Source organism: Coptis chinensis, chromosome 4, assembly GCF_015680905.1.
Source record: "Coptis chinensis isolate HL-2020 chromosome 4, ASM1568090v1, whole genome shotgun sequence".
Classification (NCBI taxonomy): domain Eukaryota; kingdom Viridiplantae; phylum Streptophyta; class Magnoliopsida; order Ranunculales; family Ranunculaceae; genus Coptis; species Coptis chinensis.
This window is the reverse complement of record NC_141459.1, coordinates 101,993,515-102,044,113: the sequence shown is the minus strand read 5'-3', so window position 1 is coordinate 102,044,113 and position 50,599 is coordinate 101,993,515. Positions and strand designations below refer to the sequence as shown.

The following is a 50,599-nucleotide window of genomic DNA, read 5'->3' as shown; positions in this document are numbered from 1 at the left end:
CAATCACTCAAGATGAACTACGTCTGACTTGATTCTAGTTCATCATAGAACTAAATACGTAGATAGCTCATAACACCGACCTGAGTTAAGTCAAACATCTTATACAACCCCTATTCTCCGAGATTGTAAGGTCCTGCCTAAACTGTACCTCTACAGTACATAAAAGTTTTATATTTTCTTTTGTATTCAAAATTGTACATTTGTAGTTTCCATCCCACCACTCACAACCAGTTTTGCGAATAGTTCACTAGAGGAACGCTAAGAGTTATCAGTTGTTTCTTATGAAAATGATCACTGACATCCAGTCCTACTAATTCTAGTGTACCAAAAAATATGAGAATCGTCCATGTATTATGGTATCTCGAGAACTCCAATCCATCATCTAAATCAACGAATAAGCATTCTTAATTCTACCTTGGAACATCTGATCAAAACTCCTTCGAATAAAGTAGCACTTGCATGTTGCCATGTTACACAACTCGTACATAAATGACGTTGTTCCCTCTATTCCATCATCACACACAAAACAATATTGCCCACTTTTCCCAAATAAAATTGATCATTCACAATTTCACATGGTTGACATCAAGGCCGAAAATATCGACGTCGATTTATCACAATTTCGCCGATATATATCGTTTTTTCAGCAATCCGACTTCGAAAAATCCGATATTTCAGCTCTGAAAATTTAATCATTTTTAAACCGATATATATCGGTTTTATATCTTTTTATCTACGACATATTCGATATAATCGATATATACCTTTCTGATTTTTTTCTCCGATAATATGCATTAAAATTGCGATTTAAACGATATTTTCCGATATATTTTGGCGAATTAAATGATATATATCCGAAAAAAATGAAATGTGCATAATAAAGTTTACTTGGTTCTGACGTTCTGTCATTTCTGTGTACATTCAAATTGAATAAAGTGATAAACTATTCTCTCACATTCAATAAAGTGATAAAGTGATAAACTATCATTCAATTCTCTGCAGTCGCACATTACGTGTTTGCTAAAGTAGTTGCTAAAGTGGCTAATAGCCTAATATCGTGCACATGTGAATGATCACCTATGAATCCGTGATGACTCCACCCATTGTAACATTATCAAGTGAAATGAATATAACTATATAAGTATATAACTCAAGAACTACCAACTGAAATGAATCATCTCAAATTTCGCCCAATCCATTGAAAGATAGCAGCCACTTCATTTCATAATTCATATTACCTTGGTTCCCATTAGTCATTATCACAGAATGGTTATTGACGCTCACATCACTCCCATAATTTATTACTTGGTTTTTTTATATGTCTTCAAGTCTTCTCATTGGTTGTGTGACTTTATTGTATCTGTGAGAGTCTTACAAATTTATCATAGGCGGAAATGGTGTTTTTGGGCCTCCTAGACAACAGACTTATCTGTTTTATCATATGAGAACTACTTCTCAGGTATGTATTTGGTAAAAGGGAAAAAAAAAATGGAGACTAACTTTGTAGTTGTAGATCAGTTATGTTCTTCCATATCTAGTTATGCATAGGGATTATTTAGAGCCTAATTGCTTATTATTATTATTGTTATAAATGAAGATAATCTAAATGGAGGTTATGGAGCTAGTATATTAAGTCGGATTATTATTATTGTTATAAATGAAGATAATCTAAATGGAGGTTATGGAACTAGTATATTAAGTCGGATTATAAGGGTTGATCATGTAACTAATTAATATAAGATTTCTACTTTCCTTGGTTACTGCATGAAAATACTAGTATCGGGATAAAATTATAACTGGGGATGACCTAAAAAATAGTCTGTTTACAATATAGAAAATCCAAAAAATTCGGTTCGGGGGGGCTAACGGTCCCACGGTCACGACTTACAAGAACTCTAACAATATATATATATATATATATATATATATATAATAATAATAATAATAATAATAATAATAATAATAATAATAATAATAATGATGATGATTATTATTCAAACGTGTCCATGACGCATCTGTGTCGCGTGTCGGTGTCCGTGCTTGATTAGTGTTGATTGCTTTCATCGAATAGATCCGATTAATGTAGATGACCATGTTCTACTTTTATGTCATACATATTTTTTTAAATGCATGTCTTACATTTTGATTAATTAGTTATATTTGTCTACCTACAGATTCTAGGTTATATATTTGCCTAAGATCAAAATGGTTAGGACACCAGATATTGGTTGGTCACATGGTACACCATTGGATAGCACCAAGATGAAGTTTAGATGTAATTATTGTCAACTTGAGTTTCAAAGTGGTAGGGTTAGTCGACTTAAACAACACTTATCTTGGTAACAACATAGCAAAGTGTCTTCAAGTCCCTGGATAAGTAAGAGTTGCAATGCGAGATCTAGTAAAGGAAGGAAAAGACTGAAGAGTTAAAAGACGACAGCTGGAGACTCAAGTCCAAGACAGAATGTGTGCAAATTTTGACGATGATTCCAATGTCGAGGAAGAAGAATAAGCAAGAGCATACTCAAGTAGGGGTTAGGAGTTTCAGGGCATGCAACGTGCACGAAGAAACTCTGCAACTGACCAATGGGAAGAGGGTCAGCTAGGAAGGGAAGGTAGTGAAGCTAGAAATTTTCGGCATCAACCTACTTTTGTCTCAGGAGGTGGTTCTGGATCACGCAATAAAGGAAAGAGTTTCATGGGCTTTCGGAGGTCCAAATCCATGAGACAACAAACAATTGATCCATACACTATTAGACAGTCGGGACATGATCAGCCTAGTGTCAAGAACATGGGCAAAATGAAGACATGGATGGAGAAGTTGGGTAGACGCGTAAATACATGGTTCAATTTTGCTGGAGTACCTCCACATGCATTAACATCGAACAATCCGTATTACCAACCAACGATTGATTTTATCACGACGTGTCCTACTGGAGTGAAAGGACCAACTGCTCAAGAGATAATGGGAAAATATTTTAAAGATGGAAAGTGATGATATCGACCAATTCAGTCGTGAAGTGGCAGAGAAGTATCCAACTTATGGATGCACCATCATGTGTGATGGTTGGTCTGGGACAAGAAAGATGTCCCTCGTTAACTTTATGCATGGTTTATTGTGATGGAGAAACAATTTTTCGGAAGTCTTTTGATGTCACCATTGATCCGAAAGATCACATAACCATATATAATTTAATAAAGGAGGTTGTGGATGAGATAGGTGTACCAAATGTGGTGCAGATAGTAACTGATCAAGGTTCTGCTTACAAAAAGGCTGGAAAATTGTTAATGAAGACACCAAGATACAATTTATTTTGGGCACCGTGTGCTTGTCATTGTATAGACTTGATGTTAAAAAATATTGCCAAACAAGAAAGGGTGGCCGGGTGTATCAGTAAGGCTCATGCGGTTACAAAGTTTATTTATAATGCATCTAGGGTCGTAGCATTAATGAGGTTGTCATATGGTGGTGATATAGTTAGACATGCAGCAACTAGATTTGCAATAAACTACTTGGCTCTCAGAAGTCTCCAGCAGAAAAAGATATTACTCAGGCAAATGTTCGTGTGTCAAAGATATCTCGACACCCCATCGGCTAAGACTGTAGAAGCTATGATGATTGTGGAGCAAGTCGCTCAAGAACACTTTTGGAATGATGTTAACTATGTTTTACAAATTCTTGAGCCCCTGTACAAATGCCTAAGGTTGTTAGATGGTGACAAAAAAGCAACAATGCCATATGTTCATAAAGCTTTTGATGTAGTGAGGGAGAAGATCTCTGAAATCCCTGGATGTGGTTGGGCCCTTGATATTGTCAACAAAAGATGGACAAAACAATTATTGATGTGCTACACACATACTGGTGAGTTTAATTGATTCAATTTAAATTAATTAAATTATTACTATTTCAAATATTCCTAAAAAGAGTTTTTTTTTTTTTTTTTGTTTTTTGTTTTTTTTTAGCAATGTATTTGAACACGAGTACCGGACACATTAAACCTCGAATTCTCTCAACCCCACATTGATGCAGATTTCGCAGTAATAAAAGTGTTATTTGATGATGGTGAAAAGGGCTAAAACATTGCATCGTCGTAAAAATAAGAATATTGATATTCTCAAGTTAGAATTTAAATTTTACATTCACTAACACTTTGGTCTATTAGATGATTTTGTTTCAGGGTCACACTGGGGGATTTGGCACACCTGCAACGCGGGCTGGAATGACAATTTCATAACCTGGTAAGTAATTAAGATTTGCTTGGCATACTCTCAAATCTCAATCACACTAATGCTTGGACCATAACTAGTTAAGATTTGCTTTTTCGGTTTAAATAATACAGCTGAATGGTGGGAGTTGTATGGTGGTGACACAAAAGAGCTAAGGGAGTTGGCGATAAAAGTCCTATCTCAAACCGCTTCATCATCTGGGTGTGAGCGCAACTGGAGCACATTCAGCCTAATTCACACGAAGCTTAGGAACCATATTGGCACGCTAAAATTGATGATGTTGGTGAAAGTTCACTATAATTTACGTTTGAAGCTAAGGCGTGCACAAAATGCAGAGAATGACCAAATTATTGACCTCACTCAAGTATTTATGGATAGTGAACAAGTTGATCCCTTGGCTGACTAGGTTATTGATAAAAATCTTTTAGCGCCAGTGTTAGATACGGAATCAGGTAGGCCTGACCCATATGTTGAAGATCTTATCAACAGAGTAATTGAAGAAGGTGGTGATGCACAACCTAGTTTTAGTTTGGGTCCTGAATTCGACACACCTATCTTTTAAAAAGATAATTTACTTGAAAATATCTTCGATGATGATGAGACACAAAACCCTGATTTTGTTGATAATGATGATGATGACGACGACGACGATGATAGTGGTGGTGATGGTGACAACAGTGGTGGTGGTGGAGGTGGAGTTAATTTAAACGTTGAATTGCATGACGAGACTGATGAAGAAACTTCACTTGACCCATATGTATATGAGGTTGCATCCAGAAACAACCGTGATAGAGAAGTTCTTAATGACAGTTCCCAAAGAAGGTGCGAGCAAAGGCGTGGAAATGTTGGTCAAAGAAGACATGGATGACACATTAGACGAGTTGATGTTGATATTGATTCAGTTTCATCTAATTTTAAAGCAATGAGTATGAGTTCAGGGACACACAACCAATCAAGAGAGAATGATGGTTCTAGTGACATGTTTAGTCAACCTGCGAGTAATGGGTCATATGGTTCCGATTTTGGACAAGCGCCACAACCTCAAACTATTAGTGGTCCTCCTTCATATGGATATTGGATGGGGGTTCATGAACAACCTTATGGCCCATCATAACCTGAAGCAACATTTGGACAAGTCTATCCAAGTTATGTACCTGTTGGAACTGTACCTGGATATGTTGCGTGGCGCCCAACATATATTTGCACCAATACTCCTCGAATTGGAATCATGTTACAATTTCCATCAGAAAAATATGAGGGGCACGTTCGACAATTTCTTGACGGTGGGTTTAACTCTATATATACTTGGGTACAATATTGTGAAGCAGTTAGGATTCAAGAAGAGGGTATGCGAGCTGAGCAGCCACGTCACTCATTTATGTATTGATGCAATCTATTTCTCATATGTTTTGTAATTTCTCATATGTATTGATCCAATATTTCTCATATATATTGATGCAATCATTATCTCTGTATCCTGTTTTTCAACAATTTCACTTTATGGGCCAAATCATTACAAAAATGTTAGGAATACATACAGCTGTAGTGAGTTGTCAAAAGATTACACAATTTCAGTTCCGATATTTTCGATATTCCGACTTATTTTGATATTTCCCAATATTTCCCGATATATACATATATCAGGCCTTGTCACCAAAAACCGCAAAAACGATTTATCTCTCCGACATATCGATATATCCGATATATATATATTTTTTTGCCCTCCGATATATCCTAATATCCCGAAAAATTGGGCCTTGGTTGACATAAATTAGCAGATCTCCTGACCATTCATCGACCATCGTTGTATCTAAAATGAGGTCCAAGTTAAAAACCTGAAAAGGCAGTTGGTTCCATCGAATCATACTTGTCCGCACGTCTTTAACTGACGAAAGGAATAAGATTCTAAAACCGACCGTACGTGGCAGAAATCTAGCGGCTACCGACATATAAGTACACCTACGCACGATTGTAAGATGCATAAATCTTGCAGACCTTAAAAAAAGTCCTCAATCAAAACCTCATTTTCAGCTCAGAACTGAAAACAACAACTAACAGACCCCTCCGCATTTCACGTTAGATCCAAAAACAAACATATATATATATATGTGCCTATGTAAGTTAATCTTTTTTTTTTTTTCCATTAGTCACTGATTACATTATCATTTTTTTGTTCCTAGTAAATATTGTTGCATTTTCAATTCTTATATAAGAAATAGGATTTTGGAGATTTGGGTATGCTTTGTTTGTGTTTTAATATTGATGAGAAATTGGATCTGTTGGAATGAATAGATTGTTTTTAAGATTGGGTAATCATTAGTGTTAAGATTGAGGAATTAATGAGACGCCGCTCGACGGCGGCAAATCTTCCTGATCAAATGGAGAGAGTTGTAGGGAAGAATCAGAGGAGTCGTATTTGTTTCTTAGCTTCATTGTCTGCATTGTTTTGGTTCTTGTTGTTTTATTTCCATTTTGTTGTACTTGGTAATGGTTCCGTTGATGATTCCGGGGTTAAGCTTCCGTCTTCTACTAATCCGGTAAATAATGAGTTCATTGATAAGTTTCGTGTTTCTGAGGTTCGGGTTGATACTGAAACTACTATGAAAGGTCTAGTTTCCAAGAGTCGGGTAGATGGAGTTCCGGAAGTTAGGGTTGGTAAAGAGTTGAATAAGAAAGATCGAGTGAAGGAGAGTTTTCAGTTTATGAAAGCGTTGAAAACGATAGAGAATAAGAGTGATCCGTGTGGAGGGAAGTATATTTATGTACATGACCTTCCTCCCAAGTTCAATGAGGATATGCTCAAGGAATGTAAGAGTATTAGTCTTTGGACCAATATGTGTACATTTACAAGTAATGCTGGTCTTGGTCCTCCACTTGAGAATGTTGAAGGGGTATTCTCAAATACTGGATGGTATGCGACGAATCAATTTGCTGTCGATGTGATCTTCAACAACCGAATGAAACAGTATGAATGTCTGACAAAAGATTCTTCTATTGCGGCTGCTGTCTTTGTTCCTTTTTATGCTGGCTTGGAGATTTCACGGTATCTTTGGGGATACAACATTTCAGTTCGAGATGCTGCTTCGCTTGAATTGGTGGACTGGCTTGCTAAGAGGCCTGAATGGAGTGTTATGGGTGGAAAAGATCATTTTCTTGTTGCAGGAAGGATTACGTGGGATTTTAGGAGACTATCAGAACAGGACTCGGACTGGGGTAACAAACTTTTATTTCTCCCAGCTGCAAGAAACATGTCCATGCTGGTGGTTGAGTCGAGCCCATGGAATGCAAATGATTTTGGTATCCCGTATCCTACGTACTTCCATCCTGCAAAGGATGCTGATGTCTTCAACTGGCAAGACCGGATGAGAAAATTGGATCGGCCATGGCTTTTCTCATTTGCTGGTGCTCCACGTCCAGATAACCCGAAGTCAATTAGGGGGCAGCTCATTGACCAGTGCAAAAAGTCTAAGGTCTGTAAGTTATTGGAATGTGATTTTGGGGAGAGCAAGTGTCACTCTCCAAGCAGCATAATGCAAATGTTCCAGAGTTCCCTGTTCTGCTTACAACCTCAGGGCGATTCATACACGAGGAGATCGGCGTTCGACTCGATGTTGGCTGGTTGTATACCTGTCTTCTTCCATCCCGGCTCCGCATACACACAGTACACATGGCATCTTCCGAAGAATTACACAAAGTACTCGGTCTTCATCCCAGAGGATGATATACGTAAGAGGAATATTAGCATTGAAGAAAGACTAATGCAAATCTCTGTGGTGGATGTAAGAATCATGAGGGAAGATGTAATAGGTCTTATACCGGGACTGATATATGCAGATCCTCGATCTAGATTGGAGACCCTTAAAGATGCCTTTGATGTAGCTGTGCAGGCTATCATCAAGAAAGTTACAAAGTTAAGGAGGGACATTGTTGAAGGTCATACTGATGATAACTTTGTGGAGGAGAACAGTTGGAAGTACGAATTGTTAGACGAAGGACAGCGAGAGGTTGGAGCACATGAATGGGACCCCTTCTTCTCGAAACCAAAGGATGGTAATGCGGATTCTGGTGACTCATCTGCAGAAGCAGCTAAGAATTCTTGGAAGAATGAGCAAAGAGATAAATCATGATCAGCTGGAAAATTCTCATATCTACATTCTGGGAAATCCTTCATGCCTTGTCCTGCATCTTGGAATTTGAAACAGACTTTGCCTGTGGGAGGATTTGATGACAGGTAAAAATTTCGGATCTCGCCGTCAAGCTCTGTATATGAACATTATCACCTTGTTTAAACCTAAACATAGGGAGATAACTTCTTTCTATAGTCATTTTTTCCTTAAAGATAAAAAGTATAACACGTTACTATGGGTTTGGATAAATAATTCTTTGTAATGCTGATAGATTTGTACTTCGTGGAAACAGAGTTTTCATTCTTTCTTTTGTTGGCTTTGGTAGTGCAGCCAAGCCTAAGCATACTAAAATTATAACTAGTATTAATGACCTAATTCCTTGTTGGATAACTTCAACCAGATTTGGGGTTATTGTTATGTACAACAAACTTTTTAACAAACTTAGTTGTGGAACTTATGCTAACAAGAAGCAGTGCCCCCAATGCCCTGCAGGAAGCATGAAGGCTCCTACTTGAAACATAGAGCAAAAGAGAACCTGCTTTAGCTCCTTCCACAGTTTGGACCAGAGATAAACTATTGTGTTTGGTTTCTTATGATTGCGATTGCATTTCCGGCACAGAATACAAATTCAATTGTTTATAAATTATTAACTTAAGGTGTTTAATTGACATGAAGAAAGATCTGGAAGTACATTGTCCTGAATTGGTTTAGGGTGCCTTAAGGATCACCTTAAATCTATATTGGAAGTGTCAGTGTGCAATGTAATTACTCTTTTGTTTCAAGTGGTAAACTATTTTATTTCTGTTCAATGTCAGAAGGAATTTTACGACTTATCATGTTACAGGAGGATTTTTGGCAAAAATCACCCCTGAACTTTTCCCCGGTAACCACTTACCCCCCTAAATTTTTTTCTAAGTGAAAAAAACCCTCAACTTGCGCAACTGTTAATTGCAACAATGCTGTTAGTAACGTTCCATTTTTATGACGTCATATGTAATTTCGGAAGAACCCAGCCCAAGCCCAAGAAAACTCGTAACATACATCTTCTCCAACGTACTCAGACTAAAATCCCTAAATTAAAACCCTATCACAAATTCGTCTATGAAATTTGGGTTGTTAAACTATTGATTGAACTTTATGATTACTGGGGTCCAGGATAAAGATCAACATGCAAGCATCTCAAGGAAAGACGAATTACTTGAACTCGCAAGAGCCTTCTCCTACATTGTTATCAAAAGCATATACGCCAGCATTGTCGTCCAACGGATTCAATCTCAGTCAGCAGTCACCTATATCCCCTCAGCTGGTGGTTCCAGGATCCACACCAGCACTTTCAGTTTCAAGTTCACCTACTAGTAATTCCCAAGGTTCGGACTTAAACTGGTTTCATTTGAACTGTGAAGTGTGTGATTGCAATTGGTGGACTACTTGTGTTTCTGAAACTTTTGCAAATCTCTTTTGGGGAGAAAAAGTATTCTACAGTTGTACCCTTGCATCACATTCAAAATCAATTCATCAATAGTTGATATCACAAGTTTGAGTTTTTTTCTTGGGCTTTTTCCGAAAACAAAGAAAACCAATTGAAAAAATTATATATGACGTCATAAAAGCCTAATGTTACTAACGGCATTGTTGCAATTAACAATTGAGTCAAATATGAGTTTAGTTTTAGGCTCGTTTCGAGTTTGAGTTCGAATCGAATACGAGCTACTCGTTATTTTATTATTATTATTTTTTCTATATATCATATATGATACAAAAAATACCCAGGCCCATAAACACATTAACCCACAAGGTAAAACTCTAAAAAATAGCCAAAGCACCAAAACTTAGAGGTGGCTCTCAAAAACTGAGATGTTTTGTGCAGCAGAACTGCAGAAGAAGAGGTTTTCGAATAGCACTAGTTGTCGATGTAGGAAAGAGTATGTGAAGCCTGGAGCTCTTCGTTTGTTATACTCGGGTTTGTCATACTCGGGCCATAGCTCATTTCTTGATTGTATCAGTGATTACTCGTCTGTAATTTTTGTCAATCTCACATTGGGAGGATTCAAGTACAGAGTGTAATTTCAGTGATCGGTGTTATTCTTTGTTTGGATTGTAAATTAGCTCTTTTTTATTCATGTACAAGTTATATGCAGACAACTTCGTATGTTATAGTTGTCAGGGACTTTATGAGTCATTGATAATTGATACTAGCTACTGTACACCACAGACTTTTTTTTAAAGCTTATAAATATTAAATTACTATTTTACCCCTCAAAAATTTTAAAAAAAATGTGAATGACCAAAATGCCCCTACGTCCACACACATTCACTATTCACTCGACCCCTCGTTTTTCTATATATTAAAGATATCTTTCAATGAATCAGTTTTGAGCAGAATTGTGGTGTTTCATATATGATTTCTCAACTACAAGTCTTTGTGTTTTTCAAAAAAAAAAAAAAAAAGAGTTCTTGTCTTCTTGATTAAAACGAAGCCTCGTTTTGTAGTCTCAAGTTCACTCGAGCTTATTGTAATTCAAAACGAGTCGAGTTTGAGCACAAAGTGGAGCTCGACTTTGAGTTTGAGCTCGGCTCGAACTCGACTCGAAAACTCACGAGCCGAATCTGAGCATGCCAATACTCGGCTCGCTCGACTCGATGACCACCCCTATGCGTTGGGCTTGGGCATAAGCAATCGGGGGCAACTTCAGAGGTGATTTTTGCCAAAAATCCTATTACAGGACAACAAACTATCCCATTACAATCCAAATTGTACAGTAGCATTACCTTGATGGAACTGCAAGCTTATACTTGAGTTGAGGTGCTTTTTGTACTTTCCATTACAAATTTTATTGACTTCCGACCATTATGAAGAAATTTGTGTGTGGAATGAACTTCCTCCCTCTTTTTTAAAATGAACAAATGCTAAGAGCAAGTCCAAGTCCATATAGCACCCATATAGCACCCCCAAAAACCAAAATGTCATTCCAATGCAGCTGCTATAAGGTTCATAAATTTGGCTAGTCTGATAAACCCAACCAAATTTGTGGCCTTATCTAGGGTAGCTGTGTGCTGTCCGTGTATTAATTTCCAAGGGCGGCAAAAACTGCTGTCTAAAAAAAAAATCAACTTAAATTTGCAACTAATAGACGGACGATAGAAACTATGCCGTTTGTATCTCTTTAGGCTTTAGCACCTCCATTAAAACTGATTTTGAGTTTTTTACCTCTCAAATTTAATTGGGCAGCCAAAAATACTAAAAATCCTATGTAGCGGTATAACACCTCTCTATTGGACTTGTGATGGAAACATTATTTTAGGTGAAGTGCGATGTCTACTCAATTTCTTGTGATGGAAACATGAAAATGGGAAAGTTTAAAAGGCAACTTTTAGGCCCCATTTCTTGTGATGGAAACATGAAAATGGGAAAGTTTAAAAGGCACCTTTTAGGCCCCATTTTAAATTGGTTCATTATACTTAATCTGCTTTTTACCAATAAATACTGGTCATAGTCAGTTTCTTGAAAATCAGCAGTAGGAAAGGAAAAATCTAAGAAAAGTAAACTTCAACGATCAAGAAACAAAGTTCACTCGTGAACCTATTCGCATAGCAGACTTGAAAATTCATATTTTCTCTTGTAAAACATGTACCCAAGTCAAAGTTATTAGATAAACAAGATTTATAAGTCAAATAAAGAGTTTTCTCTCATAAGGTTTCGCAAGGATTATCTATAATCACTTGTGTGGTGTGGGTGTGATTCTTTGAGACAATTGACATGTCTTCATTTTCAGCTCGTCTTCAAGTGACTCCATTGACATATTTGCTTGACCAACCTTTACCGAGGTAAAATCTATACTAAACAACCTCTTTCTACAAGGACTCGGAGCAAAGTTACTACATAACAGCCATTGCATTAGTTTGACTAATAGACGGCTCATAAGAGCCGGAGCGTACGTCTGCCAAATCCTCTGCTGTCAGTCAATGACCATATTTCTTTTTGTTTCTTTTATCAAACAGTTTTTTCATTTTTTTACAATTTTTGCTATATCACGTGACACATTTTTACACTCGATCTAATTGTTGAATGATATAAGAAATTGTACAAATTTAGTAAGTTTTTGTGGAAACACTTTAAACTTAATTTTGACTAGTTTTTGTTCCAATTGAGAGAAAACACAAAGATGGATTAAATTTTAAATGAAGTTTTAATTCTAAAATTGAAAGACCTTGTTCTATTTTATGAAAAACTCATTTGACTCAATTCTATATCGGTTCATTATTTTAGTTTATTGAAATTGAGCTAAATTGTAAAATATCAGTTTTATTTTGCTCTTTATTTATTGCTTAAGATTTTTCTTTTAAATGACTACAATGGTTTTATGTTTACAATCACATAAAATTAATTTTAAAGTTTGGCTAAGCAAATGGAGTAATAATTCATGCCATATTTAATATTTATTTTATTTTTATTTGATATATCTATTTTTATATATCTGAATTTAATATCATATATAATACAGGATATTTTTAAAATAAGCGTCGCCAAATCCTCTCTGTGATACCAATGACCATATTTCTCTTAAACCAAAGTTGTATTGTTTTTGGAAACACTTCCAATTTTCCAAACTAGGAAGAGTCCACCAAAGAGTTCGTACATAAGTCAATCAAAGACCTTGTAAACCATAGGAGGGAAGGGGCGCTCACTTAGGGCGTCTCTAATATCAGTTTTATACTAGATTTTGGACCCGGGCATACGCCCGGGATCTATTAAATATTTTGTGTGCTGAAAAAGCTTTACAAAATGTCTCACACAAATTTTGGAATCAGAATATATTTTTATTAAAAATAAATCAAAATACGTTAATGAAGCGCCGATTATGGTGCATAAGTACTTGGAAACTAAGGGATCAAATTGAGATAGCATATTCACTTTGTGGTTTAGGATATTAATCCGTAATTTTTAAATAGAATTATCTTAAACTCGGTCTAGCTTGTATTTTATAGTGATTTAACGGCAAAATTTCGAATCGAATATATTTTTATTAAAAATAAACCGAAATATGTTAATGAGTTTATTATGGTGTATAAGTACTTGAAACTAAGGGATTAAATTGAGATAACTTTTTTTAATTTTATGGTTTAGAATATTAATCCATAATTTTCAAATAGAATTATCTTAAACTTAATCTAGCTTGTATAATAGTTTTATTAGATTTATGGTGATTTAATGAAATCATCACCAAAAATTTATGTACTAATGTGTACAAATCACTAAAACAGATTGATTATTTTCATATCATCAAAAAATACACTACTCTCATTTGAAAAGATTTATCACATGAACGTGTCCTATGAGCGGGTGTCATTATATTAAATTATTCTAAAAATATTAACAACTATGCATAACTATGAAAAATAAAAATTATATTAATTACTCATTTAAATTTCTTGCACCATTCTCTATAAAAGGAAGTAAACCTTGATAAAACTCATCGATTTTTTTTATTGTTAGGTTTAATAATATAAGTTTGATTAAAGTTTTGTGAGAATGTCCAATGTGGCCAAAATAATAATGCTTGAATAGCAAGACATTCCCAATCACAATAAAAAAATTATAATAAATACTATTTAAAATGCAAAACTATATTTGTGAACATTTATTCTCTCTACATATAATACAAATATGTTTTAGGGTTATTAGTTCAATGCATTTGCATCAAATTTTGATTTTCTATTAATTATATATTCTTTGAGATTAGTTTAATGTAACGGCATCCGTTTCTAATTTTTCATTAATTATTCTTAAAAGGCTAGTTCAATTTGCATCAAGTTTCCAATTTTGTTAATTATTATTTGAGGTTAGGCAATTGTATTCACTTTATGATTTAGTTAGTTATTCATTAAGGTTAATTCAATAAAGCTTGCATCCAATTTTGATGTTTTAGTTAATTAGTCTTTGAGATTAGTTCATTGTATTTGCATCCATGTTCCAATCTCCGTTAATTACTCTTTGAGGTTAGTTTAATACATCGTCAAATCCGGGTTTCGATTTCCTATTAATTGTTTTTCTAGGTTAGTTCGATATTTTACAATTTCTATACAGTTTACATATATGAAGGGTCTGTTTTTATAAATTCAACGTTTTGGGTTCCTAATTATCGTAATTATTCAATGAGAAGGCTAAAAAGTGGACATTTATGCTTTAAGGTCATCGCGATGCAGTTACATCCGATTTCCGATTTCTAGTTAACTATTTTTTGAGGTTATTTCAATGCATTTGCATCCAATTTTTGATTTTCCGTTAGTTAATATCTTATTTTAGTTTAATGCAATTGCATCTAGTTTTTGGTTTTTCGTTAATTATTCTTTGAGGTTAGTTCAATGCAGTTGCATCCGATTTCCGATTTTAGGTTAATTGTTTTTTGAGATTAGCTCAATGCATTTGCATCAAGTTTCGATTTCGTTAATTATTTTTGAGGTTAGTTCAATGCAGTTACATCAAATTTATAATTTCGATTAATTATTCATTAAGGTTAGTTCAAGTCTGGGTTTCATCCATTTTTCAATGTTTCGTTAATTAGTCTTTGAGATTACTTCATTGCATTTGGAAGTTTTCAATTTTCCGTTAATAACTCTTTAAGGTTAGTTCAATGCATGAGAGATCTAGTTTCGATTATTTATGCTTTGAGGTTAGTTCGATACAATTATATCCGGTTTTCGATTTCCGTTAACTATTCTTTGAGGTTATTTCAATGCATTTGCATTTAGTTTCCAATTTCCCACCAATTATTCTATGAGGTTAGTTCAATGCAGTTGCATTCAGTTTTTTAATTTTTGTTTATTATTTTTTGAGTTAAGTTCAATGCATTTGCATCAAGTTTTTGGTTTCACATTAATTATTATTTGAGGTTTGTTTGATGTATTTGCATACTATTTCCGATTTTTCGTTAAATATTTTTCAAAGATTTGCATCAAATTTCTAATTTCCGTTAATTATTCTCATGTAGTTTAGTTTAATGCAATTTGTATAAAGTTTCTAATTTCCGTTAATTACTCTTTGAGCTCGGTTATGTATTTGAATCCAATTTTCGATTTCCTTATAATTATCTAATGTGGTGTGTAATACCAAGTTCTATCGATCCATCTAAGTGTCATTGCAAAAACATGACATAAAAAAGTAAATTATGCTTAATTTACTATGTGGGATCATCGAAGATTATTCAGTTTTTGATTTCCAATTAATTATTCTTTAAATTATGCATGACTAATTATATGGAATCGATCTTCAAAGATTATTACTTAACGGGTGTTGTTATATTAATTATTCTGAAAAATATTTACAAATATTTGAGAACTATTATATATTAATATTATATTTATCACTAAACCAAATTTCTTATAATGAAAACCTCACTCTCCATTAAAAAAAATTTGCATTTGATAAAATCCTTCAACTTCATTTTGTTGTTTAATAATAGAAGTTTGATTGATGTTTTGTGAGATTGCCTAATAAAGGCGTAAGTTCATATATATTGAACTACTTGAATCTTAAAAGAGATAAGATAAACACCATTTTAAATACAAAACTATATTTATCGAGACATTACACAACATATAACCCAACTATGTTTTGAGGTTAGTTCAATTCATTTGTATCCGGTTTCGATTTTCCGTTATTTTATATTTTGAGGTTAGTTTAATGCAGTTGCATCCAATTTCCAATTCTCGTTATTTATTTTTGAGATCAATTCTAAAATCCGGTTTGATTTATCGTTAATTATTTTTTTTTGTTAGTTTAATACATTTGCATCCAATTTCCAATTTCCGCTAATAATTGTTAAAGTCGGTTCGATGCATTTGCATCCAGATTTTTGATTTCCGTTAATTATTACGTGAGATTAATTTAATATATTTGCATCCGGTTTTTGATTTCTCGTTTATTATTTGATAAAGTTGTATTTGCATATAGTTTCCGATTTCCGTTAATTATTTTTAAGATTAGTTCCACGATTTGCATTATGTTTCTAATTTATAATTAATTTTTCTTTGAGGTTAGTTCAATGCGGTTGTATTCAATTTCGATTTCTGTTAATTTAATCTTTGAGGGTTAGCTCAATGTATTTGCAAAAGTTTCGATTTTATGACAATTATTTTTAATGTTAGTTTGATGTATTTGCATCCAAGTTTTGATTTTTGTTAATTATTCTTTGAGGTTAGTTTAATGTAGTTGTATCCATATTCGATTTTCTATTAATTAATTTTTAAGATTAGTTTAATGCTTGTATTTGCATCCAATTTCCGATTTTCCGTTAAATATTATTTGAGGTTAGTTCGATACAAAGTTTTTGGTTCTCCATTAATTGTTTTTTTACGTTAGTTTCATTCAATATTATACATATTTTAAAATATTTGTCATTATTGCTTTGTCGTTATTTTTTTTTTCATTTTCTATTATATATTTTGTGATGTTATTTTTTAGTATAATTGTTAGCGTTAAAGATATATTCTAAATAAGTCGGTGTTTTATCATAGTCTCATAGACACTAAAATTGTATGATTTGTAATATGGAATTAGTTTCTACAAATCACTTATTTTTTAGCAATTTTTTTATTTGATCAAATATATAAAAATTAGAACAATAAAAGTGTTTGATTCGTAATATGAAATTACATTCTACAAATCACCTATTTTTTAGCAATTTTTTTTTTTTTTTATCAAATATATAAGAATTGACAATACACTCAAACTCTCCAAATATAAGAATTAGAAATACACTCAAACTCTCCAAAGAGCTCCAAATATAAGAATTAGAAATACACTCAAACTCGATTAGAGAATAAAAATCTAACTCTCATATTAGAGTGACACATAGGAGAGAGAAAATCCTCCTTTAAAGGTCTCTGTTTTAGTATATAGATAGTAGATTTATAAGTATAGTTGTTCCAATCACAGTACAAAATATCAGAATATGACAAAATATCGATTTCTAATTTATAGATATGTATTATGGATATATTCTTCTCTTTGGGAGATATTTGACATTGTTTCATATACAAATATCGTTGATATATCTAAAATATCGATAAATATTATAGATATTGTGGATATTTTTTGATATATCATGATATATAATTTATATTTATTTGAAATATAATGATAAATATTGTTATGAAATCGGTGGGCCTATATGGATGCCCACCATCTGTATTTATCCTGATAGTCCTTAGTGTTTATCCTGATAACCCTCTATCTGGCATTTATCCTGATAATCTTTTCTCTTGTAAAGGATGTTACCTAATTGTATATAAAAGTAATCTTACCTAGTTACCTCAATGAATAATAATTCTCTCTATCTCTGTTTCTATGATTCAATACATGTTAAGTTAGTATGGTGTTCTTTCTAAGTCGGTATAATTTCTAACACGTTATCAGCACAATAGTCTATAGCTTTGGATTAAAAGTATGTGTTTTACTTACGATTAATGGTATGTATTTAAATTGTGGTTAAATCGTAATCGATACTGTTTATACCATATTAAATTCGTTACTAGTCGAATTTAATTGTACTGTAGAACTAGAGCCCAGCAGGTATATTTGCTTGTTTTTTCAATTTTCATTATTATGAGTATGATAGAGGTGGGGATTGTCAGGTTAATGTATGTACCCCAAAGTTGAAATCATTCAAGTTTGTAGGCCCGTGTTTTGCGCATGTTTGGTTGGAGAATACTCCTTGTTTACTTAGTGTTGACCTTGATGCGTATCAAATTAAGTATTATGGGATTGATAAAGATCTTTATCTTGAACGTTTGGTGAGAATTATGACTGGGATGGCATATCTCAAAGCTGTAACTATGTTTGGTTCACTTCTAAAGGTACGCGATTTAACCATAGTCTTTTGTTTTTAACATTTACTTGAATATTTGGCTTAGGCACTTAATTATGAGATCAAATTAGTTAGGCGGAACGCTAGACTTTTTGACCACCGCATGAAGTAGGACTTGCCTTTTGCTCAACCCTCCCCTTAATCTATCCAGTATGAGCTAACATGAGGCCTAAACCCATATTGCAAATGATTAAATTGAATGTTGATTATGTTATCCATATCGAAATGATTAATTGAATTAGAAAATTAGAACTCTACTTATGTATTAATAAAGATTAATTAGAGTACCCTGAGCTGGGAAATTCTCACCAAAAATGTTTGTGGAATATTTAGATTTTAATAACTAGATGGTATGACATACATACTTGCGCAAGTTTGGATGTGCGGTTCAAGTCCCCGTCCCACCACCTCAGCGCACTAAGATGGCCCCCCCAACGAAGGTTGGGGAATTATGTTGGTTTTGACTCTCCCTCTATTATTCGGTATCTATAACCAATGACTGGAGATGTGTTTACTGCACGCTTTGCAGATTATCATTCTGATGAGACAGTATTCCCACCGTTAGGGGGAGATAAGAAAGTTTTTGAAGAACGCCTTGTCCTAGCAGGACAACCCACCCCTTCCAGAAGAACAATGAGAATTGATCGAAGTGGAATACTCCCACTCTGTCTCATCTAGATCCCAGAACTCCTCAGTATGAATATGAGGTTAGGAGAATATTGCATCTACAAGAATTTGCAAATAAATTGCCTGATGTATTCAATGATGCAGAAAAAGTGACTAGGTCACATGTTCCAGCTATAAATACACCTGCTAAGATTAATGTCCCCGTTGGACAAAATTTAAATATAGTTGCAAATGAATCTGTTGCACGCCAGAAGCGTGGCAGACCTATAGGCTCCAAAGACTTGACTCCCAGGAAGAGGAGGTCCACTGGAAAATTATGCCCCAATAATACTCTAGAAGAAGTTGTGCAAAACACTCCAGAAGAGGTTATGCACGACATACCCACTTCCTCTAAAACCCCGGTAAAGGTTATGAACGAATTAACTATGGAAACCCCTGAAGAGGAACTAGTACCAGAAAATGATGAGATCTCAATATTCCATGCATATTCGGGAGAAGTGTGGAATAGAAATGATATGACCATCGATGACGTATTTATATATACGGTAGCTACTGAAATATCTAAGGGCAATGACAAAACTGAACCACGTAGTATAAAAGAATGTCGACAAAGATCTGATTGGCCTTGCCGTCAAGGCAGAATTAGAGTCTCTCAATAAACGTGGTGTATTTGGACCTATAGTACAAACCCCAGAAGGTGTTAACCATGTAGGTTACAAATGGGTGTTTGTTCGAAAACGAAACGAGAAAAATGAAATTTCTCGATATAAGGCATGTCTTGTAGCACAAGGTTTTCTGCAGAAACCTGGGATTGATTATGAAGAAACATACTCTCCTGTTATGGACACTACAACTTTCGGATATCTAATAAGTTTAGCGGTTTCGAAAGCTTAGATATGAGACTCATGGATGTAGTGACTGCCTACTTGTATGGGGACATAGACAAAGATATTTACATGAAAATCCTTGAAGGATTTGGTTTGCCTGAAGCAAAATCAAGGAGTACGTACTCAATTAAACTAAGACGTTCATTATTGGATATATAAATGGAGAAAAATTATGGATATATGTCCGGTAGACTATACCCATAAATGAGAAAGACATTGTGTATCATATCTAACGTTGGGAACAAGACGCTCACTTAGACAGTCTGTATTACATAATTGTCAATTTAATGAGACAGTATTCCATCGTTAGGGGGAGAAAAGCAATAGTTGCTATAAGGAACGACGTGAAACAACTTGGATCACGTCCTCTGTCTCATTAAGGATCCAAACAATGAATGTGACTATATGAGATAAGGAGAATGATACACTTGCAATCGGTTGCAGAGAAAATGCCTAAGCATTTAATGATATGGTAAAAGTAACCATGAATGTGCCAGCCAGAATATGATGTTCCATTTGGACGGGGTCCAAACATGGCTGCAAATGAATCTACTATACGCTAAAAGCGTGGTAGACCTATATGATCCAAAGAGAGTGCTCCTAGGAGAGGAGAACTGAAGAACCATCTTGTCCAAATAATAGCCAGGTAATGGCTGAAGCTCTATAAACAAATAATGAAAATGTGCAAATATCCAAATTCACTGAAATGCCTATATATGGTTGCCCATGGAGAAGCGCAGGTACCTGAAAATGAAGAGATCGATCTCAATATTCTATGCATGTTCTGGTGAATTGTGGGATAGGAAAGCACTTGTCATGGATGACATATTTAGCTATGGTATAACTATTGGAATATCAAAGGACAATAATGAAAAATAAATGAACCACGTGTTTTGTCGACAAAGGAAAGATTGGCTAATCTGGAATTTGCTATTCAAGCATAATTAAACTCTTTGAAAAACATGGTGTGGACCTATAGTAAAATCCGAGGTTGGATTCAATATAGTAGCAACAAGTTTGGTTGGTATAAACTTGATTGAGACTCTTAAGGAATTAGAGAAAACTGCTGACTATAGATTTTTGAAATGAAATGGACAAAGCACATGGTTATGCGGTACTTGGATTTGGATAAGGATCCATTTCGACTAAAGGAAGAACATGAGGAAGTTCTTGGTCTTAAAAATACTCTACTTGAGTGATATTGAAGCATTTATGTATCTAGCATAATACGTGCACAATATTATACATTGCATTTTCTATTAGTTTCTTATCAAGATATAATTGTGCACATACACTTAGACACTGAAATGATGTCAAACACATATTGAGATATTTTTATGGAATAACTTGTATGAAACTATTTTATTCTTATGGTTCCACTAATGACTATAATCTAGTTGGCTATGCAGTCTTTGGTTATCTATCTGACCCTCAGAAGGGTTACTCCCAAACAAGTATGTATTTCATAGTGGTAATGCTGCCATTTGTTGGCATTGCACTAAACAAACTTTAGTGACAACTTCCTCTAACCACTCTGAAATTTTAGCTCTTCATGAAGCTAATCGTGAATGTGTATGGCTAAGGTTATTAATTGAGCATATTCGTAGTTCTTGTCAATTACCTTCTATAACAGGTGTTCCCAGTATTATTTATGAGGATAATGCAGCTTGTATAGCCCAGATTCAAAAAGGATTTATAAAAGGAGACAGAACAAAACACATTGCACCAAAATTCTTTTACACTCATTAGCTTCAGAAGAAGAAGTAGATTAAGGTCGAGCAAGTTCGTTCCAGTGACAGCCTTGCTGATCTTTTCACTAAATCACTACCGAAGCATACATTTCAAAAGCTTGTATATGGGATCGGCATGCGCAGAGTTCACCACCAAGCCATATAAATACTTGTCTTTATCAGGAGGAGTACTAGAACAGGGGGAGCATCCTGAAGAATGTGTCCCAGGACATATGCATTGTACTCTTTTCCCTTATCTAGGTTTTATTCCACTGGGTTTTCCTAGTAAAGGTTTTAATGAGGCAGTATTAAGCAAGTCACAATGATTCTGAGTAATGTTGTACTTTTTTTTTTGGCTTTGGTTTTTTTTTTGGGTTTTTTCTTAGCAAAGGTTTTAATGAAAAAATTGTCATTGGATAGTTATAGAGCATCTAGAAGAATGTTACAAAAAGATGCATCCACCATAATTTCCACAAGAATGGTGGACATCCAAAGGGGAGTGTTATGAAATCCGTGGGCTTATATGGATACCCACCATTGATCTGTGTTTATCCTGATGGTCCTCTATCTGGTGTTTATCCTGATAACCCTCTATCTGGTGTTTAACCTGATAATCCTTTCTTTTGGAAAGGAGGTTACCTAGTTGTATATAAAGGTAACCTCCTCCTATTTAGACTTATCTCAATGAATAATTCTCTCTATCTCTTTTCTATGATTCAATACATGTTAAATTACGTTAGTGTGGTGTTCTTTCTAAGTCGGTATAATTTCTAACAAATATTAAATAAAATTGTTACATACACAAAATATCACAAAATATCTACAAATATCGCAAAATATCTTAAAATATCAATAATATCGTCGATATTTGCAGTTGTAAATATCTCTAAACATATCGTCGATATGGATATATATAGTGATATTTTGCGATATATCACAATATTTTGTACCATGGTTCCAATTATCAGTTATAATAGATTCCAACAGATTATTACAGCGTGGGCAAGTAGTTGAGGGAATGATATTTCAATTTCCTCTAAGGTTCATAGTTTGTGATTTTGAACAAAATCTTGGAATCCCATATTACAGTTTTTAAAGAAATTGAAACAGTAGTGAAATGACAAAAATGACAATGTATTGTCAATTTGTCACAAAATGTAAATTTGGAATTTCGGTTACTGTCGGAATTGTTACAGTTCCGAAATCCTAAACTATGCTCTTAGTCTCAAGACTCAGGAGTCTAACCTGTGTCGAGGGGAATTTGGCTTTGGTTTTGTAGTTGAGGGTGTTTTTTCAATTTGAGGTATTTGTAAACAAAAAATCCCATATTACAGTTTTGAAAAATATCAAACTTTAACGTTTTGTGATATGGGGAAAACTTATTTTCTTTTGACGGGGAAGTTTGGAGAAAACCGTTTGATTTTTTAAAATGTAGGAATTTCCGTCAAATTTCTTTAAAAATTTTAATTTGTATTAATTTTTATTTTATAAATTAATACAAATGAAAATTAATTTGTAATATTGAAAAAAAAAATTAATATAAATTAATTTGTAATGTTGAAAAAAATTAATATAAATTTTCTAATTTGCAATATTGAAAAAATAAAATAAAAATTAGAAACGGTGTTGGAGAAATTTAACCGAAATTCCTATATTGCAAAAATCAAACTGTCAGGAAAAAAAAATTTAGTCCCCATCTTGTCAAAAGATATAAAGTTTGATACTCTTTTTAGTCATTTTCGATTTGTAAACAGCGTTATTCTTAATTCCCCCGTTTGTTTTCACTATACCATCAGATAGAGTCGTTGTATACTTGTGTTCGTGTCAAGTGTCAAGTGTAAACTGAGTGGCACTTTCAGAGTAACAGTGGCTGCTAGGAAAATTGTATCCAAGAGATTTATTCTCCATGTACGGGTTTCTAGATCAATTAAGGTCAGCCACACACCTGTATGGGCCTTCCGGGTCCATGGTCCATGGGTTTGTTTTTTTGTAGGGTTGGTAACTTGGTATCCAAGGATCTAGCCGAATGTTCCAGTCCCGACATGCCAATTTAACGAATTTGACATTTGAGAGAGGATCTCATCTCTTCTTTTGCTTTAATAATACCTCTCCAAACTCCAAAGTTGCAAAATCTTCTTGTGTCTGCCAATTCCGCATCCATTCTGACTACCAATCATGCCAAATTTATGTTACCTTTTGCCCTATGTAGACTTTGACAATGGCGCTTGGACTAAAACACACACCATAGGGAGCTTTATTGATTTTATGTACCATAGACACCGCTTCTACGTGGACACGTTGAATTGGGGACCTCAGGGAACGTGACGCATGAACCTCCGTGACTTTTCCACATTCATCCCTTGTCGGCGGACGTTTCAAACAGGTACCTAGTGCAAGTGCATGTAGAATCAACGAGGGATGCCTAACATATGGGTAAGTTATTAGTTATCAGACTTCATATACCACTGCGTTCAAATCTCTAACGTGGTTCCAAACAAGCTAGTCTAGAATAAGGTGAAGAGCCTCTACTGCGCTGGTGGTATTTCTTCCTTGTCTTACGCTCTTGGCTCTTGCGGTTGCATATTTTCATGGTTGCTAGTTGCAAGCCAAACTTCATACATGTTGGTTACATTATTATGTTTTTAGAGTTTAATGAAGGGACTTTTAACTGTTTTAAGACTCTGGTTGGTTAGTCATGGAATCAGTAAACAACTTTTCCTCCAAAGCCAATTTTATCTCTTTTCGTTTGAGCCAACACTTCAGGGGTACTGAGGTTTTGAGACTCGTTTATATATCAGAGGTTTGAAATCAAAGTTTTTGCAGAACTTTTACCAGCGTACGTTCTTGTATTCTCATGGGTTTTGGAGACCAAATGTAATCCAAGAGATCTCAAGTCTTAATCTGCTCTGTTTGTTTACGACTTAACATGCACCCTGTAGATCGAACTGAATTTTCTCAACTAGCATCAATTCTTTAACATTGTGTTCTTTTATTTAGTTCCTATATATAATTTATCCCCAACATCTAATGATTGTCCCAGTAATGAAAGAAGTGTATCTGGGAATGCTACAAGCAAAGAGCCTCAATCATATTTATGAATAAAGGATACCTTTTTTTTTTATGGTGAATGAATAAAGGATACAATCATCGTATAAGGAGAGAAAAAAAAAAAAAAAATTAACTGATTTACATAAAACTAACACTCAAGCACTGTAGGAATTCCACATTTTACGTATTATTCCATTTTTGTTAAACACAGAATGCACCTGCAAACTAGCAGTAAAGAATAAAAAATGTGCTATAGCAGTAAAATTAACATAGAATCCTTTATCACAACTTGGATGATATCTGCAATGGTTGCTGAGTCGTTAAAGCTTTGGCTCTAAGATGTCTCCTTAATATCTTTCCTGAAGCTGATCTTGGAATAGAGTCCACGAACACCACCTTCCTTATCTTTTTATATGGAGCGACCTGATGAGCAATACAGTAATGATCATGCCTCTTATGTGGTTGCATATGTGGATGCAGCATAAATATAGTTACATGTATTGATCATAAGTGATATCTGGATACATAATTCTAAAGTTTTCAACCATAATAATGATTTTATAGGCACGTAAATTAGCAAGTCATCATGGCATATATGGTACACCCAAACAGTAGAAAGTAAGTATATTGTGTACCTTAGTAGCTACAAATGAGATTATGTCTTCTTCTTCAACTTCAGACATTCCCCTTTTCACTACACAAGCCATAGGGATCTCTCCTGCTGCTTCATCTGGATAGCTGGAAATATAAATATAGGATGTGACGATCAGAAGATTAAAATGAGAAAATCAAATTAAACGCTTATATATATGAGAATTGCAAGTAAACTTAATGAATATATATACTCATACATCATGCCAGAACTTTGTCTTCATACTATTCAATATAAACATTTGATGCATCATGCATGGACGTCTTTTAGATGTATTTGTAAGCACTTACGGTATGACAGCAACTTCGTTGATGTCAGGGTGGATAAGCAATATCTCTTCGAGCTCAGCAGGAGCAACCTACAAATTTCGTTACATATAATAAGCTAAAAACAATCATTTTGAGCAATACAAGTAATATATATATACGAAACAGAAATATACCTGGTAGGCTTTGTACTTGATAAGCTCCTTAATCCTGTCAACTATATAGACAAGTCCAAGCTTATCAATGAAGCACAAGTCACCGGTGTGTAGCCAGCCTTCTTTATTAATGGCAAGGGATGTGGCATTTGGATCACCAAAGTAGCCTAAAAGAGAAAATGATTGAATATGGTCATATATATGTTTGTAAATAAGCTATATGTTCATTTAATTTCTTTCAACTGAAGGTACATTCATGCCAGAAGAATATTGTTGTCATACTTGAATTAAAGTTCTCTTTTCTGACAAATATATATTTTTCTTATCTATTACTCACAAGACCATAACGTCAAAAAATTTCTTATGGAAAACGTAAGTGACAAAATATATATATGTATGATATAATAAGAACAAGCAAGTAAACAAATAGACCACGTAGTGTGGTTGACTATTGGCTAGTTTGGTCATGGGATCAAATTGTGGTGATTTAAAAAAACAACCAACAAAAAGAAACAAAAAAAATGTAAACAAGTAGAGTCTAGGAAAAGTATATACCCTGCATCACAGAAGGTCCCCTCAGACAAAGTTCTCCACATTCAAGAGGGGGAAGAGATTTTCCTGTTCTTACATCAACTATCTTGGCCTCCATAGATGGGATTAGACCTCCGATTGATTCGTGAACCATCCCACTGAATCCATTGCAAAGTGTAATTGGTCCACATGTTTCTGTTAATCCGTAGCACTACATTCCATTTTCAATTAAGAAACTTAGAATACATTCTTTTCAATATATACTTCATTTTGCATCTAAACAAAAAGAATAACTAACAAAAAAACAGAGAGAACATAAAATGGTCTGGAAATAGTCTCCTAATATTTTTCTCACCTCTATGTTAATATTTGACTGTTTAAATCAAATTCATATATTCAAACATATTTCTGGACATGCCAGTGTGTGTGTGCGACAGTGCTCCTACACATCTAACTGTACTGGCCATATATTCTAGACACTAGACTTTTCTAGGTTTGGATATTCATCAGTGATCGCTTTAGAAGGATTTTGGTAAGAGCTTTGAAGGATACCAATTCTATTGAAACCCATTCATAGAATCCAAAATTTTCTGTAATGATAATAGGACTAGAAAGCGATGTGTTTGGAATCAAATATTCCTTTCTGTTTGGTACTTTTGTACACCACTATGATCAAATATAGGTCGCCAAACAGATTGGCCCATGTCATCTGCTCTAGCAGATATGATCCTCATAAAAACAATTGGCACAAAACAATTTGGAATTGACTTGGACTATGTCCAACACTCCAACCTATGCTATATAGAGAGTACGTGCATCTATGTGGTTATTGAATGAAGTTGGTGGAGCTTTTATGAGAATGTCTCACCTGAGATAGTCTCATTTGGGGGTAACACTTGCTAAACTTTTCCATATGAACCTTTCCTAATGGAGCTCCAGAGCAAATCACCTCTTTCACAGAACCCAAATCATATCCCTTCACCCCATCTTGCAACCTTACTAACTGGACTACCATAGGCGGCACTACTGGCAACCTTGTCACCTTATACTTTTCCACACTTACTAGCATGTCTTCCAACGAGTATTTATTCAAAACCACAGTGGTTGATTGCACCGCCAATGTCCCACACACAAACATGGACAATCCAAACATATGAAACAATGGCAAGACACATAAGTAAATGTCGTCGAATGCACCATCCTCTGATTCCCATACATGCCTTAAGAAGCAACTCATTGCTATAAAATTCCGGTGCAAGCACACAACTGATTTACTCTTCCCAGTTGTTCCAGATGAATACATAAGAGCTGCAATGTCATCTTGATTGATTTCAGTACCTAACGTTTTATGATGTCGCGGATACTGTAACAAAGTATCCATCAGATCGTCCACCAGAATTATAGACCTAGTACTCTGCCTGTCGTCGAGCTTGGACCTTTGTTCAGGAGTTGTGATAATTAGGTTTGGATTGGTATCCTGAATTTGAGATTGCAACTCTGGCCTAGTGTGCAAAGGATTGGCTGTACTGAATATGGCACCAAGGGACATGACACCCAAGACTAGTAAAGGATAATATAGGGAGTTTGGCACGACGACTAGTACTATATCGCCTTTTTTGATACCTAAAGAGTGAAAAACATGAGCTAGGGAGGATGTAAGTGATCTGAGCTCTCCATATGTGATGGACTTGCATGATTTTGAATCAATGAAAGCTGGTTTGTCAAGAGCTTTGGAGGAGATTTGTGAGAGAAGAAAGGAAGGGAGTGACAAATGTGGGGTCTGAGGAAGAAGTGGTGAACCCCATTTGCTGCAGTATAATCCTGTTGATGAACAAAATCCACTCTCTATGGAGACTTCCATCTCTTATGTGCTTCTATAGTTCTATGTTTTTCTCTCACTTCTTATTTCCCTGCAATGCTGCAAAAGTAGTAGATGAGAGGCAATAAATACACAGCTCACACTGTAATGTTCCTTGGTATCATATATGCATTCAATTTTTTTTCATTATGGAGAAGATTATTAGTTGGTAGTTATATGTTATTAGAATGTCATCAATCATCATCTCATTGTAACACAACTACCTTCATAATGATCAAGGGGCCTCAACTCCTCAACCATGGTTCATATAAGCCATTCAATTAAATTTGCACCACCATCGTTGGTGAATTTTCAATAAAAATAAAGTATCTTATCTTTCGATCGATCGACTAATAAGGATTGTACACCCTGATGATTCAAAATGTAACTCCATTTCATTTGGTACCCTGATTTTACATAATATATTATATGTTGTTCTTATGTCCTAATCGACGGTATATATGAAATTCTGGGCACTTAATGAATCTAGTTGTGACATGTGGTCTGAGTTATCGACGATAATTGGCGAACGAAATTATTGATGAGAAAGTCTATATTCAACTATTCAAGTCAATGAACTGTAGTCTAAATTGAAGACAACATACTCGAAGCGATTGATTATTGCTATAACTTGTTATGTCTAAATTTAAGACAACTTGTTATGTCTATTGACGATTGTACAGCACTGAAGTATGTTTCATAACATATTACTGTTATGAATTTGTTATGAATTATAGATAGAGACTCAGAACTCTATTCTTTCTCTACTTAAATTTTTTTCCGGTTACCTACTTGTCACATGATTCGTAACAAATTTTACTCCAACTATGTGATGTACCACTGTTTATGACTTGGGCCATTAAACATTTAAACATGTTTCAGCATCAATGCATTTACTGTAGTTATTGACACCAGATACAATAATGGGGTACTTTACATCGATGTTGCGTATACAAGCAGTTCAATCCTTCCTGGGATGGTGAAAGTTTTCTTATTTTTTTTGCTAACGTGAACTGGTCAAAATCAGTTTATGAGCTGCTTTTTCTCCATTCCGGTAAAAGAACCTTCAAATCCTGAACACATGTTTTTTCCAGTTCAAAGGGTATATTTGATGGGGAAGCTTTTCTTTCAGAGACTCAGAGTTTATTTTTGTTTTTTTTTAAATGTTTAGAGGTTAGGCCGACCTCAACCTGCATTAATATCAGACTCTATTGTATACAGTACCATTAGCATCATCTGCTAATATTACAGATAAGGATCAAAAGGCCCTATACTATAGTTTACACTATGATTACTCATGTTACAAGTCTTTGCCATGAAGTCAGCAGCTCTATTAGTTTCCCTGAAGATGTGACTGAATTCAATCCTCTCAAAGCATTGCATTTGGACTATGTTTTTCCACTTAATTAATTATCGGAGACTCAGAGTTGATTGAATGATTGCCACCTAATTATCTGTTTTTTCCTCTTTTTTTTGAAATATTGAGGTTAAGCAGACCTCAACATGTTCTTAGACAGATTACCAAAAAAAACACACGTTCTTAGACAGATTACCAAAAAAAAAACATGTTCTTAGACTCAACTTCAACGGTCCACCTAATTGTTATAGTTACTGAAGCCAAACTCCAAGCTCCAACCTTCTACCATACTGTTATATTGCCAACACCAATAAAAATGCTATATTCATTCTCATATATGTATGCGGCAAAATTTAACCGGACATCATTGGGGTCACACGCCACATAATATGGTGTACAATAGCATACACCAGTCACTAGATCATGTGGCGTGTGACTTTCCCACACACCATATCATATACCTAACTTGCGAGACTTCAATCAGAATCAATAGTTATAAGCAGTAAAGCATTTCTAGTTCCAAAATTTACATTATATTCTTCCAAAATAGCTCCGAAATCATCAGTAACCAAATGAGTATTTAACATGCTTCATCACAATATCCAACAAGGTTCTGCTTAAACGTTCGTACAAAACAGACCAAGGTTCTACATAAACATTTGTCAAAAGATTGTCCTATAACCTAAAGTTTCTGCCAAATACAACCTTAGGATGCAGTGATTGCATTAGGATCTTCCCTTAAAAGGTACAACAATGACAGTTCACGATCTTCCAATATAGCTCCGCCAAAACAAAGATTTGTGAAGTAAAGTAGCTAAATCATCAAACCCGTATTCAACATGGTTGATTCCAACTAACCTTAAGAGGCAGTCCTTCCTTCCAGTTTCCTCCTGAAAGGTACAACAATGAGTGAGCTGCAAGTATTAACATAATGACTAGATATAAACTCTTTCATCCCAAAATACAATACAATAATAAAGGACATGAAGAAAATCTAATTTACCAAAACAAAAAAAGAAACATAAAAAACTTTCATCTGCTTCTAACAGTAAGTATCATCCGATTCTAAACCTAAGAATAAGAATATCAATCTAAAATTCATTTCCTGTCCAAACCAGAACTAAGCATAACAAGTTCCTCCACAGGTTGTTTTCCATAATATTTTGACTACTGATGAATCATTTTAATAAGTATGCCATTCCCTATTACCAACTAGTCTAATCCAAACTCGGATCACATAGGCTTTGAGTTTCTCAACAACTTGGAGTATGTAATCTAAACTCTGGTCAAATTATGGTATTTTGACTATTTTCACACTAAGTGTTAGTGCCTCAGTCTTATTGTTATCAAGCTCAGGACAGTCTACTAAAGGCAGCTCCGCAAAAGAGAGACTCAGATAGCGCTGGTCATCCATTGTCCAGTCACTGAGATAGAAATCATGTGTATGTACAAGTAGCCCTTCACAAGTTAGTGGATTCAGCTAACTACTTTATGGCACATAGCAAGAAACATAACTAAAATTTCAAAAGTAGATAAAACTATCAGTAAAATTCTCTTCAGATACTACTAATTTGGAAGACCTGTCTTAGTAGTTAGTACCTGCAGCAAGTGGTACCTTTCACAATCTAATACTCATCTGTTTTTCATGGTTTTAGCTTCTTTCAACTTCTAGGTTTATCTAAACCAATCTACCTACTATATATTCTAATATGTTTTCTTGAACAAAAATATAAAAGAAATAGCATTGTACAAAAATATAGACAGGGCAGGAAGTAGCCACTGACGGGTGAGATGAACTAATAGACCCACTCCACAAGATTATCTAAGGCTGTAAACAGGTGCAACTAACCAAAACCAATCTCCAAGGATCCTTCTCAGAATTAATGTAAATGTTTCAGAGGTAATACACCCTAAAAATTACTTTAAAAAAATTTAAAAATAAAATTGTCATGGTGACAACTTTTAACTGAGAGCTAAGATGAACTCATAAGCCGTCTCAGCAAAATTACCAAAGGCTGTAAATGGATATCATTAACAGAAACCCTTCTCTGAAGAATTAAATCAAAATTTTCAGAGTTAGTTCACCATTTGTGACTGAAAAAAATTCTTCAGTATCAACCTAATTTTTTGTTTATTTGGTGTTTTGTATTTCTGCTACTTTGTACTGGTAGGTTATCTTAACTGACCTCTAATTAAAAATTTCTATAATCAATAAAAGAAATAAAGATTTTTACAAATGTATAGACAGGTAGGCAGAAACCACAGGGAACAGATGAACTCATATGCTCACTCCAGAAAATATTAAAGGCTGTAGATTGGTGCCACAAACAAAAACCTTCTCTAATCATCCATCTCAAAAGAATTAGATAGAATAAAGTGTTAAGAGAAAGTATGACACATATCTCTACAAACGATTTGTAAATGTGCCAATATATACTAACAAATTATCATATCTTAAATTTGAACACTGTCAATAAGCCTATCAATGAAAAACAAGGGAATATGCACCCTTAGGGCACAAGAACAGCGACTATGTTTTCTATGTTCAAATGAATTTCCATAGTGCCAGAGTACCACTGGTCCGTTCTAAAAGCTGATTTTAGTCAAACCAACCCACAGGGAACTCATTCACCCTTAACCAAAAACGAAGTTGAGGAACCACGCTTGCAAATGCAAGCCCTGCACACCTTTCCACACTGAATACGACTCGACCTGCAGTCAAAGAATGACCAAGTAACATGGTCATAAGTTTTAAGGTTTTCCACATTGCCCATAGCACACCGGCTCATTGGATCTAACCCTATCATCAACAGTCACACAAGCAATGAGCACCCTTTTGAGAATCTAACTCTTGACACATCTTATGAGTACTACTTCTTTATATCATTCTTAAGAGCCTTCTGAACATCTTTTGTCACATTGAATTCAGCATCAATGTGAAGGCGTTAGATGTTCTTCGAAAGGAAGCCACCTTCAGACCATCTACAAATGACAGAGAACTTCACCAGCTTATACTCACTTCTTTGAGGGGGATTTAAACATTAAAATCATATCCAACTTTCTGACAATCAACAAAAATAATTTTCCTGTAGCCAACATGATGAGCTTCCTTAAGACTTATAAATTTATTGCTATTAGTATTCGTAGAAGTTAGTATATATGTACCAAAATAAAATATAGTGATTTAACTAGCCCTAGACCAAAAGTTTGGTTTATATCAACAGTGAACAAACAAACTAGTCCTAAAATTACTGTGTATAACTTCTGAGGAACTAATTTACTTATATAATGGGACATATCTTTAATATACTCAAATTTAAAAAATAGCTCCCAATTTAGGATTATAGACCAAAGAAACAATTAAGGCCCAAAGCTCCAGCCTCCACACAATGCTGTGGTACAAGTACAGCATACCAAGCTAGGATATCTCATCCTACAATCTCTGGTTTTTTATAAAAATACAATTCCGCTTTGCCAATAAAAAAATAATCTTAGCCAGCACACATACTCCTGGTTGAGTGGAATTTGAACATTCAAAAAATATGCAACTTTCTGACCATGTTACAGAAGAATCTTATTTATTTTTCTATGTCCACTTTGTATAATAAGCCCCTTACAACTTACAAGATTTGTTACTATAAGTTGGAGCTTGGTTTGTGTCCATAATCAACAAAAGAGTTAGTCCTAAAATTACTGTATATAACGGCTGCTGGACTCAAATAAAGTTACTATTATGTAGTCTACTTAAATATTCTGATATAGCTACAACCCACTCGAGTCTCAAAACAACCACAAACTGAGACTCAAAGACTGAAGAAACAAATTAAGGCCCATGGCTCCAGCCTCCAGGCAACGTAGTGCAAGCATAAACAAATGCTATTAAAAATAAATCAGAAAGAATGAGCAGTACATTTCTTCCACAAAGAATTAACAAGTGCACTTCTTCCGCTATGCCCAATCAGACAAGCAGTACAACCTGACCAAAAGTGGATCAAAATTTGTGCCACCAAAGTCATCTCAAGAGCTGAACCAACAACATGCTTTTACAGGGACCAGAGATGCATATATCTGCCAATTAACTATTTTCAGAAACATGATCAACACATCTGAGGAACACGGATTTATGTCGACAAACAAAGCCTACTCCTAGAAGCCAATAATATGACTCTTTGGTCTGTCAGTATTGAGCTTGTCATGCTAAAACAGACTGCAACAATAGTGAACGAACAAGGGTGATGATTGCATGCATGTCCATCAAACACGGTTAATTTCTATTTCTTAAATTTATGTATTGAAGATGGGCATCCAAGGTGATAATGTGGAGAAGCCCCAGGATTTATATATTTGATTGTGAGGCTTTAGACACCCAATATGGGATTACAATCTCAACATTACGAAAATCACACATTTGAATTTAATTTTATAATCACCCATGATGATGAATGAATACATAACAAGAAATTACACAATAGTTAAATTTGTACCATTGCATTTCAACTTAGGAAAATAAGAGGAAGAAATTCATACCTATGGATCCAAAGATCAGAAAAGATGTAAATTGTCGGTGAATGTCTGGTACATCTTCTCTGTGACTGAAATAATTTTCCGAGTGTTACAATCCACTCCACAAGCTGATTTTAGTGAAATTAGGGTTCCTACTAGTGGACATGCTACAGTGTAATCCCCATTTCCATTCTGGACCCCTTCAACTTCAAGAAATCTACAATTTCGGTTTGTGATGTTGTAAGAAACCAGATATTCGGCATCACAAAGAAGTAAAAGATCGCCACTCTGGCAAAGTTGTATAATCTCAACATTCTCACATCTGAACCCTCGACGACACAATGAATCATGTTCAACAGAAAATTGCTTGACCCAAGACTCCTTCACACCATACTTCTTCATAACCCATATACCAACATTGGATTCAGAAGTACATTCCACCACAGATAGATTCCCTTCAAGCACCCCAAGGCTATAACATCCTTTTGCAGGTTTAAACAAATGTAAGCCAGGAGTTGGAACAGAACCAAATTCATCTACAGCTAAGTTGAACAACACAATAATAGGCACACCATTCCCTGAAATCTTATCCATTGCCACCCAATGAAGACACTTGTGAACAAATACTGAAACTGTTTCATTGGCTAGAACGAAGCACATCAGGAACAACACCATTCATTCTTCTCCAAATAGTACTACCTAGTGTATGTACTTGAACTATATTCTCATAAATCCCAGACTTAGAACCGAGCTCCACAAACATAACAATCACCAGCTTAAATTCCATTATGGAGTCATCAAAACCAAAACCCGACAAACACACATCTCTTTCCTCACCACATTCAAGTTCTTCTAAATACGGGTCATCACATTGCGGAAGGTCCGAATATTCTTCAGTAATGGGGTTAAATACATAAATGGGATAGCACGGAAGTTCGGTTTGAAGTAGTTTAATTCCAGATATACAAACAAAACCATTGCAACAACCCAAAATCCTAGGAAGCAAATGAAATGCTTCGCTAATGAAGTCGTAATCAATAACTTTAAAAGGCATGATGGGGTTACTCTTAAATGCTTCTTCACTGACTTCAATATATAAAAACTGTTGTGTTACAAGACTAGCTCTTGTGAAAAGAAAAATGTCTGGACTAATTTTGGAGAGTTGGGTAAGTTGGGCTTTGAGAAAATATGTATCAGAAAGAATGTTGTACCAAAGTTTGCAAACGCACCTGCCTCTACCAACTGATTTGAAGGGTAGCTTTAAAAGTATGTTGGTTGTGATGTCGTTTGGAAGCTTTGAAAATACTCCTTCTTCTTCTTTGCATTCCTCCACATTCTTCTTCTTCTTCTTCTTCTTCATTTGTTTTCTTCTTCCTTACAAGGGTTTTAGAAGGGTTTTGACTTGACTTGACTTGACTTAATCTTTAGCTAATTGCCTATAATGTCAGTATGTCTCACGCCCCACTCTTCATGACTTGACTTGACCTAACTTGACTCACTAATTTTGTACACCAGAGGGCTCAAATGAAAATAGGCTTAACTTGGTTTCTAAAAATATTGATCAGCTCTTCCGTTTTTATTGATCAATTAAATATCATGTACTTTTAGTTACAAAAAATATATATATACTTCTCTAATCAAACACACTTTCTTTTTACCCAGGAGTATACTTTGTTGTGTATATAATAATAATAATAATTTTTTTTGGTAACTATATAATTATTGATTCAACTTGCCTTGTCGTGCCACCGACATGACCCAGCTCATACAAGTTGTAAAACGTTGAGCAGGAAGAGGGAGACTACTTCCACTGTAATTATAGACCATATTCTAGAGGTGGTACTTAATAAGCTGAAACGCATCCATGCACTTGGTGGCACCATATATGTGTTTAGACATCATCTCCCTAATCGCCAACTTCCCATGTTTATGATTCCTAATCGCCGGAGGCACACCTACACTTGTTTCTTCAACCCTTTTCCGATCCCAGGCGTAGAAGAAGATCAAGTATATATAAGCCTGTATGACTTGGACATGTATGTGCCAAATAATAGCCGCTGCATTGCTTCCACCACAGAGGGGTGGCTTGTAATCCAGGACATCAAGGACCACTCGGTTCGTCTCTTGAATCCTTTCTTGTCACTCCAAAACGAGATCCATCTTCCTACATACTTACATGACGAGCACACTCCTGAAATCGGTAAGCTTATTTTGTCTGCCGACCCTTCGACCTCCTGTGATTACGTAGTTATGGCGTATTTTTTGTTCCCCCCGTCGTTAGCGTCTTTTAAATCTGCTGATGAGACCTGGACTAAGTTAGATAACCACGCATGTCAGGACATTATGTGCTACCAAAACCAGTTCTACACCCTTGAAGGACTAGGAATTCTGAAGGTGTGGGACTTCTCCACCACTCGTCAACCAGTCGTGACACAGTTGTTGCAAGGTCCAAAAGGTTATGGCACTTTATTCAAGTACAAAAAGTATCTTGTAGAAGCATCGGGGGATTTGTTGATGATTTATAGGCGAGTACCTTGTTCTTAGGTATATTTTTTGTCTTTCCCGGCTTCACATTTCCCCGGTTACTGCAACCCAAATTGCATATACTTCGGTTATGATTGTAGTCCCTACTCCGGATGGAGACAATCTTTTGACACTGTAGTTTTCAATTTGGAAGATGGAAGCTTTGAAAGACTTGTCCCTATGGCTTGCGTGCATAGCCCTATTTGGATTGAGCCGAAGCTGCTTGCCTGCTATATATTTCTAGAGAGGCTTTCCACTTGGTGGTTGAATTCATTTTTGTATTTAGAATCGCATGAATCAAACAGCAGCATATACTACCGAACTGAAGAAATTCAAGTTAATCTTTTGAAGAAATTGCAGTCCGGAAATTTCATGGAGAAATGACAGTAGCGGAAACTGTAGGGGAGCGATATCCTCATAGGGCATCGCACTCGCGAGGAGCATAAGCGAACTGAAGATATCGACCTCCAAGACAGACCTGAGAACAAAGCCCTAGCGGACCTGCGTGCAGCGGCATAGATGAATCAAAGGCGACCTCCAAGACCGACTGCGGCGGCTCGAGTAGGTGGTGCGAACGAAGATATCTCGATCACGAACACTTTGCCGGATCTAACGCGGCCGGATAGAAACACACCCCAGGGTGTAATGATTGCCAAGATCTTAGTGGTAATCTCAACACCGGAAATAGGGACTACCGCATCTACCCCCAATCATAGCGGATCAATTCAACACTCATCCGCGATCTCCACCCTACATTTGTACAAAAGAATACACGCGTGTCGGAAGGATCTCCTCTCTCAAAACTCTATAAATACCACCCCTCTTTGGAACTTCGTCGTCGGACTGATTCTTCTCTCCTCCCCGAAAAAGGAAAACGAGAGAAGATCGTTAGGCGGTTAAGCTCCACGGCGACCTCGGTCACATCCAAATTCCAAACCCTTCCCGTTCTTCCTTATTGTAATTAGGAGAAAACCAAAACGCTCCTTTACATTGGCGCCGTCTGTGGTTTCGATTACTGGAGAGCCACTTGAGATCATCTCTAATTCTCCAGGAGCCTACGAAGCATGGTTAGCATAGAAGCTCAAGTTGAACCTTGCTCACCGGTTGGGAGTAGCGAATGAGAGCATTTTCCTTGCTTTCGGGGAGGAAAATGCTACATTACGTGCTTTCGGTGGATAGTTACCCGACAGCGGCAAATCGACAGCGGGCCGAACCACGGCATCAATGGCGTTAATCGGCCAGACTTAACGAGTTGTCCCAAAGGATTGGCGGACCTCTGCGAAGAAGGACTTCGACCGCAGTTGTACACAAGATGCTTAAGGCGTATCGCGCATCTCCGTTCACATGAGAGGTCCTCAAAGCAAATCCTCTCCACCGCGACTTTATCCGATACGCTTTCCCATGTATGCGGCGGCAGCATACGGTTGACGTATGTGGCTCGCTATATTCAAAGTCGGCACTTTTCTACTCACCCGAAGTTCGATTATCTCCACTGCAGATTATTTCCGGCCGACCTCAAGGATGGGCTCTCGATAGTTCTTTTCAGCGGAGTCCGATTCTATCAACACCTTCGAGCGACTTCTCGATTTGTTAAGCCCGGCCGATGCATTAATACAACAGCGGAAGAAGCGGATCTTGATTCTCCGTTTCAATTATCATTCATTCAGGGGGCGAAACTATTCGAGAATTCCTAGGGCGGTTCAAGGCGAGCTGGCGTGCATGGAAAGTGGCTTGAAAGAATCTTTTCGCCATTAGCGGCCTTTTCTAATGCTTGCCGAGTCGCGAAGCGGTGACCTCGCTAGGTCGGCGATGAAGGAACGCTTGAGAGACAATGTCAGAGAGCTCTACGCTCGGCGTCGACAAGTACATCAAGTTGCGGGGAAACCTTAAAACTCCATGGTTTAGCGAGAGAGCCGAGGGTCGCCGAAGTCTCGGATCGTTCCCCGCGGGGCAAGAAAGCGCCGGTCGGCGTGCACCGGCGATTTCGTGCCCGATCGGATAACGGCCGAGAGTTTCTTATCCTCGCTCGCTCCCGATCCACATCTTTGGATAAGATCAAGCGCGCCTCATTTTTCCGGCCAAACATCAGGCAGCCAGCGGTCGACTGGCAAGCCTTTTGTGCATTTCATAAAGCAAAGTGCCATGAAAGCTGATGCATCTTTGGGGGCTCAAGCATTATCTCCAAGACTGGTTTGGGCTGGTTATATCAAACATTACACTAGCATTCCTGATGGCGACCTGCGTCACAAGTTGATGGCTCGTCGTGTACGTAGTCGATCTCCACCTCCCCGTCACCACCACGGGTGCACGGGCTCGTCCTCGCGGTGAGGGGCGCTCCGTGATCGTTCGTCCACGAGAGAAGGCAACACTTTCGTCCGATCGTGACAATGCTCGCACTATTCATGTGATTACCTTTCGGACGATTCGTGACCTCTTCGAGAGAAAAGGCGTCGGGTTGGCGCTCTTCGGGAAGTCTATCATTTTACTTCACAGCAGCTCCCCAGCGTGGTTCAGTCGCGTAGCCAGGCGATATCACTTTCACAGAGGCCGACTTAAGTAAAGTCGCCTTCCTCATAATGACGCATTGGTCGTTCATGTCAAAATCAGCGGCCGGGCCGATCAAGCTGGCGTCTGATCGACCACTGGCGGTTCTGTGACATCTTATTTTACCACACCATGCAAGAGATGAACCTCCCCAAGTCCGTTTCGTTATTGTTAATCGCCCCCGCTTTACGGGTTCAATGGCTCGAGCCGACCCCATTGGTGACATTATCTTACCGGTATCGGTGGGATCTCGAGGATAAGATTACTGTAATACTTCGGTTCTGCGTTCTCGATGACAAATTCGCCATACAATGCCATCCCGGACGGACGTATTTGGATTCATCGGATGCGAGGCCGTACCATCTACTTTACATCAAGTTCTCCGTTTCCCGGGACCTCGAGGCATGATGGAGCTTGAAGCAATCAACTTGAGGCGTACCATTGTAAACGGATCAAATCAGCGAATCGACATTTCGTGAATTGCTTCCCACCATACGGGATCCCTCCGGCTACCACAATGGCGCGTGACTTAGTCACGAAGTCCAACCTCGAGCGCCAAAGCGAGCGGGGGGCTCTTACAAGCGAAGTTCTCTCAATGCCGATACCGCTTTTCGCTCCCCGAATCCTCGATGCGCCCGGTATGCCGGACCTCAGCATCGAACCAAGCGTCGGTACCTTTGTCGATTAAAGTTTGGTTAGGAGATCGTCCGGCTCATATCAAGCCGCCACAATTGTCGCGCGCGGCTCATCCATCAATGCTTAACTTGCCGGGGCCCCTCCCCAGTCGTGGAGACCCGGCGGCGGCGAGAAGGTCGCTCCACATTCAAATGACCCGGTCAGTCGTCCACCGGTGTTCGGATCTCCTCCGATGGCGATCGCTAAGCGATTAGCGATTAGCCCGGTGTGTAAAGCCTCGGGCGAAAAAGAAAGAGTGAATCTTGGCACGAAGGCGACCCCAAGTTTGTGTATGTAGGGGCTAACCTCGACCCCACACTCAGATCACAACTTGTAAATTTCTTATCTATGAATAAAGATGTTTTTGCTTGGTCGTATATCGATGTGCCCGGAATCGATCCTAACCTCGCTTGCCACAAATTAAATGTGCACCCCAATGCTAGACCCGGTCGAACAGCGACCTCGTCGACTATATCCTAGCGCTTTCAAAAGCCATCAATGGCCGAGGTCGAAAAACTTCAAGCAAGTCGGTTTCATCGGAAAGGTAGACTACCGAGTGGATTGCCAATATTGTCGCCGTCCCAAAAAGAATGGTAGCGCGGTTAAACATCGTCGATTTCACAAATGTCAACCGGGGGGCGCCTAAAGATAGCTTTCCGCGCCTCGAATCGACCGGTGGTCGACCAAACTGTGGTCATGAACTCCTCTCCTTTATGGATCGTCACGATGGGTACAACCAAATCCAGCTCGCCGAGGAAGATCAAGAGAAGACCGTTCATCGCGGAACAAAGGGATCTATTATTCTGGCGTCCTCGATTCGGTCGAGAACTGGCTGGGGCGACATACCAACGCCACAGTCGCGGACATGTTCCAAGACATGTTAAGCGACACCATGGAGGTCTACATTGGCGACATGGTGGTCAAAGCAAAAAGCGGGTGATCACCTCACCCGCCTCGAACAAAGCGTTCTCGGACTTCGCCCGTCACGGGCATGAAGTGAACCAGAAAAATGCCTCTTTGGGGCGTCCTCGCAAGTTTTTAGGGTATCGGTGTGCGGCGAGGGATCGAGGCAAATCGACCCGGATCGGCGTTCTTAGATATGCCCGATCCGCGCACAAAGAAACAAATACAAAATTGTCGGGGAATGGTCGCGGCTCAACCGATTCATATCAAGGGCCTCGGATAAGTGTAGGCCGTTCCTACTCCTCCTCAAAAGGCGAGCCGTTCTCATGGAAGCGATCAATGTCATCATGCATTCGCTACTCAAAGAGTATCTCACCACGCCTCCGTCTTAGCCAAACCCGATTACATGGAGAGACGGGGCTTTATCGGCCATTATCCGATTTAGCCATCAGCTCAGTTCTCTTTAAAAGGAGAACAATTGAGAGAAGCCGATCTACTTCCACGAGTAAGACACTCCACGCCCGGCCGAAAAGAATTACTCCTTCACGGAGCGAGGCGTACTTCGCTTTGTTGTATTCGCGACGGAAATTCAGACCGTACTTTCAAGCACATCAAATCAAAGTTCTCACCGACCTTCCATTGAAGAAAGTCCTTCATAAAGAAAACAAGACTACTCGAATGGCAGTTTGGGCCGAAGAACTCGGAGAACACCACATAGAGTTCGTCCCCCGCACTTCTCAGAAAGGTCAGGTCGTCGCTGATTTCCTCGCAGATTTCCCAGTCGAGGACCCCAACTGGGAACAAGAAACCGAGCTCCCAAACACGCAAACGCGAGTCAAATCGCCCTGGTCTCTCTTTGTGGATGGTTCGAGTAACCTCGGTGGAAGCGGTATCGGAGTCGTCTTAGTTTCCCCCGACGGAAGTATGATTGAAAAGTCAGTCCGCATTGACTTTGCCACTTCCAACAATGAAGCGGAGTACGAAGCACTAATTAGGGGACTAAGGATGGCGCTGCAGCTCGGTGTCGAAGAGCTCAAGTCTTTAGTGACTTCGAATGGTCGGTGGATTCGCCCAGGGTTGCAAAAAGTACACTACCCACGAAGGTAATCTTTCCAAGTATCTTCGGTCGTTCATCGGTTATTGCCTTCCTTTAAGCGGTACATATACATCATTTCTTGCGTGAGGGAGAACCGCCACGCGAGATAGTTTAGCTTATTTGGCTACCCGGACCCATTTGCGTTCCCGACAAGTTCTCATTGAGGTAGTCGATCGACTGCATACCAAGTCGACCACACCTTGATGATAAGCGACCTATTTCCTCTCTCCGCCCGATCGGTTGAGCCAAACATGGATGCGACCCATCATCGATTATATCAAAGACGGAACACTCCACGAGGGCGTACCAAGGCGGCGGTCTCTTATCAAGCTTCGGCGTTATTGTTTAGTCAAAACAAGTTATTCAGGAAATCCGGCTGGTGGCCCACACCTACGATGCATTACCCGAGCGAGGTCAATTAATTTTTGCGTAAATCCACGAGGGAGAATGTGGAAATCACGCCGTGACGCTCGTTAGCTCACAAGGCCATCTACCAAGGATATTTCGGCCCGGATGCGGTCGATGCTAAAGCATCGTCCTCAAATGTCTCAAATGCCAAGCGTTGCCCACAATATCATCCCTTTCGCTGGCCCGAATCGGCATAAGATAGCGAGCCCGTGGCCATTTCACATGTGGGGCATGGACATCATGGGCCCATTCATTCCACAGAAGAGTACTGGTTTCCGCTTTGTCCTAGCTGCAACCGACTACTTCACCAAGTGGGTCGAAGCCATTCCTCTCGCACACGTTAAAGAGTCCCATGTCCGAAACTTCATCTGGACTCACATCATCACCAGATTTGGTTTACCACATACACTAGTAATGGACAATGGGCCTCAATTCAAAGGCCGAACAGTTAAAGAGTTCCTAGCCAAGTGGAAGATCATTCATGCGTTCTCTACTCCGCAGTACGCTCAAAGTAACGGCCAAGCAGAAGCCAGTAACAAAGCAATCTTGGAAAATTTGAAGAAAAAGATTGAGAAAAATAAGAGCCAATGGCCAAACCAGTTGGAAAACATTCTATGGGCTCACCGCACGCACCCGCATTTCGCTCGATGCCGTGAAGTCGCCATTTCTCTTGTGTTACGCACGAAGCCGTAATTCCCACCGAAGCCCGACCGTCACTACAACTCGATCGAACTTGTCGAAGTCAGGGCATAACGACTCCGTGTTATCGCGAGGCGTCGACCTTCTTTGGAAGAAAAGCGGGACTTAGCTGCCGTCGAGTAAGCCTCTTATCGACAAACTCGAAGAACTCCTACAATAAAGCGAAGTTCATCCTAGGTTTTTTCAACCTGGAGACCTAGTGCTCAAAAAAAGGCGGGGGCGATTCCAAGTTAGCCCCCACATGGGAAGGCCCTACATAGTGGAGCGGCTAAAATTCGGCAATGGAGCATCTTGGATAAGAACCCAAGAGGGCAAGATGTTGCCTCGACCTTGGAACACTTATCTCTTGAAAAATTTTATCGATGGCGCCATTCATGTTGTAAATTTTTGTTTTCATTAATGAAAGACAAGTTTTTTGTCCGATTTGGTACTATCTACTCCGGTTAGTTGTATTGGAGTAGTGACTTTACGGGCAACATAGCCTCTCAATTCTTGTAGCGTCGAGGACCTATATTTCTAGGATCGACTAAAGCGAGAACGCAGCTCTCCGGAGGGCGATACCGGGGAGCTCACGGGCTACATAGCCTCTCCCAATTCTTGTAACGTCGAGAACCTATATTTCTAGGATCGACTAAAGCGAGAACGCTCACCGGAGCGCACTCTCCGGGGAGCTCACGGGCTACATAGCCTCTCCAATTCTTGTAGCGTCGAGAACCTATATTTCTAGGATCGACTAAAGCGAGAACATTTCTCGTGAGCGACTCTCGGGGAGCTCACGGGCTACATAGCCCTCCAATTCTTGTAACGTCGAGAACCTATATTTCTAGGATCGACTAAAGCGAGAACGCTCTCGAGCAGACAGCTCTCAGGAGCTCACAGGCTACTTAGCCTCTCCAATTCTTGTAACGTCGAGAACCTATATTTCTAGGATCGACTAAAGCGAACGCTCTCCGGGGCGGCTCTCGAGGAGCTCACGGGCTACATAGCCTCTCCAATTCTTGTAGCGTCGAGAACCTATATTTCTAGGATCGACTAAAAAGCGAAACGGCTCTCGCGAAGCGCTATACTACCCGGGGAGCTCACGGGCTACATAGCCTCTCCGATTCTTGTAACGTCGAGAACCTATATTTCTAGGATCGACTAAAGCGAACGCTACCGGTGACGAGGCGACTCGGGAGCTCACAGGCTACATAGCCTCTCCAATTCTTGTAACGTCGAGAACCTATATTTCTAGGATCGACTAAATCGAGAACGCTCTCAGCGAGCAGACAGAGCTCTCAGGAGCTCACAGGCTACATAGCCTCTCCAATTCTTGTAACGTCAAAGACCTATATTTCTAGGATCGACTAAAAGCGAACGCTCTCCGTTTTAACAACAAACTTTCGGCTATCGCAAGCTACATGCATCATACACAGAACACATAACATGCATGACAAACACAAGCAATAACAATATTCGATCAAGCATTGCAATAGATATGCCCACCGATCTAAATTTGGGATTACCCGGAAAATCCGGATCGGTCGATGCTCATCTAAAATAAACAACGTATAGAACCGCCACTTTCGTGGAAACCCGGTCCTCGAACAAAATGAACTGCGCGCCAAGGCAAGCCTGAAAACACGACTCTATTGTTTGCTCAGGTATAAGAGAGGAATGTAGACTATATTTCAACTTACGGTGCGAGTCGGATGATGATCACCTTATCAATTTTCGGTAATGACATGCTTGTCTTCCGGGCTGCGCTAGTCGAGCGCAATATGTCAGTGTCATACTTTTTCGTCAGGCGGCATAGGCGATACTGAGGGCTTCGATTATCGCCTTCTTAGCCTTCGGCGCCACCCGACATTTCTTCGCATAAGCGTCGATACCCGATTCCCTTTCCATTTCGATCACATCCGACACCGGTCTGCGTTCTCGGCCCGATTCGCGTTACGGTACTTGGTGGACATATCATCCAGTTTCTTCTTGTCCACCCCCACGCATTCTTCGATCAACTGACTCCGTGCGGGTTACCACTAATCTCGAAGCGGCGCGGCATCTTTCGACTTATCATACCTGCGAGAAACTACATGAACATAGTTAGAACACCGGACTCCACGGAAGTCGGTCTGGCAGCGACTTAAGCTATCAAGAACTCACCAAACAAGCGGCCATATCCATCGTCCCGGTAGTGTCCCCATGTCCTCGTCCTGACCTACGCTTTATCTCCATCTAGCACAATCCCGCCCGGCGCTGGTCGGCTATGGGGCCGAGTGAAAGCTTCTGATCCGGCGTTTCACCATCCGCTTCTTCCCGTCTCTTTCCAGGGTAGTAGAATTAAGCTCCCCACATCCTTACATGGTGGGGCGAACTCTCACATAGAGGCGACCTTGCCCCCTTCGTTAAGCCGATCGGCGACGATCATCATGCGCCCACTCGGCGACGAATACAATGCCGCCCGGAGGCGACTATCCTCCTCGATTAAACATGACCTTTGGTCCTCCATCGACAACCTTTCTCTTCCCCCGATCGCCATGAACATGAGGCTCAAACTCCATTTCCTCCATTGATAGAGGGGACGTTTCTCACAAATGCACGGCATCTAGCCATACTACCCTAGCAGCAAAGTTACCACAACAAAGTTAACGCTTATTCTAGGTATTTCTCAAACTGAATAACACACGTAGAGAAGAAGCCACATACCTGATGAACAAGCGTGACGTAAAAAGCCACGGTCAAAAGCGGAACAAAGATGAGGAAGGAAAGCTTAGGCAAAACAATGATGAGAACCTCTTGATGATATGTGAAGCGGTTTATATTCCTTAGGAAGCGTCTTTTCCTAAGTGCCTCATTATCACCTTGAGAGGGCCAAAGCGCCATCTGCCGCCATCATTATGTCCCATGAGCATTTCGTCTCCTACCCGTGTCACGCATATAGCGGAACAACTGCGGTTGGCGGTAATGAATCTGAGAGCAATTCGACGCGCATCTCGAGGCGGACTCGGTGATCGATGCTCGCGTCGGCGGCGTCGCGCGCCAATCTAAAAGCACTCAACAACGGGTAACACTCCCTCATTTTACCAATCATAAGTAAGGAGGTCGTCACCACAATGGGCCTACCACGTTCCATCCTAAGTTGCATCATCCTACATAACTATGAGTGAGCAACCGAATCAGACATACACACACAACACAACTATCTATCATCGCATGTAAACAAAGGAAGATCTGGTGTAATAGCTTTATCATACAGCTCAATGTTGAGCCAAGTTGCTGAGATTACTCAGGAAATCCAACCCGGCCCCACACGAGTTCGTCACATTCGGCTACCCGAATCGGAGGGGACACACCACTTGTTCGGGGATTACGATTACACAAACATAAAAAGGCGAAGCGCCGGGTTACCCTGTGAAACCCGGTTCTATTGTATCCAAAGATATAAGGCGATAAAAGGCAAAGAACAAATTTTACAACTTCGTCATCTCGACCACATTAACTTCTCCTCCCACGCTCAAACGCTTCATCGACCTCGGCATCTCTCCCGTCCCACAATGATCGCTATGCCATCCAACTCTAAGCTCATTCATCATCGGGGTCTGCAAGGCCCATTTCGAGCCACGCGCCACGGCTTCGCAGCTCCACGGAAGAGCAATCGCCCCCAGCGGCACCCCTTGAACCTCTCCTCCACCGGGGGCGGGGCGCATACGGTGGCGTGTTCCTCCTTCAAGCCATTGTAGTCGACCTCGGTTCAACGTAAGTCTGCGTCCGGCGTGTCATAGGCATAGGCGATTAAGCGTCACGAGCAACCTTCTTTGCGGTCAAAGGCATAATCGTTGACCTCCCAATCTCCACGGTAGGCTGCTTTCGCACATTATCTTGACTCTTCTAGCTTTTGCCCTCGGCTCTTCGCTCAGGTATCTTTCAACATCTTGGCGGATTCAACGGCTTCATGAGCTCTCTTCAAATCTTCCGGTTCCTCGGCTCCATCTGCGGCGTCCTGGACATTTTTCAGCTCCTCACCCGGCCGGCACCATTTCCCTATCGATTCGCGAACAGGCGATCTCTTTCAACTTCGGAATCCACTCGCGGTACGCGAACATACGGGGTTAGCCACAACAACAATTTGCATAAGCAAGCAAAGTACCTCGGATGTAGTTATAGACATACCAAGCATTGCGCGAATTTCCATTCGTCTCAAGTTGTCGACTAACCCCTTCTCATCTCTAGCTCTCTGCGGTTGCCATCGAGCTATTTGTTCTAGCAAACAACCATTTATTTTATTGGATCTGAAAGCGGCGAGCCGCCGTTTCCGCGCAGGCTGCGCCCATTTCGTCGGATAGACAAAATGTCCTTCGGATCGTCCATGACGCCGCTTTCGATCGCCTTCACGTGGAGCCTTGGCGCTTCTTCGGGGCTGGGATCGGCGTCCCGATCGGCAAGATGGACCCCACTCAAAAGTGGCCAAGTCCATGACTGCTTTCGGTCGGGCCCCACTCTGGCGAGATACCGTGGCCCACCCACCACCATCGAGATCCGCCCCGTGCTAGCACCATCTTCCACGAGCATGTCGAAGCTACTTCGCATTTCGTCCGGCGTCTGCTTTCGGAGACATCAGCGTGGCCTCCTCTCCGACCTGCCCCTAGCACGGCGATCAAAACCAGCGGCTCCAACTCTACGGGAGCCTCGATCGAACCCCATTCGGGCCGATTTGCCCGATCCTCCGACTCTGCGGTTCCCCACTAACGGGCGGCTTTGCGCCCCCCAGACACCTGCCCTCTCCCTCGTGTTATCGGATCGCATGCGGCTTCTCCATCACCCTTTCGCCGTTCGACTTAGAGCCCGCTCCTTTTGCACCTTCCTCTTCTCGGATCGCAGCCCTCCCCTTTTCCTCAAAGAAATGAGCAACCTCGGGCAACTTAAGCTTGTTTTTCGGCCGACGAGTCACCGGCGAATCTTTCTATCTCCCCACGATCGGTTAAGCCTTCGAGAAAACTCTGCGGCCAAAGCAAAACAAAGACACATTAGCGGCTATCAAACGTTAGAAAAATAACAACGAGAAAAGTGTTCCTACCCACCGGATATGTTACAAATCCTAGTTAAGCGGTATACACCCGCTTCACACATAATTGCCAACTAGCAACAGCGGTCTCTTAGTCAGGCCTCATTGCTTACTCCATCGATCCACGCGCAGCGTCGTCATGGTTTGCAAGCTAAAGTTCATGTTCCCGATCGGCGTATCACATAGTGCTCCACTATATCCGATACCCCTATGTCATATTCCCCACTCGCGTTGGCCCAGTGAACACCTTAAATAATCGCCGTGTTATTTACCGGAGCGGGGAGACTTCCAACAAAGCGCCAAGAAGTCGCGATACCGGTTCGAGAGCGGTATGTGCATCCAAGGGCTCTCGGTAACCCTCACGCAGTTATAACCCCACCGTTCGGCGGGTTATACTCCTCACTCGAACATTTTCACTTTCGATCGTGGCTCATTATATCTCGGTCGGGGACATTAATCCCATACGCTGCCCTCATTTTCGGGGAAAGAGTTAAGCGAAGACGACGGTTCACACTTCTAGGGGGGCATAAAGCGATGCCGCCCTCTCCCCTCGACCGCGTCATCGCCCGCGTCATCTCGACCGAGATCGGGCATTACCCCCGCCTATCCTATCTTCTTCTTCTAACTCAACCCCCGCCCGATACTTCGCGATTCTTCATCCTCATACTCTCCCACAACTCAAAGATATCTCGGGGACCTCCTCAGGCCGGTATCATCGAATCGAACATTATAACAACCACTTTTCTATCAAATATTCAGTTCTAAACCCTATAGCCTTACAATAACCTACTTACTTAAAATAACGGCGGGAGAGAGGAAAGCAAATGGAAATGGGAAAGATAACAAAGAACGAGAGCACTTCGCCGGGAAACCCTAGTTTGGCGTTTTTCGCGGAAGAAGAAAAACACGAAATAACTTTTTCGTATTCCAAATCTGATTTTGAATAAACCGCCCGATTCGGTTACCAAGGAGTAATCATTACACTTACGCTATAGCCCGCCGCGTGTTCCAAGGCACCATCGCTTTTCAGTGATTCCGATAACGGCGGCGACGTTTCGCTTTGGCCTTTCACGATTACATCGCGTGCGTAAGATAAAACTACATTTTTCCCGCCAATTCACGGGCCACATCATTCAAAAGTGGCTCTACCGGTCGGTTCATCCCTCTTGTTAAGCTCCGCGCTCCCTACGCTCGTCCGAACGGCGCAAGCGTTTTTTACACCGGCGCCCTCGAGGAGGGGGTTGTAGGAGCCGATATCCTCATAGGGCATCGTGACTCGCGAGCATAAAGTTTAACCGAAGATATCGACCTCAAAGAGACGAAACGGGCAAAGTAGCGGACCTGCGTGTCGCAGAGATAGATGAATCAAAGGCGACCTCCAAGACCGACTGCGGCGGCTCGAGTAGGTGGTGCGAACGAAGATATCTCGATCACGAACACTTTGCCAATCTGAACGGCGGATAGAAACACACCCCACGGGGGTGTAATGATTGCCAAGATCTTAGTGGTAATCTCAACACAGGAAATAGGGACTACCGCATCTACCCCCAATCATAACAGATCAATTCAACACTCATCCGCGATCTCCACCCTACATTTGTACAAAAGAATACACGTGTCGGAAGGATCTCTCTCTCAAAACTCTATAAATACCACTCTTGGAACTACGTCGGACGATTCTCTCCCCAAAAAAAGGAAAAACGAGAGAAGATCGTAGGAAGGTTAAGCTCACTGGCGACCTCGGTCACATCCAAATTCCAAACCCTTCCCGTTCTTCCTTATTGTAATTAGGAGAAAACCAAAACGCTCCTTTACAGAAACAGCATCACACAAGTTTACCTGAGCAACGAACAGTTGATCATTGTGTTAAATGTAACAATATTTGGGTGGAGTCCAGAAGTACCCATCATTTTGACAGACTATAAATGGTCGTCTTCTTCACATTGCCGTTTCACAATATCACAGCATCAACCAGACTCGCTCGAGCTAAAAATGATGTACCGGCTACATAAAGCCCGGAAACAAAGCTTCTTTTTTACTCTTAAGCCCATACATTTGGAATGAATGATGTATATTTTCTAGGGTAAAAATGGAAAGTGGACCACTGAAAATGATTTTTTGGCAAAATATTGTAGATAGTACTAGTTTGTCGCACCATGTTACAGGGGTGGAGCCAAGAAAGGGTTAGACGTCACCATCTTTAGAAAGAGCTAGTAAAAACAAAATACTGAAAATACCACGAATCCAAAATATTGCATACATAATGAAAATTGTCCACAACATAAAATGGTTGAGTTGAATACTTGAATGTACATATTTAATAGTTGGGTAATTTCTCAATTAGACCATGATAATGTCAATTCTTTCTCAATTAGACCACAAATTGTTACTCGGCGTATTTTGTCAGCAACTAGTGAAATAATGTTCGAAATGGGAACACATTGACATTATCATGGTATAATTGAGAAATTACCCTTAATAGTTTGGCCTTGACCTATCTGGCTATGGGTAACGTCAATTTTATGTTAAGCGCAATTTGCTTTTGCAAATTAAACTATTTGTGAAAACAATGAAAGTTAAATGACAAATAGCACTATTTGTAAATAATTATGATCAAGGGCATTTAGAATCATGGCCCAAAATATCGCCGAAATATCCGATATCTCGCCGATATATTTCGGTAAATTGGTACACCGATATCGATATTTCCGACATATATCCACCGAATATTGAATCCCTTTTTTTCCGAGATATATCGGAATTTCCAATATGAAAGTTTATATCGCCGATATAATCGATATTTCCGAGATAATCGATATATATCAGTTGACTTTTTGACCAATTGTTAATAACTTAATATTGAAATTTCCGAAATA

At 38.9% G+C, this 50,599-nt stretch overlaps 3 protein-coding genes and 1 long non-coding RNA gene across 5 annotated transcripts; 2 read left to right on the top strand and 2 right to left on the bottom strand.

Annotated features, from left to right (window-relative positions):
- The first annotated feature begins 2,994 nt into the window (after positions 1-2,994).
- LOC147506374 (uncharacterized) lies at positions 2,995-4,633 on the top strand. The gene is made up of 2 exons (XM_086605753.1): positions 2,995-3,862; positions 4,341-4,633. Exons 1-2 carry the CDS (start codon positions 2,995-2,997, stop codon positions 4,631-4,633), a joined length of 1,161 nt encoding a protein of 386 aa, XP_086461879.1.
- Positions 4,634-6,204: 1,571 nt separating this feature from the next.
- MUR3 (Exostosin family protein) lies at positions 6,205-9,652 on the top strand. Of its 2 annotated transcripts, none has more exons than XM_086558548.1 (2): positions 6,205-8,458; positions 9,510-9,652. In XM_086558548.1, exon 1 carries the CDS (start codon positions 6,567-6,569, stop codon positions 8,352-8,354), a length of 1,788 nt encoding a protein of 595 aa, XP_086414674.1. In that variant the 5' UTR covers positions 6,205-6,566; the 3' UTR covers positions 8,355-8,458; positions 9,510-9,652. The 2 variants fall into 2 exon arrangements, with proteins under 2 accessions (XP_086414674.1, XP_086414673.1); XM_086558547.1 differs by lacking the exon at positions 9,510-9,652 and adding an exon at positions 8,847-9,185.
- Positions 9,653-24,555: 14,903 nt separating this feature from the next.
- Positions 24,556-28,116, bottom strand: LOC147506372 (beta-phenylalanine coenzyme A ligase-like). Its single transcript, XM_086558546.1, has 6 exons — positions 26,985-28,116; positions 26,141-26,327; positions 25,607-25,752; positions 25,455-25,522; positions 25,148-25,250; positions 24,556-24,935 (listed from the first exon to the last, which is right to left on the bottom strand). The coding sequence occupies exons 1-6, from the start codon at positions 27,975-27,977 to the stop codon at positions 24,795-24,797; spliced, it is 1,638 nt and encodes a 545-aa protein (XP_086414672.1). The 5' UTR covers positions 27,978-28,116; the 3' UTR covers positions 24,556-24,794.
- A 1,725-nt stretch (positions 28,117-29,841) lies between these two features.
- On the bottom strand, positions 29,842-35,408 carry LOC147506371 (uncharacterized). Its single transcript, XR_015220807.1, has 2 exons — positions 33,859-35,408; positions 29,842-30,221 (listed from the first exon to the last, which is right to left on the bottom strand). It is a non-coding gene; the product is annotated as an uncharacterized LOC147506371 (long non-coding RNA).
- Between the last annotated feature and the right edge of the window lie 15,191 nt (positions 35,409-50,599).

Excerpts from the sequence above, each read along its gene's own strand:
- MUR3 (XM_086558548.1), top strand. The coding sequence starts at position 6,567 with ATGAGACGCCGCTCGACGGCGGCAAATCTTCCTGATCAAATGGAGAGA.
- LOC147506372 (XM_086558546.1), bottom strand. The coding sequence starts at position 27,977 with ATGGAAGTCTCCATAGAGAGTGGATTTTGTTCATCAACAGGATTATAC. Across the intron at positions 26,328-26,984 it reads CCCAAATGAGACTATCTCAG|TGCTACGGATTAACAGAAAC; the intron begins GTGAGACATTCT and ends AATGGAATGTAG. Across the intron at positions 25,251-25,454 it reads AACGAAGTTGCTGTCATACC|CTATCCAGATGAAGCAGCAG; the intron begins GTAAGTGCTTAC and ends TTATATTTCCAG.
- LOC147506374 (XM_086605753.1), top strand. The coding sequence starts at position 2,995 with ATGATATCGACCAATTCAGTCGTGAAGTGGCAGAGAAGTATCCAACTT. Across the intron at positions 3,863-4,340 it reads GATGTGCTACACACATACTG|CTGAATGGTGGGAGTTGTAT; the intron begins GTGAGTTTAATT and ends TAAATAATACAG.